This window comes from Mustela nivalis (assembly GCF_964662115.1).
Source record: "Mustela nivalis genome assembly, contig: HAP1_SCAFFOLD_1459, whole genome shotgun sequence".
NCBI lineage: Eukaryota > Metazoa > Chordata > Mammalia > Carnivora > Mustelidae > Mustela > Mustela nivalis.
In genome coordinates, this window is record NW_028135205.1 from 1,534 (window position 1) to 70,598 (window position 69,065).

The 69,065-nt window shown below is 39.8% G+C and overlaps 1 long non-coding RNA gene and 2 pseudogenes across 3 annotated transcripts; all 3 read right to left on the minus strand.

Annotated features, from left to right (window-relative positions):
- Positions 1-11,982: 11,982 nt before the first annotated feature.
- LOC309857860 (vacuolar protein-sorting-associated protein 36-like) lies at positions 11,983-34,215 on the minus strand (annotated as a pseudogene). Its single transcript has 9 exons — positions 34,186-34,215; positions 21,378-21,452; positions 21,192-21,269; positions 20,435-20,569; positions 15,890-15,955; positions 14,348-14,412; positions 13,763-13,847; positions 12,374-12,450; positions 11,983-12,288 (listed from the first exon to the last, which is right to left on the minus strand). The product of its transcript is annotated as a vacuolar protein-sorting-associated protein 36-like (transcript).
- Positions 16,819-18,464, minus strand: LOC309857862 (protein FAM81A pseudogene; annotated as a pseudogene). The gene has a single exon. The product of its transcript is annotated as a protein FAM81A pseudogene (transcript).
- Positions 34,216-53,528: 19,313 nt separating the features above from the next.
- On the minus strand, positions 53,529-54,265 carry LOC309857861. The gene is made up of 2 exons (XR_014307945.1): positions 54,130-54,265; positions 53,529-53,631 (listed from the first exon to the last, which is right to left on the minus strand). It is a non-coding gene; the product is annotated as an uncharacterized lncRNA (long non-coding RNA).
- Positions 54,266-69,065: the final 14,800 nt, after the last annotated feature.

Here is a 69,065-nt window from a genome sequence, read left to right on the forward strand (position 1 = left end):
TCTCAAGATGGAAATCCATACCCCACTTCTCTCATTTTAATCTGTTAAAAAGAAAACAAGCCCCCCAGGACAGAGAACCAGGACTTAATTACAGCTTCAACCTAACCCCAGACTGTGGCCTTGCCACAGTCCATCTCAAATTTCCTGATCTGCACTGGTGAGGTTACCTCCTTGATAAAAAAAAAAAACCTGAGGGCCACCTCCCAACACCCCCCCAACCCCAACACACAGAAAGAAGACATCCTGGCATGAAGCATTCCTTTCTGTTCTTTTGCTACTAACTTCTTGCCCCACCCTCCTTCCTATAAAACTTTCCATTTTGTACAGCTCCTCGGGCCATCTATGCTTGCTAGATGGGATGCTGCCCGATTCATGAATTGCTTAATTCAGCCAATTAAGTTAGATCTTCAAATTCACTCAAGTGAGCTTTTTTTCCCCCTTTTTAAATAAAGCATATTCTAGGGGCCCCTGGGTGGCTGAGTCTGCCTTTGGCTCTGGGCCCTGCATCATGTGGCGCTCTCTGCTCAGTGGGGAGCCTGTTTCTCCCTCTCCCTCTGCCTGCTGCCCCCCTCCCCCTGCTTGTGCTCTCTGTGTCAAATAAATAAATAAAATCTTTTTTTTTAAATCATATTTTGGGAGTGCTTGGGTGGCTCAGTGGGTTAAAGCCTCTGCCTTCGGCTCAGGCCATGATCTCAGGGTCCTGGGATCGAGCCCTGCATTGGGGTTTTCTGCTCAGCAGGGAGTCTGCCTCCCTCTTTCTCTCTCTCTACCTGCCTTTCTTCCTACTTGTGATCTCTGTCTATCAAATAAATGAATGAAATCTTTAAAAAAAAAATCATATCCTGGGGACATGTGTGGCTCAGTTGGTTAAGCATCTGCCTTCGGGTCAGGTCCTGGGATAGAGTCCTATATCAGGCTCCCTGCTCAGGGGGATCCTGGTTCTCCCTCTCCCTCTGCCCACCCCCCACCCTGTTTATGCTCTCTCTCTTACTCTCTATCTCAAATTTTAAAAAAATCACATTATGGTGTTTAGATAATTTGGAGGAAATGGATACATAGTAACATGAGAAAACTTGATTTAAATGATGCTGTACAAATTGCTCTTGATTCCTTAAAATGGAAGACCCTAAGTATCTTCAAAGTTATCATTTTCTGATATTCAAGACAAGTACTTAAGCATTTTTACCAGTAATGGAACCAGTGCCGTTGGTTTGTACAAAGCAGAAATTTGTAGATGGGTGAGAAATGCTGACACTTTATTCTGCACAGGTCGCCCAAGGGACAGAGTGAATGTTTATGACATACCCAGGCTTGTCCTTGCCAGTTTTAATTACACTGAATCCCAGACCAGCCTAGATGCGATAGATGACTTCTAGCCCACGAGCATCACTCAGTTAACATCAATCCTATCTTTTTAAAAAAGAGACCCATGAGAGCAGCTGAAGTAAAGAGCGGAAAAACCACAGACACACAGGAATCCTTGTTTCTATTTTGAACTTGATCCAAATACATATCAACGGAGACAGAATTTGCCAGTGCAACAATCAGCTGGCCCATGGCTAGGGTAAGAAACATTTCTAGATTTAAGACACTGCAGGGCTCTTTTGGCTTGGAAAATAACATGTGTAAGTATTAATTTATTATTATCTTACATAATATACACATATCATACTATATCATATATATGTCCAAAGAGCCTCAGGGTATTACTTGGGCTGGTCATCTTTAAATATTCCCTTGCATGTATTCAGTTAATGATCATTAGAATCAGCATGTGGATATACTGGCACATAGAGGTATTGTTTTGTGTTTAAATAGTTCATCACATCACTCATTTCTTGTTTAAGAAGACATGAAATAAAATATATGAAACTTGGAAGGACCTGAAATGTTTGATCATCTGCCTGAAAACCATAATAGAATAAAGTTCTTTTTCTTTTTCTTTTTTTTTTTCCTTTAGTCAAAACAGAAGCTGCAAGATAGTCCGTTTCGGAGGAGACGAGTTAAGGTTGAGGAAGGTAGCTGATTCTGGGGGAGCCTGTGCCTGGTTCAGAGCCCACTCAGCACCTGTTTGTAAACAGCAACCAAAGAGACTCTAACACTCACCGCAGCCCAAGGAAGGAGTTAAGACTGAGAACCAAAGTCAGGTTAATTTGAATCTCATGGGGCAGGATGGTTTTTGATGTACTTTAAGATGGAGACCACACATCACTTAGTTAACAGACAAAGCCTATGGTCGATGATAGGGATAGTAGAGGGGGAGGCAGATCAGACTCCGATTTGATGGGCAGCCGATCAATGAAAAAGACACACATGCCCAGTCAGATACTGGGGAGAAAAAAGATACAATTGATGGGTTTCAGCAGCTCAGAGAGCAGGTGTGTACTGAAGAGAGAATTTGCTACTTCACTACAGAACTCCTGATTTTATAGACGAGAATACATCCTCATTTAGAAAACAGCAATGTGGGTGTACCACATTCTGGCTCCTACAGTATAGTTTTCTCTACTCTTTCAATCCCGTTCTCCCCTTTCCTTTATTATATTTAAGTAACTGATATCTCGATATAAGCATGTTGCTTAAAATCAACTGCTAATGGTATATTTTGATCAATATCAAATGGAGAAGTGGGAAAAACCCAGGTCTAGGAAAATATTTCCTTTTCTATTAGCAGCATAGCATGTACACTCAACTTCTATGCTCTGTTTTATGCTCGTTGAACTTTTATTCTTATACTCCAGTAAGATACTTGCTTTCCACAATGACAAACATCCTTGCGGACTTTGTGAAAATGGCAAATCCTGAAGTCTTTATCATTACGAAATCCAGGACCTATTTATAATTTTTTGTATGAGGCTCTTATACGCAGAGTGATCTATTTTTTTTTAAAGATTTTATTTATTTATTTATTTGGCAGACAGAGATCACAAGTAGGCAGAGAAGCAGGCAGAGAGAGAGGAGGAAGCAGGCTCCCTGCCAAGCAGAGAGCCCGATGCGGGGCTCGATCCCAGAGCCCTGGGATCATGACCTGAGCCGAAGGCAGAGGCTTTAACCTACTGAGCCACCCAGGCGCCCCAGAGTGATCTGTTTTTAAGGAGGGATAAATGATATTAAGATCATTGAATCTCAGATTGATTTTCAGCAAATCAAGCATCTTCTTGCTTAAATAATCTTTTTAAAAAGAAAAGGTTGAGGGAGAAGATTCACTGGACATAATAAACAGTGTATACTCTGGTCCTTTTTTAAAAAAAAAATTATGGTTTTTATTTATTTATTTGGCAGAGAGAGAACACAAGCAGGGGGAGAAGCAGGCTCCCTGATTAGCAGGGAACCTGATGTGGGGCTCGATTCCAGGACCCCAAGATCATGACCTGAGCCAAAGACAGACGCTTAACTGGCTGAGGCACCCAGGATTCTCTATCCCTTGGATCACATTTCTTGATCAATTTGAAAACAATTTCCACTCTTAAACAATGGACTGCCTAGAAGTCTTTGAAATACTTGGCAATCATCAAAAGAAAAGTAGCAAGTTTTATAATATCAAATCTGCTCATTCAGCAGTTGTGTAAAACTCTCTGAATAATGAACTGGATTTTTAGTTGAAACAAACTGAATGAAGAAGAGTAATGGTGAGCACCTGCTATTTGCTCAGGCACTCAAGGTGTCTCACCTTTCTTATTTTATCTTCACAGCAACCCCATGATGCCAACAAGCACCTCGTCTAAGGTATACAACTGGCAAGGACTGAAATTTGGACTGGCTCCAAAGATATTCTGACAGCAAAACTCTCCAGGAGCGTGGAATCTTACAGAGAATCCCAATTTAAAAAACGTAATTTCATGTGTGTGAGTGGAGTTTAAATGTATAATACTGAAATACTAGGAAATCAGTCAAAGAGAACACAACATGTTGTCTCCAGTTTGTTTAAATGAAAGCGACTTGTTTTTTATTCTTTTTAAGACTTAAAATATATTTAAAGGGAAATTTTAATCAATAAATACAGAATTTTCTGATCTCAGTAATCACAGTAAGGAGAAGTAAGCATTTGCCAGCTCCCAAAAGTTGAACTGGCTTCTCCCAGATTGTTTGCTTCTCCCTGACAATCATTTTTCAAAGAAGACCAAATCACTACTGATTTTGTGATGGTAACACATTTTTCTTCTACCAATAAAACACAGAATAGTGTGATAATCTGTATTTAGAACTAAGTAGAAATATAAAATAAACCAGACTACCTAAAAACCACAATATGGCTTTTTAAAAATATTCTTAAGCTTTTGAAAATAAATGCTTAATTTTTACTAGCTCAATTACTAATTTAAAGACCTGAACAGAGTAACCCACAATGGAATGGAATGCTGGATAAAAAGCACTATATTTGAGGAAAGTAAAAAAAAAAAAAAAAAAATCTCATTTTCTTCCTCCCTTCCCCTCTCTCTTTCTTTTTGCCTTGTTTGCTTATTTCTTCCAACACGTTGTTCCCAATACCAGGACTGGCTACTTACAATGTTTGGCTTGAGAATCATTTTGAGAAGATAAAAACTTAGGTCTCTTTTATGCACATTTAGAAATACTCCTATATAGGAGTCACACATAAACATTTGCAGAAAGATTTCAAATGCATCATCAGCTAGAGGGTAAGAGGCAGTCAATATTCTCAGTGGCTAATGGCATCACGCCAGGCTCAGTTCCTATGTTTTTGCTGAAACCGGCTAAGATAAATCCCTACAGTGTCTTCATTGCTGCAGAATAAGAAAAGGAATTAAGCTAAAGTCTCTTGGGACAATTGATTTATCAAATAAAAGGGAAAACAAAAGGAAGCAAAGTGATTTTGTCCCTTCTGACAAAGACAAGCTCGTGCATATCTATCTACTACTAATATTTATTAGCAGGAAACCCCTAGTTCCAAAGCAGCTCCTGTAAACAGGCTTTATTTATATATTCAGTACAGTGGACTCTGCCCTGGTCCCAGGGATTGGATGCAGCTTCCCTAGAGAGGCTGTAGGCTGCCCGCTTCTACAGCTTCCCAAAGGCCCACGAGTCAAGTTCATGCCTGGAAATCTGGCCCTGCCCAAGTCCTCAGCCCAAAGCTCTCATAAAATGAGGACCGTTTTGAACTGCTTAAACCTCATAGTTTGTACCCCAGAAAGGATTTCTCTTTGGAAAGGGACAAATTTGTTCTGACACGCGGAGTACCCTAGGACGCTGTCCTTCAAGGATCCCCACCGTTCGGGCTCCCCGCCCGTCTGCGGGCAGCTTGTCTCTGGGCAACACCTGCGGAGCCGGGACACCGAGACGCGCAGACGGACGCTTTCTAAAGCGCTTCCCTGGGGCGAAGGCTGAGCCCCCAACGGCGAGGAACAGGGTGCAGCGCCACCCTGCACTCTCAGCCTGCCGGGAGAGTGGGGCCGGCAGGGGCCGGGGGGCATGGTCCGACCCAGCGGAGCCGCGGGGGATCCGCGCCGCACAGCAGTGCCCTAGGGGTCGGGGGTGGGGCGGCAGGCTCTTTCCTACCTCTCGGGTCTGGCAGGCGCCGGGGCCTGAGCCGGGGTGAGCGAGGCGGCGAGGTGACAAGGCGGGCAGGCGGGAGGCCTCAGGGGCCGGGAGGTAGCGTGCGGAGCATCCCGCGTCCCGGGACTACTCGCCCAGGCCGGCGGCGCTCCGCTCGGCGGCGGCCCCAACCGGGCCCGCCCCCGACGGCGCGGGGAGGACGGCCCCGGAGGGCGGGGGCCCGGCCGGCTGGCGAAATCAGCCCCGCCCGCCCTGGGCAGTGCATCTTACCTCCTGCGCGCGGCCGGGGCCGCGGAGTGGGGAGTTGCGGGTTGGGGGGATGGGGTGGGGAGAGGGGGCCCTCGGGGGGCCAGGTACAGCCCCGACGTGCACCCACGGCCCGGGCCTGGGCCCAGGGCGAGCCGCAGTCTCCCCGCGTTCTGATCCAATCACTTCTCCCCCTGGGGTCCTTTCTTCTGGGGAACCACAAAAGTGAGCCATCCGAGTGGCCTCGCTGGTGGGCTGTAAACTGGGTTGCCCAAATGGCCTTGAAGAGTCTCAAAAGAGAACAGTTCAGGCAAAGCGCATCTTCGTTTAGGTTTTTCTTTCCCCGCAGCCAGAGCTGGCTAAATTTAAAAAATGACACCTTAATTCTCAAGTATTGCAGTTGTCTTTTTACAGGAATACTGGAGGATAAGAGTTCCAGCTTCACAGCCGTGCTTTTCGGTCCACTGTCCCGTGAATACAGTTTACCATTTGCTTTTCTTCTATACAAAACAGCCCATTTAACGGACACCACTAGTGTGCAGTAACAGAAATCAGAGCAGGAGTGGCCTCCAGGGAGCAGGTGACTGGAAAGAGGCCCCAGGGGGATGGCAGCAGATATGTTCTATTGGCTGGGGTGTTGAGTTACATGGATTTAGTATACATTTGTTAAAATGCCTCCAACTTAAGATATGTACACTTCACTGTAAATATTACCTCCATTTTTAAAACTTAAAAGTAAAGCATTTGCAGGTTTTTGAATCTATCACTTAATCTTTTAAAAGGTAATGCAATTACACAACTATCAGTTATCAGAGGTTGGCTGAGATAATGAATTTGCTAAACACTTATTCTGTCCAATAATTAATGCTAGCAGTACTAATTAAATCCATCCAAGGCTTTACTGACAGGAAGTATCTACTCCAACGTCCATTCATCAGTCCAAGTTGAGATATCTTTTCAAATATATGCTACAGTCCTTGGCATTTTTGAAAGCAAGAGCTCAATGTAAAGAATGGGGCTTTGGTGAAATAGGTCAATCAGAGAAAGACAATTATATGATCTCTCTGATATGAGGAATCTGAGAGGCAGTGTGGGGGGTGAGTGGGGGGGAGTAGGGAGGAAAGGGCACCAGGGAGGGAGACAAACCATAAGAAACTCTTAATCTCGGGGGCCTGGGTGGCTCAGTGGGTTAAGCTGCTGCCTTCAGCTCAGGTCATGATCTCAGGGTCCAGGGATGGAGTCCTGCGTTGGGCTCTCTGCTCAGCAGGGAGCCTGCTTCCTCCTCTCTCTCTGCCTGCCTCTCTGCCTACTTGTGATCTCTCTCTGTCAAATAAATAATAAATAAAATCTTAAAAAAAAAAAGAAACTCTTAATCTCAGGAAACAAACAGGGTTGCTGGGCGGTGGAGGGAAAGGATAGGGTGGCTGGGTGATGGACATTAGGGAGGGTATGTGCCATGGTGAGTGTTGTGAATTGTGTTAAGACTGATGATTCATAGGACTGTACCCCTGAAACAATACATCACATATTAATTAAAAAGTGAAGAAAAAAAAAAGAATGGGGCTTTGGAGTTAGAGGAAGCTAAGATTAATTCTTGCCCTACTTCAGTAACCTTGGCAAATACTCAATCGCTTCTTTCCTCCACTATAAAAGGCATAGAACAGTCGTATGGAAGTTTTATGATGATTAAATGAAACATAGAAAACAACTTGCTCTGCATTAACCTTTCAGACATGCTCTCCCTGGAAATCCACCTTTGGGACTTGGGAGGACCTAGGTAGGTAGAAGGGGTTGGATCAATGTGCTGGGACATTTTTTAAATAACAGCTGTAATTTCAATACTTGGTCATTTTTTCCCTTAATTAGAATTCTTGCCAAACTGTGTTTCTGTCTTTATTGCACACTTAAGGCATAATCTTTTCCAAAAGAAGGCGGTGTAGACATGAAGGGGGGAAAAGCTTCCATGGTCTTGGGATTAACCAAACAAGCTTCTGTCAAGGTAGCTTTAATTCTTTCTGGGTCAGCGACTGGTCTAGTAATCTTGCGCAAACTGTAAACATATTTATTATCTTGCTGGTATCCTTTATATCCATGGAGAGATCCTTTACTTCCTTAGATATTGCTCTGAGAGAAAAGCTTCAACTCACTCATGATTATTGGGACTCTAGGAACAACACAGATGACCCACTTTTCACGCTGTAATAACAAGATCTTACATGTGTTTCAACCTGACTTTTCTGGAGTGCTTCCCACATCGTGGATATGCCCCATGTCATGGAATTTGAATAAGACAGAGTATCTCAGACAGGCTGAGCCCTGACAGGTCTGGATGAAAAGTCTCTTTGGGTGGATGGTAAAGGACAGATTTAGGTTTGTGAGTCAGTTCACGACACATTATAATCCAAAAATCACTAAAGTATTAATAGTCAACTAGGAATCTACCATGTACAATCACTGACCTAGGCCAGAAGAAATTTAAAAGATTCAGTTATGTGACAATCCTTGTACTTTAAAGAAGCCCAATTCCTCTCTTTTCTTATGGCATTAAGATAAAATATAGTTCCATAAATGAGACAGATAACATAACTATTACAGAGTTTAGAAATAGTAGAGTTACATACTGGAAACAGATTTTTCTAAAGCAGGTGGAAATGAGCAAAGTCTGATTCTGGTTATTGGGCTGAAGGTGATAAGTCAATGGGGAAAAGTAAAGAAAGGCCAAGTCTGCGCAGTGTAAGGAAATAGGCCCCAGGGATAGGAAGGGGCACGCCTCATGTTGTTCCCCTACCCAGCGCCTTCCACCTACTGACAATCTGTTGGTCCTCCTGAGCCTAGTTTATGAGGCCCTTCCTCTCCCACATGGCCTTTCCAGATCTCTCCATCGGAACTGCAGGACCCTCCTCCTGCCTTCCCCAGCACAGTGCCCATGCTGCTTCTGTGACAAGCACATCCTTCCATCTTCAGAGAACACTGCTCACGTGTCTATGTACCCAACTAGGCCACCCTCCTAAAGGCAGGGTTGTATCCTATTTAAACCCCACCCCCCACACCAGTGGCCAAACAGTTCCTCACATAGCCAATATGTACTTTAAAAATTTTTTTCTTTTCATTTAATTGAATGGGAAGTAAGGTAGGATAAATGGAGCCAGGTTATAAAGAGGTATATACATCAGAGTTCACTCATTCAGTTAATATTTATTGAATGCTTACTGTGTGCCAGGCCCTATTCTAGGGCTCTGAGAATATATCCATGAACAAACCAGATAAAACTCTCTCCCCTTGTGGAGTTCACAAGAGATCTATCATGAGGGGTGGGGTTACCATAAATTTATATAAATTCAAGCATACCTAGTGGCCAAAAAACAAAAACAAAAACAAAAAAGGGCACACATTTAAATAGTTCAGTTACTGGTGTTATAAAAGTATACTGATGCTATGTCGTTTTTATTGTATATTGCATATAATATATTTACTATGTTCATAATATATTCATATCTATGTATCACAGGGATTCTAATTTTAAGACTATACAGAGAACTTCATTGGCAATTTAAGAAATTTTCAGGGATCATTTTCAGCATGCTTGATTTACTTCTGACACACAGTCTAAAAATCTAAACAGCTTGTGAGTCATGACTCTACCATACCAAAAGGAAAACACTGAGATTACTGGGCAGAGCATGAGAATAAAGACATGACAAATCCATGTCTGCTCAGGCTAGTCTAGTTAAAGGGAACAAGAGACAGTACATTCATGTGAATACACAAGGTCAGTCAACAATGGACATCACATCAAGAATTAAAACAAAACAAAACAAAAAACCCCAAAACAGTTCATGAGCCATTTCCCATTGTTTTCTTTTTAAAAATCTAAAACAGTAAGATCTTGAGGTCATAAATAAAGAAAAAAATCTTAACATACTGGCTTATTCTCATTAAAGGTTTGTCACTTTCATATATTTTTCAAAGAGTATTTTAAAAAGAACACATTAAGAAAAAAATCACTTAAAAGTTTTCCAGTAATTTTACTCTATATACATTAATTCTAATCATTTAACCCTGAAAACAATCTTTACTTGTACAATGTAAAAATATTTTTGACAGTGACTAGGAAAAAAACCATTACTGTAAAGCTACAAACAAAAATATGCTCCTAAGAGCAAAGATAATAAAGCAAAAATAATAATTATACTAGTGATAATCACCAAGATGAATTTTTTTTTTTCATTTAGGGCCTGATTGGTTGTATTTAAACATAACCTCTGCAACACTTTATTTGGCAAAAAAAAAAAAAAAAAAGGTGGGGGGGGATAAAAAGTATACATACAGAGGTCTGGAAATAGTGAAGAATGCCCACTTTAAAAATAAAACAGTAAAATCATACTTTTTAAATTAATATGACATTTACAAAATATATTCATGTCACTTCTCTTCGTCTTTATACAATTTAGATTGCTCCATTTTTTTAATGTGTTGTCACACTAATATAAATAAATACACTGAACCATGGGAGTCTGCTGTAATGAATCCAAATCATTAAGAACTAGATCCAATAGCTCAAACAATCTTAGTTGCAACTCACTCCAACTACTGAGATAGATTATTATTTACCTTTGTAATTTTTTAAAAGCCTTAGCCAGATGAGATATCGTACGTGTAAGTGTGTGTGTGTGTGTGTGTGTGCATATATGAATGTGCGTGTATGCATGTGCCAGAGCACTGTGAGTACAACCCAGAAACAGCAGTGATATACACACGAGTCTACACAACGGCCTGCACGACACGGGCAGCCAGACACTGAATACCCCTCCAAACAAACCTGAGGCTAAGCAATGAGGAAATGAGGGGATCTGTCATCATATTGCATAATTAACAACAGGTCTGGAAAATGAAGACAGGCAGGAGGCCTGGGCCAAGACGTTCCCGTGACACTGGAGGATGAGAAGCAGCGACAGTCACTTTTGCAGGCAGGGATCAGGGGACCGGATCTGGCTGCAGTGGTAGGGATTCCCTGGATCTGCAGCCGAGGATCCCTGCAACTTCCTTCCCCAAAGGGCATCTGTCGTGGCCTCTGGCAGTGGCCTCCACCTCACCCAGTGACCTCTATGGGATCCCAGCTTGTGAGCTGGGGTATCCCCTCCTGCTGGTCACAACTGTTAGCTCAATACAGACACTATCCCTTCTGGAGGCTTGGCCGAAAACCATCCCTACTTTCCATTTTCAACACAGTTTGAGAAGGGGAGGCTCCTTCTGTCCCTGTGGGGTCCCTGAGTTTGATGTAATGCCAACACCCCATACGCTGGAGAGCAATGACGTAGGAAGTCAGGCAGTCCACTTTAGAACTCAAGCAATCGACATTCAATATGAGCCAGTTTTTGTTATCGCAGTAATAGTTCTCAGTGAGATAGTTTCTCTACAGAACTTCTAACGTATGGGGTAAAGAAAAAAAAAGTATTGCTGGAAGATGAAAGATTTTTTAAAGTGTCTTGTTGAAACTCATTAAAGGAAGTAAAAGGAAACCGATTACTTGTTCGCCTTCTTGGTTCCTGTCCTTGGTCAAAGAGCACCAAGGTTCCTGTTAAGTTACTTAAAGGTTCTCCTGGCCCCTCCACCCACACAATCCTAGGGAATTCCTCGGCCCTCTACTTTCCAAATTTGTAATCATATCCCTGGGTGTGTCTATACAGCTTGTTAATTCAGTTTCAAAATCCACAGCATTTTTTTTTAAACAAAATGAGATAGTTACATTCTTTAAATGCCAGCCATGAAATCATCACGTGAAAAAAAGAACAAGTTAGATTATATATACATAAATTGAATAAAATTTTCTCCTTTTTTAAGGTGTATGTTGAAGACATGTTTAAGAGTGTTTCTAAAGAAAAGGCCTTAGGGAAGGAGCCCCATACTGTGTCCCACAGTCTGATGCTCTGTCCCTGTGCTGTCAGTTCTTAAGCTACACTCTAGCTATGACTTGCGTCATGAACGCCACCTCCCCAAATGGGCACATTAGATGCAGAGACAAACTTCCTTTATAACTCAGTGAATTTTAGTCACACCAGAAAAATGATCTAACCTGTCCAAACATGCAACTTCTTTCTTCCCCCATTAACTAAACCCCCTTCTTTAAAAAAAAAAAAAAAAAAAAAAGATTGGAGGGTCAAGTTAAAATCCACCAGATTTCAGGTTAAACTCTCAGGGTAGCATGATTTCAAATTCATAGCAGCCTTCAGTTTTCTGTATTTTCCTATATTTATCCCAAGTAAACTTCCTGGACCATAATATTTAGGGAGAAATTAAAAGGGTTTTATAGTATAGTATAGTATAGTATTAAGTTCCAGAAATTCTCAGTTTATCAGGGTTTACTCTGAGCTCAATGTCCTACAACGTCTACACGATACAAGTACGTGAACAAGAAGGATTTGAAATACAAAAAACCCTTAGCTCTGTGTCATAAATAAATTTGGGTAAAAACGCAAGCCTTCCACTGAATCATCTCGGCAAAGATGGCCCATCTTCTCTGCAAGAAGCAACCTAGGAATCAAGGGGGGACACCACAATCATTTGTCCATTCAGAAACACAAATACAGTGGTAAGGAAGAGCTAGGACTGCACTTACCTTTCCTTGGCCAGGAGGACAGACATTCCCACCAGCTTAGCAAACTCTTCTGATGTCTGGGATCCCTTTTCTGAAACCTACCAGAAACACAGCAGAGACAAAAATGTGTTAATTTAGTCCAACTAAGTACTCACCTAGGGAGACTGTCTACCAGGATACTCGGGAAGTAATTTACCAAATTTCTTACTCAAATCCAAAGAATATTCACTATAAACTAAATCCTCTTCACTAGTGTTTAATTCTACAAATGCCGAAGGACGGAGAGAAACACAGTAGAGCTGAAAATACCAAAATATGGTGAAGCCATCTACAATGTAATGAAGGCTCTATACTGAAATGAAGAAGAACTCTTTGAGATTCTAAAAAGGAACATGTAACAAATTCTAAATGAGTGCATATTTCATGCTCCAGTAAAGGAAACATATATATAGGTTAAGCTTTAAAATATATGGTAGAAATATCAAGTCTTAAGCCTCAACTTCCTCATCCTCACCTAGTTTAAAGTAAGTGTAATAAATACGAATTATTCAAATTAAACAGGCTCACCACAGAGGCTATGAAGGCAGTAATATTTCAAGTCTCCTAATGAGTAATAGGAGTAGTTTGGCCAGTAAAATCCATCTAAACTACAGCTGCTTTTCATGTATTTTCTTAATATTTTATTTATTTATTTAAGATACAGACAGTGAGAGAGAGCATGAGCAAGGAGAGATCAGAGGGAGAAGCAGACTCCCTGTGGAGCTAGGAGCCCGATGCGGGACTCGATCCCAGGACTCCAGGATCATGACCTGAGCCGAAGGCAATCGCTTAACCTACTGAGCCACCCAGGCACCCCTGCTTTTCATATTTTTTGAAGCAATTATTCTGTAAAACAACCTGTGATGTTTTATAATACCACTTACGTAGGTGTTACTCAAAGAAAAAATTCTGTCAGGGGTCACATTCTGATCAAGAAAGTTAAAAACCTGTCCGTGAGACTGAGCTTCAAACAAAAAGACAGCACCTCACGAATTCCAGTTCTCCTTGGTTAAGTTTCAAAAACTTGAACAATGTAATTTTGATTAATATTTATTCACTGTTAATAATAGGTGTTTTTGGCTAGTCCGAAGGTGGTGAGTTATCTCAACTGATTATTCAGTTGAGATAGCAGTTACAGATCGAACAGTTACAGTTACAGATCGAACTCCTTGTTCTACTCTTTCCCCCTTCTCACTACTGTACTTGACTAGTAAAAAAAAGTAAAAAAAAAAAAAAGTAGGTGTTTTTAATTGGGTCTACAAACATTACTTTTTAGTAAAGTTAAATTCAAAAGGAAATCCTGTTTCTCAAGTTGCTAGGCATTCAGGTCTTGGTGGGCTGACTGATGAGGAGGAAACGGGGTTCACATACTGTCTCCAAGGCTCAGGCCACCATTTCCTCTTCCTTATGGCTCTGAAGCTCAATTACCATGACGCCACTGTCAAAAACTCGGAGCCTAAAAACCACAGATGGGAGAACAAAGCTGTGAATATCTAGGATCTTCACCCACTAAGGAGGTGTAGCTACAGCATAACTAAAAAGCTCGCGAATAAGCACTTAATGAAAGTATGAACTATAATCCACATGCTGAAGAAAATATGTCTGGCTCTCTTTAATGAACCTGGGGAGAGGAAAATATAATGCACAGCTGAACATCTATACTTTTAAATCTCCAGAAACTAACACAAGATGTCTAGCAGAGGGGCTGGTAATTCTGACCTCCTAGGAAGAGCCCACATTCCTCTGTCACTGCCCCCAAGTCAACAAGACTTGGACCACTAGCCCTGATAAGGTGGCAAGCCAGGATAAGTGAATTCTGTTCATTTCATTCCAAGAGGGGCAATATGTTGGCTCACCACACAGACGGCAGGCCCGGCAGGCCCGGCAGGCCCTTCCTGTCTACTCTGTATGGAACAGTGGCTCTAGTTGGCAAGCTTCCCGCAGAGGTTCTTTTACCTGAGAGGTAATTTTAGCGCTTCCAGCATCTTGCAAGCATTCACTAAATCTTCTGGTAAGAGCAACTAATAGGAAAAAAAAAAAATCCAGTTTACACTGCAAATTAATAGAGTGATGTTATATAATTATAATGATCACTAAAACACAAGAGGAAACTTAACAATTATCATCTATCTGTGACTTAATCTCAGGGTCATGAGTCAGGCTCCAGGCTGGCCCATGGAGTCTAGTTAAAAAAAATTTTTTTTAAATAAAAACATAAAAATTATCATTTATCAGGGATTTTAGGTGGCTTCATCACTATAAGGCAAAAAGAATTAATAAAGAAGCAAAGCAGCGCTATCTTACAGAAAACAGCACAAGCCATGTGTGTAATTTTAAAATTAATAAAATATTAGTAGTCATTAATAAAATAAAAAGGAACAGGTGAAATTAATTTTAACACATGTGTTTCATTTAACCCAAGAATTCTAAAACATCAATATATAATCAATATAAAAATTATTAATGAGATATTTAACTTCTTATTTGGTACAAAGCCTCCTACATGTGGTATATAATTGACACTTCTAGCATAGCTCCATTTGGATTAATTGTATTGCAAGGTCACAGTTGTCACATGTAGCTAGCTAGTGGCCAGCCTTCCAGACCACACAAACTTAAAGAATCAGCCTAGCATGGTGGCTGACAAGTACAGCTTTGAGTCACCCAGAACGGCTCCAGAGGCAGCCCGGCCTGGGGCCACATGCCTGTCAAACCACTGTTTCCAAGGCACAACCTTGGTCAAATAAGTGAATCTTTGTGAGCCTCAACTTCCTCATCTTCATATCATGCCCTTGAGCATGAGTGAGAGAGGCTACCTCTCTGGGGTACCACGAGAAGAAATGGGGCAGTGCGTGCAGAGCGCCTGGTTCATAGTCAGTACTCACTGATAGCACTCACGGTGACCAGTCAGATGAAGACACAGCAGAGGCTTAGATATACGGCGCTGCAGTAAGAGCTGGAGGGACAGGTCTATGAGCTATTCGCACAGAGGCGACTACTGACACCACAAAACTGTGTTTGACTAAAGGGCACGAAGAGTGCACGGACAGAACATGGGGGGCCAAGGACACATGGGTGTGAAGAGACAAGGAGGGTTAAAGAACAGCCACTGCTGATTCAGAGCCCGTGGAGGAGGGCAGCTTTCCCCCGGCTTCTCCACACACCACCTGTCTCCAACCCAGTGAATCTAAAAACAGTCGACAACCCCAGAGAAAAGACATCATACACAGGCTTATTAATCACAATATGGGCACGGAATAGTAAAGCCAGAAGGTATCAGTCAACCCAAATTCCCATTTCAAAGGTAGGGAAACCGAGTCTCAGTGAGGGTCAGTGAGCTACTCCAGGTCACTCAGCACAACACTGGCACACCACACCGCTACTGGGATAGTTCTGGTGTTCTCAACCCTTCCTCAAATTGTATTCACTTTGGGGAATTTGTGTTATATTAAGAAAGTCTATATGTAGTTAAAGAACATCTAAATGTTCTATTCTTACTTCCATTTCTCGAGCTCGGTTTACTAAACAGTACACCTCCGTGAGTGACATTATTCCCCCTTGTTCCTGTTAAAATATGGAATTTAGCAAGTATTAGGTTATAATTAGAACCAGTTGGCATTTCTTTTTTTTTTTTTTTTTTTGCTCAAAATGAAAGTTTCTTGACAGTGTTATAAATGCAATCTCAATTTGATTCTCTGTCCATACAAAAGTATGAATTTCTATTTCATTAATAATACTGAACTAATGTCTTAACAGTGATAGAATTTTTAGAACATTTAAAAATTACATAGGATCCCATTTTTACATCATAATTCTGATGTATTATCATGCCTTCTATTTTGTCCGTAAAACTTTTAGAGGATACAGTGCATTGACGTGGTAAAACCAAGGCACAGGATACAGTTACAAGAAGTATATATAAACCTTAGTTAGCACTTTGTGCCAATTTTGGAAACATTTAGAGGAGATCATAAAGCCTGAAAAATTCTCACATCCTATTATGATTTACAACTAATTGTGCAATAAACAGACTATTAACCACCATTCCATTACTAAATATACGGCTATCACTATACAGGCTGTAGGCAATTGAAAAAAGTTTCCAATATTAAAACCTGGTATAAGTAGGTGGTTGATGTGGATATTGTGCCTTGTATTAGCTAGATAATTGTCTTAAGTTTCCATTTTAATTTGCAATGTATATGGCAGTTATCAATCTTTATGCTATCTTCATTACATAAATGGTGGTGTGGGGGGGTGGTTCTCCAAAAATTAAATCCCTTCTCCCTACAAAAGACAGAAGATTTACAAGAAGGAAACCATGTAAGAAATGCACAGATAACATTAATAAAATCCAAATATGGACTAAAGGGTTGAATTCTAATCTACCAGGACATTCTCTTAATTTAGGGTGAGGAGCTAACACATTCCTGTGACAATTCATTAGTTTATTAATTTAAAAAAAAATCACCATGACATTTTTCAAAATAGTAAAGTCTTGGCTAGAGCGTCAAGCATTGAAGGAAAGTCGTTAAGTCTTTTCATTCATAAAATGAAGAGGGACAAAAGCCTTTCCAAATTTAGGGGCTGGGAGGCTATTCCATTGAATTTAGAGAAATGAAATCGAGTGGCAAAAATTGTACTTAATACTTTTAAAGGAAGTGTTTTCGAGACTTAAGGTAAACATTTAGACCCATGAAAACACATTGCTTGGCACATGCACGCCATGAATAGAACACTTCTGAAGGCAGTGACCGCCTGGCCACGGCGGCACCTGGCTCTTGCCCCACCAGCAAAACACTTCTGAGGTCCTTGTCCCAGCTCCCCTCACATGGGGGCCTCTGGCTTCTGCATCTGCTGGATTTGCTTCTGTAGCTGGTCCTTGTCCAACTTCATCTTGGCTTCAAGAACTTGCCTGAGGGATCCTATGCTTTCATAGATGGCCGTCAACCCAGCACCAACTTCTGCTTTCATTTCCTTCATGTCCTCGTTCATCTGTAACTCCAGCTGCTGATGCGCCCATGCACTTTCTCTTCTTCCTGTTTTGTTCTCTGCACTTCCATATTCTTCTTCTGACTTTCTTCTATTTTGTCAAGTCTGGCTGACATCTGGCTGAGCTTCTTCTCCATGTCCCTTTCGCTGGCTCCACTGTTTTCCTTAACGACCAAGGAAAGCTGATCAATTTTCTATAAAAGTTCTTTCTCTATCCGTTCTTGTTCCTGTTGCAACCAATTCCGTGCAGATAAAATCTCATTACTGAGTTCCTCAATCGTACCTTTAAATTTTGTATCCAGAAGTTGAAGCTGGTGGTTACTATCTCTGTGGGACATCTTCAGTTTGGTGCTTTGCTCTGATATCGACAAGTCCACTCTGTTCAAAAGCTGAGAAATCTGTCCCTCTGCATCTTTGATTTTTGTTTCCAAGATAAGTTTGGCAGCTTGCTGTTCTTTGTTCAAGTGCTGGAGCCCCTCGTAAGTTGTTTTGTGCTCTGCAGAGAGTCTGGCTATGCTGGCGTCACATCTTGCCACTCTTCCCCGCAGGTCTCCCAAACCCAAGAGCTGACGCATCTCCAAGGTCTTTAAGGCGGAATTCGTTCCATAGCTGATGTTGTCCCGGGCCCGGATCTGCTCCTGCAGTACCTCGATATCCCGATTGAGCTGCTTCACAATGGCAGTTATGTTTCTGATGTGCTCCTCCAAGAAGAGCCTGGCCAAGCGGTCGCCGCCCCCTTTGTTCTGCATTTTCGGCAAACTGCCAACAATGTTGTCCTTAATCCGGAAGGCGTGCTCCACAAGGGCCGCGGTTGTCTTCCCGTGACAGAGGATCCTATCTTCCAGTTGTTCCACGAGGCTTACAGAGGAGTAGGGTGCCATGGTCAGGGACTGGCTGCGTCGGGGCATGGTTCTAACTCGCCGTAGATGCATATTTTCCATATATTATACCTTTCCTCAGTGACGAGAGAAGGAAATGCAGTGTTCCGTTGGGCCATTTTCCTTTTAATAATTTACATCGGCGCGGGGGGCGGGCGCGCCGCGGCTGCCCAGGTCCTCGCCGGCGCGGCTGGGTGCGGCGGCCGCTGGCGCGGGCTGTGCGGGGCGCCCGGCTGCGGGCCCGCGCCGCGGGGAGCGCCGTCCAATCAGCGCGCGCCTGCCGCCTAGCCCGGCGCGCGGCCCGGCCGGGTTCGCGGCTCCCGGGGCGCGCGAGCCGCCGCGCGCCGCCCCAGCCGCTTCCGGGCGCCTTGCCTGGACGCGGTTGCCGTGGCAGCCCGAGCTGGAGGCTTTCCCCGCGCACCCCAGTTGGCATTTCTTAACAGAAATCACAATCAGAGTAAAATCAGGAATCATAGAACTTCCTAAGAAGTCTTTAAAAACTAAATATACACACAGGAAAACCTAGTCAGATACATGAAGCATTTCCAATTCCGTATGTGGATTTTAACATCATTATTACTGTTTTAACATTTGCTTCAATGAGAAGAGGGCCTCTACACCACGTTTCAAAAAGTGTATTGAAATGGTTTAAGTTATTACAACTAATAAATGAGTAAACTATGGAATTAAACAGGAATATCACCACTGTAACCCCAAATGAAGTTAACAGATCTAGCTATTGACTAGCTATTGACTATCTAGCTATTAGGGGCTGCTGCTACATCACAAAAAAAAAGACAAACAGGCACTATGTACCCCTTGATGAAAATGCACAGCACCCTCTATGAAATATTCAACAGAAAAAAAAGAAAAAAGAACTTCTAGCTTTAAATTCCAGTCTATAAGGAATACAAGGGGCAGGGAAGTATGTCAAAATAAAATCAATAAAATCTGAGACACTCTATAAAATAAACCACTAGCTTCTTTAATAAATATATTATGTGGGATAGAAAAAAGAGATAAGAGAAGGGGAAACATGGAATTAAAAAAAAAAAGGCATTGAGAGAAAAATCAACCCATTGCAAGGTATCCTGATTTGAACAAACTAACTGTAAGAGAAAATGTGAATACTAACTAGATATCTGAAAATACTAAAAAATTATTTTTCACTTTTCCTGTGTGAAATGGGATTATAATTACATCTAAAGCATGTTTATCATTGTAATTACATACTGAAAAGTTTACAAAGTGATGCGATGTCTGGGATTGCTTTAAAGTAATGTTGAATGAAGGCTGCTTACACACGAGCCTGGATAACAGGCACACAGGGATTCATTATACTATTCTATTTTGTCACGATGGAAATACTTCTTTTTTTTTTTTAAAGACCTTATTTTTTTAACAGACAGAGATCACAAGTAGGCAGAGAAGCAGGCAGAGAGAGAGGGAGGAAGCAGGCTTCCTGCCGAGCAGAGAGCCCGATGTGGAGCTCGATCCCAGGACCCTGGGATCATGACCTGAGCCGAAGGCAGAGGCTTAACCCACTGAGCCACCCAGGCGTCCCCACGATGGAAATACTTATTAAAATAAGCGTTTTAGGGCGCCTGGGTGGCTCAGTGGGTTAAGCCGCTGCCTTCGGCTCAGGTCATGATCTCAGGGTCTTGGGATCAAGTCCCGCATTGGGCTCTCTGCTCAGCAGGGAGCCTGCTTCCTCCTCTCTCTCTCTCTCTCTCTGTCAAATAAATAAATAAATAATCTTAAAAAAAAAAGGCGTTTTAATGAATGGAGTTTTGATTGCCTGAGTAATGTCAGAAGATATATCTGTATTATGAAATGATTAACAGCACACTTGTATTAACATCCAAACATCTAAATGTCTCTAAACATCTCGAGATCATATATTTCCTTTTGAAAATCAGAGATAAGAAAAGCTTTCTATCAAAGAGACTGAAGAAGTTACAGATACCTGAGATGGAAATTGAAAACAATGTAGATTTTGACAACAAATCCACGAATAAGTACACTAAACTGATTTAATATTCCTAAAAGGAAAAATAACATGTGGGTTGAATAGTAGCAGCACTGGGAAAGGAACATAAAGCTGGTGTTTAGCTTTCCGATGACTTGGCAGTTACTTAACACAACCGAGAGCCTGCCTGCATTCTGTTTTTACCTCTAGCGGTGCCTGCAGCATCCCAGCCAGCTGCTTGGCCAGCTGCATGTGGTACTGTGTGCCCCAGCCGTAGGTTTCCCTGGTAACTGGGTTAGCTATTCCCATGCTCAGCAAATAGGACTTAAACCTGATGGTCTATAAGTAGAGAAGAAAATGCACAAAAAGACAAATACGTGACATTCATCTCTCCACCCCAACATTTGAAATCTTTCCACTGTAAACTCCATTCTACTAGTTATTTCTGTATCCACCCATTTCTTCCACCTTGTTCCTATAGTATAAACTCGAAGAAACTGGATTTCTAGGAGTTCCCTGCATAAAGCTAATTAATTAGTCTTCTTCCTTCTCCTGTCTTGATATTTCATACTTCAATGACCTCACAGGTCTGGAGTGAGAAGAGGGTTAGGAAACAACTGTGCTGTATTTAATGCCAACCAAATGACAGAGCCAAAAACTTAGAAAGGAACGTGGCTGGGATCAGTCTGGAGACAAATTTAATGAAACAAATATCAAACATATGGTTATGTATAAAACAACCACTCCTTACACATTTCACTATCTCGCTTTTCCACACTTCAAGAGAAGGTACTGAGGTATCTTTTAATCCTACGGGCTGACTTTTTCTTTAATACTTTCATATATCCACAAGCCCTAACAGAAATCACTACATTAAGAAAGAAACTGCTGACCCACCAAAACATCACAGCATTATTTGTCCAATCTGGTTTCTAATGCCTTAAAAAGGCAACCTAGTTACCTCATCTTCTGTGATATCACCTTGCTTGTCTTTGATCTTATTAGCAATTGATTTTGATAACTCCACCATTTCCTTAGCCTGTCAAGAGAACAGTAAAAGACTGAAAAAAATCATGTCCCCAAAGTGTCTGCTTACAAAACTCCTATCATAACTGGTAGGAATCCAACAGGTGTAAATTACACATACCTTGACCATTAGCTTGCTGAGGTCTTCAAAGGCCTGAAATGAGAAATGAGTTTTTGTTGGAATCTCTCTAAAGAACTAAAATGTTTTAAAGCAACAGAATACTCTATTTTCTTCCCTTAGACAAACATTTTTGAAAATGTCCTACAAATATCAATTTATACAATTTTTTTAAAATTTATATAAATATTTACATAAGTAATAAACCCATCTTATTCTAAGAGTTCGATTTAGCCTGTTTCCTGCTCTCTCTCTCACTCTCTCTGCCTACTTGTGATCTCGCTCTGTCAAATAAATAAATAAAATCTTTAAAAAAAAATGGGGAGATAAACCATGTAGTTCAAAGAACAAACTCAGGGTTGCTGGAGGGGATGTGGAGTAGGGATGGGTTAAATGGGTGGTGGGAATTAAAGAAGGCACTTGTGGGGATAAGCACTGCGTGTTAAATATAAGTAATGGGGGGGCGCCTGGGTGGCTCAGTGGGTTAAAGCCTCTGCCTTCAGCTCAGGTCATGATCCCAGGGTCCTGGGATGGAGCCCTGCATCAGGCTTTCTGCTCAGCAGGGAGCCTGCTTCCTCTTCCTTCTCTGCCTGTTTCTCTGCCTACTTGTGATCTCCATCTGTCAAATAAATAAATAAAATATTTAATAAATAAATAAATAGATAGATAGATAGATAAAACTGATGAATCACTGAATTCTACTCCTGAAAACAATACTACACTCTATGTTAACTAACTTGAATTTAAATAAAAAATAAAAATTAAAAATGCTCAACTTTACACCAGTGTGAAAGTGATAAGCATTCAGTAGACCTCACACTTTGAAGTGTGAATTTTGATCTTTTCCCAGGCTAGTGATCTGATGTACAATCATTTTCATCAGCTGCAGTTCCCAGCAGCTGTGTGATCATGAGTGAGTACAGTTGATACCCTGACAACAATTGTGTGTCTGTATAGCCATGTTTGTTTTTTCTACTCAGTGCAGTATTCAATATATTACATGAGACATTCAACACTTTACTACAAAATAGACTTCCTATCAGATGATTTTGTCCAACTATAGGATAATGTGTTTTTGAGCACAATTAAGGTAGACTAGGCTGCTTTGTTTTGTTGACGGTTTCCTTTGCTGTGCAGGAGACTTTTATCTTGATGAAGTCCCAAAAGTTCATTTTTGCTTTTGTTTCCCTTGACTTTGGAGATGTATCTTGAAAGAAGTTGCTATGGCTGATGTCGAAGAGGGTTACACTGCCTGTATTCTTCTCTAGGATTTTGATGGATCCCTGCCCATGTTGAAGTCTTCCATCCTTTTAGAGTTTATCTTTGTGTATGGTATAAGACAATGGTTAAGTTTCATTCTTCTGTACATAGCTGTCCAAGTTTCCCAGCACCATTTATTGAAGAGACTGTCTTTTTTTCCACGGGATATTTTTTCCTGCTTTGTTGAAGATTAGTTGACCATAGAGTTGAGGGTCCATATCTGGGCTCTCTACTCTGTTCTGTTGGTATATGTGTCTGCTTTTGTGCCAGTCCCATGCTGTGTTGGTGATCACAGCTTTATAATAAAGCTTGAAATCAGGCTATGTGATGCCCCTAGCTTCGTTTTTCTTTTTCAACATTTCCTTGGTGATTCGAGATCTTTTCTGGTTCCATACAAATTTTAGGATTGTTTGTCCCAATACTTTGAAAAATACCTTTAGTATTTTGATTGGGATGGCGTTGAAGGAATAGATTGCTCTGGGCAGCATAGATATTTTAACAATGTTTATTCTTCCAATCCATGAGCATGGAATATTTTTCCATATTTTTGTGTCTTCTTCAATTTCTTTCATGAGTGTTCTGTAGTTCCTTGAGTAGAGATCCTTTACCTCTTTGGTTAGGTTTATTCGCAGGTATCATATGGTTGTTGGTGCTATAGTAAATGGAATCGATTCTCTAATTTCCCTTTGTATATTTTCATTGTTAGTGTAGAAGAAAACAACGGATTTCTGCACATTGATTTTGTATCCTGCCACATTACTGAATTTCTGTATAAATTCTAGTAATTTTGGGGTAGAGACTTTTGGGTTTTCTACATAAAGTATCATGTCATCTATGAAGAGAGAGAGTTTGACTTCAGAAGATATTTGTAAATGACATTACAGATAAAGGACTGGTATTCAAGATCTATGAAGAACTTCTCAAACTCAACACCCAAAAAACCAATTAAGTAAAAAAATGATCAGAAGACATGAACAGATGCTTCTGCAAAGAAGACATACGAATGGCTTACAGACGCATGAAAAAAAGCTCAATTATCATTAGCCATCAGGGAAATTCAAATTAAAACCACATTGAGATACCTCCTTACACCAGTTAGAATGGCAAAAATTGACAAGGCAGGAAACAACAAATGTTGGAGAGGTTGCAGAGAAAGGGGAACCCTCTAACACTGTTGGTCAGAATGTAAGTTGGTACAGTCACATTGGAAAACAGTATGGAGGTTCCTCTATTAAAAATAGAGCTGCCCTATGACCCAGCAATTGTACTACTGGGCATTTACCCCAAAGATACTGATGTAGTGAAAAGAAGGGGTACATGCACCCCAGTGTTCATAGCAGCAATGTCCACAATAGCCAACCCATAAGGAGCTGAGATGCCCTTCAACAGATGAATGGATAAAGAATATGTGGCTCATATATACAATGTAAAATTACTCAGCCATCAGAAAGGGTGAATACCCATCATTTGCATCAACATGGTTGGAAGTGGAGGGGATTACGCTAAGTGAAATAAGTCAAGCAGAGAAAGACAATTATCATATGGTTTTACTTATATATGGAACATAAGGAATAGTATGGAGGACATTAGGAGAAGGAAGGGGAAAATGAAGTGGGGGAAATCAGAAGGGGAGATGAACCATGAGAGTCTATAGACTCCAGGAAACAAACTGAGGGTTTCAGAGGGGAGGGCGGGTGGGGGAATGGCTTAGCCTGGTGATGGATATTAAGGAGGGCATGTATTGCATGGAGCACTGCATTATACACAAACAATGAATCGCAGAACACTATATCAAAAAATAGTGATGTACTGTATTGTGACTAACATAACATAAAAATGAAAAGGTAGGCTAGGCTAAGTTATGATGTTGGGTAGGTTTCATGTATTAAATGTATTCTTTACTTTTAATATCTTCAATCAAAAATGGGTTGGTTGGGAACTAACCCCATCCCAAGTCACGGAATATATGTAGTCAGAAAGAAACTGCCTTGAGAGAGATGAGCTCAATGATTATCAATTGAAAAAAAGTATCCATTTTATTCATCTCTTAGACAAACAGAAAAATAAAACATTTTTCCCCTTGGAATAATATGTATACAATTATATAAATATATATTATATACAGTGTACAATAATTTATGTTATATATTAAATAATAGTTATAAATATTATATAATAAATTGATATTACTATATTAGGCTAATATATTTCCCTCTTAGAATAATACATGTTTAAATATATATCATATATTACATAGTATGTAATTTAATGTAGTTTACAATTACATCATATTTACAATTACATTAAATTATATGCAGTATATTTTATTCTATTTATAAATACATATTGCATATATATTTATGTATATACTCATCTCTTAGAAACACAAAAATAACATTTTCCCCTTAGGATAATATATGTGTATTTATATGTAATATATGTTAAACTACACAATATAGGATATATAATTATGTATATAAAATATGGAGTTATATACAATACATTTAGTATATGTTATAATATGTAAATATACATTTCATTTATGGACATACATAATAGAAATTCATCTTCTATAGAAACAGAAAAACAAAACCTAGAAAAATAGATGTATATTTAGAAATAGTTATATATATAAAAATATAACATGTATATATTAACACGTACCTTTAATCAAATTAAATATACACAGTATATAGTTTATATAAGTACATATTTTTAGTTTATACATTATGTAATTATATTATAAATTCTATATATTTATAAACTATAAACTAGATAATTTATATATATCATTGAGTTGTATATTATATATAATAGTTTTTATATAATCATATAAAATGTTATATATTTTACATAAAACATATTATATTGCATGCTATATTATGTATACTATATATTGTAGGGGATATACTATATTACATATAAACACATATTATTCTAAGGGGATAAATTTTATATTTTCCTATAAGAGATAAATATAGGTAATATATATTTATAAGTAGTATGGAACTAACACAAAACCATATAATTCATATGGTAAAATGTTGAAACTTTGACCAAAATATGAAAACTGCTAAACCTGTCAGAAAAAGACAAGACAAAAAGCTTTCGTGTATATCTATAAACTAAAGGTGACACTCTCCAAAGGTTTAAAGATTGTAATTGCTACTTCCATTTAAAAATTCGAATTCTAGGGGCATCTGGGTGACTCAGTTGGTTAAGTGTCATGTTCTCAGGGTCCTGGGACTGAACCCTGGGTCAAACTCTGGGCTCATGGAGGAGCTGGCTTGAGGGTTCTTTCCTTCTCCCTCTGCCCCTTCCACCACTCATGCATGTGCACGCTCCTGCTCTCTCTCCCTCTCTCAAATAAATAAAATCTTTTATAAAAATAAAATAAAAACTTTAATTCTAAATTAAAAAAAAAAAAACTACATACAAATCGAAATTTAACCAGAGGCCCCTGCCCCCTCCAAAACAAAAAACCAGTACTAAGCAAGACCCAAGACCCAGAACAGCTCATAATTTACAGTTCTGCATGAACAGAACTTATCCCATAAAGTACTTTATTTTACAATCTGCTTATCTTATGGAGCCAATTTTGTCCACTTTGTTTCATTAAAATTTCATACAGTGTAAAAGTAGAACTGTACATAATAATCCATCTAAAACTTCTGTAACATCGTCATTATTTTCTGTAGATGATTCTGAGACTGTCTCATTCTACTGGTATTGGACCCTACTCATTCTTTTGTCTCCTGGCAGTTACGACTACTGCTTCCAAGGCCTGTATTTTCACTGCCTTCAGGAAATAAATCTTTCTCAGCTTGAAACAGATGAGGTTCATCCATTTGATTATTTTTCCTCAGAAGTTTCATCTCTTCATTCATATTTAAATTTTCCCAGTCTTTCACCATTGAGTATGATCTTTATTTCCTTTATCTGTTTGATCTTCTTTTTCTAGCTCCTTTAGATATAAGGTTAGATTGTGTATCTGAGACTTCTACTTGAGGTGGGCCTGTATCGCTCTAAACTTCCCTCTTAGAATAGCTTTTGGTGCACCCCAAAGATTTTGAACCGTTGTGTTTGATTTTCATTTGACTCTGTGTATCTTTTGATTTCCTCTTTAATTTCTTGATTGACCTGTTCATTGTTTAGTAGCATGTTATTTAATCTCCATGTATTGGTGATCTTTCCAGATTTCTTCTTGTTGTTGATTCTTAGTTTCATAGCTGTAGTCAGAAAAGATGCATGCTATGATTTGGATCTTTGTGAATTTGTTGAGACGTGTTTTGTGGTCTAATTTGTTCTCTGTTCTGGACAACATTCCATGTGTACTTGAAAAGAATGTATATTCTGCTGCTTCAGGATGGAATGTTCTGAATGTATCTGTTGATTCAATACGGTCCCATGTATTATTCAAAGCCATTGTTTCCTTGATGATTTTCTGTTTGGATGACCAGTCCATTGATGTAAGTGAGGTGTTAAAGTCCTCTACTACTATTGTATGACTCTCAGTTACTTCTTTTATGTTTGTTATTAGCTGCTTTATGTATTTAGGTACATAAGTATTTACAATTGTTATATCTTCCTGTTGGATTGTTCCATTTATGATTATATAGTGTTCTTCTTTGTCTCTTGTTACAGTCTGTTTTAAACTCTATTTTGTTTGACATAAGTATTGCTACCCTAGCTTTCTTTTCACATGCATTTGCATGCATTCTCCATCTCTTTACTTTCAATGTGCATGTGTCTTTAGGTTTGCAATGAATCTCTTGGAGGCAGCATATAGCTGGGTCTTCGTTATTTTTTTCCATTCCATCTCTTTATGTCTTTTGATTGGAGCATTTAGTCCATTTACATTCAAAGCAATTATCGATGGATATGTATTTGTCATTGTTATTTGTTTCATGGTTGTTTTGGTAGTTCTCTCTTTTCTTGCTCTCTTCTCTCACAATCAGCTGGCTTTCTTTAATGAGATACATTTGGAGTCCTTTCTCTTTCTTCTTTGCATGTCTATTACCAGTTTTTGATTTGTGGTTACTGTTAGGTTTATATGTAACATCTTCTGCATATAATAGACCATATTGAGTCAATGGTCACTTAAGTTTGAATTCATTCTTTACTCCTCTCCTCTCCACAATTTAGGTATGTGGTGTCATACTTTACTTTTACTTTCTCAGTATGCTCACTGTTTTTTATAGTTATACTTACTTTAACTCCTTTTGTGCTTCCCACTTTTCTTACTCCTGCTGATTTTTGAAATTCCATGTTTTAAGTACCACTGGTTGTAAGAACTCACAAAATTAGGCCCTTCTGGTTTTCAAAGCCAAATGTAATGGGGATTCATCTTCCCTACATGGGGTCCCTGATGTGGAGGTTTGTTTTTCTCCCCTCACCATACCTGCAGCACCCCTCCCTCCTGCAGACAGTTGTATGAGTCTCTTTAGCTCCAGACCATGTCTCTGTCCTTACTACCCTCTTTCAGTGGCCCCTTCTCTACATTTAGCTGTGGAGTTTGTTCTGCCAGTCTCCGTGCCATTTTTTTGGGTTATTTACACTGATGCATTTATTTAGTTTTATCTGTGTGAGGCGATGAGCTGAAAGTCCTCCTACTCTACCATCCTCCCCAGGAGTCTTTGATATTATTTTAAATGGTATTTTAAAGTTTTGTTTTCTTATTGGCTGCTGTGATATATAGATATCCAGTACACTTCATAAATCCATACATTCAACAGACACATGAGAAGATGCTCAACATCACCCACGACCAAGGGAAATGCAAATCAAAACCACAATAACACCTCACACCTGTCAGAATGGCTAAAATCAACAACACAAGAAACAACAGATGTTGGTGAGGATATAGCAAAAAAGAACCCTGTGCACTGCTGGTGGGAAATACAAACTGGGTGCAACCACTGTTGAAAAGAGTGTGGAAGTTTCTCCAAAACAAAAAATAGACATATTCTGTGATCCAGGTATCTACCCAAAGAAAACAAAAGATACTAATTCAAAATGATACCTCTAGGTTCAACCATGTTGTTGCAAATAGCAGTATCTCATTCTTTTTTATGGCTCAGTAATATTCTATGTGTATATATATACCACCTCCTGTTTAGCCATCCATCTTTTTTTTTTTTAAGCCATCCATCTTTTGATGGACGCTTGAGTTGTTTCCATATCTTGGCTTTTATAAATAATGATGCAGTAACCATAGAGGTACAGATAACTTTGTGAATGAGCATTTCTGTTTTCTTTACATAACCCAGTAGTGAAATTACTGGATCATATGGTGATTCTATTTTTATTTTTTTTCAAGAACCTCTGTACTCTTTTCCAAAGTGGGTGTACCAGTTTGCATTCCTACCACCAGCGCACAAGGGTTTCTTTTTCTCCACACCCTCACCAACACTTATTTCTTATCTTTGATTTTAGCCATTCTGACAGGTATAAAGTGATAGCCGATTGTGATTTTGATTTGCATTTCTATTTCATCTTTTCATGTCTGGGTTGGCCATCTCTATCTTCTTTGAAAAAAATGTCAATTCAAAGAAAAGGTCTATTCAGGTTTTCTGCCCATTCTTAATGGAATCATATTTTGGGGTGTGTTGACTTGTATAAGTCCTTTATATATTTTGAGTATTAACTCCTTATCAGATATATCATTTGCAAAGATCTTCTTCCATTCACAAGGTGGCTTTTTAGTTTTGTTGGTGGTTTCCTTCACCATACAAAAACTTATTTGGAATAGTCCTAATTGTTTATATTTACTTTTGTTTCCCTTGACTGAGGACACATATCTAGAAAGATGTTGCAATGGCTGATGTCAAACAGTTTACTGCCTATATTTTCTTCAAGAAGTTTTATAGTTTCAGGTGTCACATTTAGGTCTTTAATCCAGTATATTTATTTTTGTAGCAAAAAGGAACAAAATGACCATTCTTTTGCATATAGCTGTCCAGTTTTCTCACCACCACTTATTGAAGAGACTATCTTTTCCCCTAGTGTACATACAGTCTTGACTCCTTTGTCCTAGATTAACTTTCCCTATAAGTGTGGATTTATTTCTGGGCTCACTAATCTGTTCGATGTGTCCATTTTTGTACCAGTACTGTATTATTTTGATTACTATCGCTTTATGGTATACCTCATAATCTGGTTTGTCTTCAATTTCTTTCATCAGCATTTTATAGTTTTCAGAGCACAGCTCTTCCACCTCTTTTGTTAAGTTTATTTCTAGGTTATTTTATTCTTTTTGGTGCAATTGTAAATCAAATTGTTTTCTCTTTCTGCTACTTCATTATTAATTGTACAAAAAAAACAATTTCTGTGCATTAATTTTGTGTCCTGAAACTTTATTGAATTCATGTATTCTAATTGTTTTTTATTAGGGTTTTAAGGTTTTCTCTGTATAGTATCATGTAATCTACAAATAGTGAAAATAACTTCTTCTTTACCAAATTGGATGCTTTTTTTTTTCTCTTGTGTGATTGCTGTTGTTAGAGCTTCCAGGAGTATGCTGAATAAAAGTGGTAAGACTGGACATCCTTGTCTTGTTTCTGATCTTAGAGGGAAAGCTCTCAATTTTTCACCATTGAGTATGACATTAGCTGTGAGTTTGTTATATATGACTTTCACTGTGTTGAGGTATGTTGTTTCTAAACCCATTTTTTTGGAGAGTTTTATCATAAACGGATGTTGAATTTTGTCACGTGCCTTTCTGCATCTGTTGAGATGATTGCATGGTTTTTATACTTCATTTTGTTGGCTTGGGGTGACTTATTTGCAAATATTGAGCCATTCTTGCAAACCTGGAATAAATCCCACTTGATCATGGTGAATGTTCCTTTTAATGTATTGTTAAATATGGTTTGCTAATATTTTGTTGAGAATTTTTGCTTCTGTGTTCTTCAGTGATAATGTTCTGTAGTTTTGGGTTTTTTTTGTAGTGTATTTGTCTGTTTGGGTATCAGGATAATGCTGGCCTCATTAGGCTGTACTTCAAAGCTATACTTTCTTTGCTATTGTTTTGGAATAGATTGAAGACAATAGGTATTAACTCTTTTTTAAATATTTGGTAAATTCACCTATGATCTGTCTGATCCTGGAATTTGTTGGGAGTTTTTTGATTAGGAATTCAATTCTGTCAGCAATAATTTGGTTTTTGAATTTGTATGTCTTCCTGATTCAGTTTAGGATGACTGTATGTTTCTAGGAGTTCATCTATTTTTTTTCTAGGTTATCTGATTTTTTGACATGTAATTTTTTTGTAGTACTCTATTATAATATTTTGTACCTCTATGGTGTTCTTTGTTAACTCTTTTGTCTCTGGTTTCATCCAGTTCCTTTTGTTTTCTTCTGTTGATCAGTCTGGCTGAAGATTTATTGACTTTTTTAATGTTTTGAAAGAATCAGTTCTTTGTTTCGTTGGTCTTCCCTATTCTTAAAGACTCTACTTCATTCATTTATGCTCGATTTTTATTAAATCTTTCCATCGACTAATTTTGGACTTTACTTTTCTTTTTCTAATTTTTTTAGGTTTTCAGACTGAGGTTTTTCTTATATCTTTGGGTTGGCTGGTATCTCTATAAATATCCCTTTTAGGTCTCTTTTCTCTGGGTCTCAAAGATTTAGACTATAGTGTTTTCATTTTCATTTGTCTCCATATATTTTTTAATTTGCTCTTCATTTTCTTTGTTGACTCATTTATTGCTTGGTAGCATGTTGTTTAATCTCCACCTGTTTGGTTTTCCAATTTTTTTTCTGTAATTGGTTTCTATTTCACCCCATTGTGATTAGAAAATATACACGATATGATTCAATCTTTTTAAATGTATTGAGACTTGTTTTTTTGGCCTACCATGTGATCTATCCTGGAAAACATTCTGTGTGCATATAAAAGAATTTGTATTCTTTTGTTTTTATGTGGCATGTACTGTATTTATCTGTTAGTTCCATCTGACCTACTGTATTGTTCAAAGACACACTTTCCTTATTGATATTCTGTCTGTATGATATATCTATTTAAAAAGTGCTGTGTTAAATTCCCCTACTATTATTGTATTACACTTTCTTCCTTTACAGGTAGTAATATGTGCTTTAAGTATTTAGGTGTGCCATTGTTGGGTACATAGATATTTATGATTGTTGGATCATCTTGTTCAATTGATTCTTTATCATTATGCAGTGCCCTACTTATTCTCTTGTAAGTCTCAACGGTCTGATTTTTGTGATATTAATATTGTCACCTTGGGTTTTTTTTTTCCACTTCCTTCTGTATGAAATATGTTTTCGATCCATTCACTTTCAGCCTGAGTGTGTCCTTATATCTGAAATGAGTGTCTTGTAGGCAACATGTAGATGTGTTTTGTTTTTTATCCATTGGTCCACCCTATGCCTTTTCATTGGGGTGTGTAGAGCACTTATATTTAAGTAATTATTTTCAGTGTGTACTAAATATCATTTTGATTGTTTTCTGGTTTTTTTTGTGGTTCTTCTCTGTTACTTCTTCTCTTTACTTAAGATTATAAATTTCTCTAGTGTTATTCTTGACTTTCATTCTCTTTTTTGATAGCCTTATGGGGTTTCCCTTTTACGTAACTTTTTGCTTCGCTCTGACTGCCTTTAAAATTCTCTTAATCATTAACATTTGACATTTTAATTATTCTGTGTTATGGTGTGGCCCTCCTCGGGTTCATCTTGCTTGGAATTCTATGGTTCCTGAACCTGGCTATTACTTCCTTCCCAAGGTTAGGGATGTTTTCAGCTATTATTTCTTCAAATATATTTTCTACTCCTTTCTCTTCCTTCTGAGGCCTCAAATATGCAAATGCTTACTTATTTGATGTTGACTGAGAGATCCCTTAACCTATGCTCATTTTTTAAAAATTCTTTTTTTCTTTTTGCTATTCAGCTATCTTCTAGATCACTTATGTGTTCTGCATTTGCTAACTTACTATTGATGCCATCTAGTAGTTTTTCATTTCTGTTATTACATTCTTCAACTCTGATTTGTTCCTTTTTGTTTTCTCTTTGTGGAAGTTATCCCTGAGGTCTTTCACTTTTTTCTCTAGACCAGTGAACACCTTTATGACCATAACTGTAAACTTTTTATCAGGCATATTGATTATCTCTGTTTCATTTAGTCTTTTTCTGAGGTTTTGTTTTGTTCTATTATTTGAAGCATATTCCTCTGCCTCCAATTTTGCTTGATTTTCTGCATGTGCTACTATGATTAGAACAGCTACTTATCCGAAACTTGAAGTAATGTCTTGTGTATGGTTGTCCCTTGTGTACACTGTGTGTTCCTAGTAACTTTGAGGGGCTGGCTAGAATTGTGGCTTGTGTGATCTGTGGGTACTGGGGCGCTCCATGCGGGGGCTGCATCCTGGTGGGATGGCCATAACTGAAGTGTGTCTGAGTCAGGTCATTTCTGGAGCTGTCCACATAGAGAGAGCACCCTGGTAGCACAGCTGAAGGTGAAGTGGCTGTAAGCAGAGGGTCTTAGGGCTCTACACACTGAGAGAACGCTTACAAAATAGTTGAAATGGGTGAAAGCTAGGTGTCCCATGGCTCTCCATGCAGATACTGCTGAGGTGGAGCACAAGCTTAGGGAGGTCCTGGTGCACCCTGCACAAGCGGCACCCCAGCAAGACAGCTGTTGAAGTCGGTATCAGTGAGGGTGCCTCAGGTTCTCCACACACAACTATTCCCTGTCAGAACTATTGAAGCTGAGGTGGGTGCAAGCCAGTGTGTCCCAAGGTGCTTACTGCAAAGGGCTCCCTGGCAAGTTAGCTGGAGCCAAAGCAGCAGTGAACCAGGAGGTCCTAGCACACTCTCTGCAGTAAGTGCTCTAGCAAGCCATCTGAAGCCAATGTGGTGGGGGCCTGCAATGTTTCAGGGTGCTTTGCATGCATATAACTTGATACAATGGCTGGAGGTGTAGTGGGTGCCTAGCAGGAGTGTCCCAGTGTGTGTCATACTAGGGCCATTTTGATAGAATGGCTGGGGCTCATGTGGGCTAGGGGCCCAGGGCTCACTGGGGCTCTAAACCAGCTTGGATGTGTAAACTGGGCTTCTATCTACACTATCTACGTAGAAGGGGAGCATGAACTGTGACACTCAACAACCTGTCCAATCTCGAGAGATTTCTAGGAGCTTCCCTAGCATTTGGTGGAGTTCTGGGGCTACAATTTTTTTTTTTTTAAATCCTAGTTGCCCTTTTCAACCATGGCTTATTTTCTTGCCTCAAGGCAGATGAATCTCTAACTGAACCCTCGGTATTGTCCCTCCCCTCTATGGTTCACAGTGTCAGAGGTGGGGCTTCCCTTCATTGCTGTGCCTCCCTCTCTCTTGCAGTTCTCTATGTAGTTTCTTATCTTTTGTTATGCAGAAACTGTTCAGTCATCCTTTAGTTCTTCAGAAGGAGCTATTCTATGAATATTTGTAGATTTGGTGTGGCCATGGAGAAGGTGAAGTCAGGGTCTTCCTACATCACCACTGTGGAATGGAATCTCAGTTTCGCTTATCAGCTACTCTATAATGACCTTACCTCGCTGCTCCATAATGACCTTATGGCCATCCCACCAAATACCTGGGGTATGTGGGGTAACTCCTATCTGCTCCCTATGTTTTCATCCTTTATTAGGCTAGCCTGGGTATGTTCTTATGTAACGGCAAAAAGGCAAGAGCCAGAGTGGTATCTATAAAGGTTTTTGAAGTTACTTGCTTTATGTCATTCCGTTGACCAAATAAATTCATATGATAGAGCCCTATAGGGAAGGATAAACTATTTGAATTATTCATGAAATCATTTAAGGCAGGGAAGTTTTTCTTTACATGCAAAAATTTAAAAACAATAACTAGTCCATATTCATAGTCTTGAGACTTGAGCAGTCAAAATCAATTTACAAAAGTTCAAAAAGGGGGGCACCTGGGTGGCTCAGTAGGTTAAGTCTCTGCCTTCGGCTTGGGTCATGATCTCAGGGTCCTGGGATCGAGCCCCGAATCAGGCTCTCTGCTCAGTGGGGAGCCTGCTTCTCCCTCTCTCTCTGCCTGCCCCTCTGTCTGCTTGTGATCTTTCTCTCTGTCAAATAAACAAATAAAATCTTTAAAAAAATAAAAAGTTCAAAAAGGTCTTAAGGAGAGTGTAAACCATATCTTATCTAGGTTATGTTATTTGTAAGTAAGACATGATTCTACTACTCCCTTGACCAATTTTTAAAAATTTTCCAAACTGCTATTTAATGTGGAAACTACTTTATTCATTCCATAATGGGAATAGTTATGAAGTAATTTGAGCAGGGTCCATTGAATAGATTATGGCACTTCAGGATAACCATCTTCAAATTGCCAGAATCCATCTCTAGGAATAGAGCATCCTTTGCCAATATTACTTTTCAGTAGCTTGGGCTGAGAACTGTGAGTTAATTACAACTTGTCTAAATGAATTCATTTTTCTTTGTAGATTTAGTGATGATAAATATAAATTTAGCAACACTTAATATTGGCTAGGGTATTAAAAAGCCATAAACTTCGGGGTGCCTTGGTGGCTCAGTGGGTTAAAGCCTCTGCCTTTGGCTCAGGTCATGATCCCAGGGTCCTAGAATCGAGACCCGCATCGGGTTCTCTGCTCAGCAGGGAACCTGCTTCCTCCTTGCTCTCTCTGCCTGCATCTCTTCCTACTTGTAATCTGTCTGTCAAATAAATAAGTAAAATCTTTTTTTAAAAAGCCACAAACTTCATTAAGTATGTAAGTCAAAGAAAAGATATTACTCTTGGCTTCTAGAGTGTTCTCTAGACCACTGAGGTTGTTGTTGTTGTTGTTGTTTTCAGTTCTTAGCACTTATCTCCTTGGGGTATTGACAACATTCTAGTAAACCATGATCTTTTTACCATTTTTAATAGACATAATAGAAGAAGAGGTCAGAAATCATCAGTTTTCATAAAACTCATGAATCATAAACCTCCCCCCAAATCATATCTACTATCCATATGAATATTTACCTTACTCTTTTGCCAGAGTGCAGGCTTATGTCTGAGCTATTAGTTCAGGTACCTGGGCTGACTGAGAATGAGGCAGTGGAGCTATGCTGGTGCTTGCATTTTCAATGATAACATATCCTGGACTGAGCATGTCTTTGTTGTTTTTAAGATGAAAGCCATCTACAAACTAACAACTTGGACTAGAGGATGTGAAATTCAGATATCGGCATAATTAATTTCTGAGAGAATATAAAGTGGCCATGTAGTTCCCCTTCACTCTTAAGAGGGAATAAATGTGCAGGATTGGATTTTGAACAGTGGATAGTAATATGGAGAGCAATGGACAGTAATATGTAGAGCAAACAGATTTAATATGCAGCAAATTTGCTAATATAAATATCAAGTGTTTCCAAGAAGTAGCAAGATTGGACATATGTGGGAATAAGGAAGCAAGCACTATGGTGGAAGTGTCAACAAGTGTGGCCAGTGCTGCCACGGTATGCAGGCAAAGAGGTTGCACTTTCATCTCCAGATCATGGAATGTGCTAAGATAGACAGTAGCTTCCAGTGTAAACTCTTCTGGTTAGTTAATATTTTGTGAACACAGAGAAAGGGTTGGCCTATTTAGGACAAAGTTGGAAGTTATTGCAAAAAGGGTTTCAAAGAGTAGACAGCATTTTTCACTTTCCCAAGAGTTTCTGGAATTGTAAATTTAAGGCTATTGAAAAAAAGGAAATCTGCAGTACCTACATTGCTAAAAATCTTCTCAGTTATCTTTTAGTTTTTGACCTTAGTATAATTACATATTCCTTATTCTGGTTGAGGACAAAAACTATCCATCTAGTCCCCCAAAAGGTGGTTTCTTGGCAGAGTTGAACGGTCTTTTAGATGCTTTTTGCCAGTTAGTTTAAGAGGTATTTATAGTCCTCAGGTAAACAATTTAGATCCAAAAACATAGCAGCAAGTTATCTTTGTATTGAGTCAAGGATGGACTCATGGAGAAATTTCAGAACTTGAGATCATTTTTTTTAAACATATAGAGAAACATGAGGTGATTTTTTTTTAATCCCTAAAACTTAGCCATCCAAGTATTTTTTTAAAGATTTATATTTATGTATTTGACAGAGAGAGAGAGAGAGAGATCACAAGTAGGCAGAGAGGCAGGCAGAGGGGGAGAGGAAAGCAGGCTCCCTGCTGAGCAGAGAGCCCGATGCGGGGCTCGATCCCAGGACCCTGAGATCATTACCTGAGCTGAAGGCAGAGGCTTAACCCACTGAGCCTCCCAGGCGCCCCCCAGGATTTTTTTTTAATTAAAAAAGCAAATGCTGAATATCTGTAAGTGTGGTATACTAAGGAAGACTGCACATAAATTAAACATTGTGAAATGTTTGCTTATTGAGAGAATGAAGGGCAAAATGGTATTCTAATGGTTGCATGATATTTCATTGTGCTATAATCAAGCTTGAATGTTGGATAGTTAGGTGTCAGTAACATTAATAATGCGGCTGGTGGTGTGTATTATGGAGGGCATGTAGTGCATGGAGCACTGGGTGTGGTGCATAAACAATGAATTCTCGAACACGGAAAAGAAATTTTAAAAAACTGCTGTAAGTGACACACCTGAGTCTTGAATGAACAGAGTGTCTTCAGAGCCTGGGCTCTTAACTTCTTAATGCCTTACGTAATATAATACTCTTCAAAGAATGATGTTTTCGCCAAATCTTGAAGTTTTCATCCACCCCAAGCAGATGAGTGCAAATAAAGAACCCTTTGAACATGTAAAAAAAAAAAAAAAACAAAACAAAACAAAAAAAAAACAAAACATTAATAATGCAGCATCAGAGGCACAAAGGTTTAAAGGCATAAAGCCTTTTCTCATAGGTTCCTAGGAATTAAATTCCCTGGTAATGGAGTATGAGTATTTTGGGGATTCTCAATATATATACCAAATCCAAGGGATTATGTTGGCAATAAATCAAAATCTTTATTTTCATGCCATCTTTGCGAACATTGGATTTTCCCAATTGAAAAGGAAAGGGCTAATTTCATGGGTGAAAATGGGATTTTATTGTTGTTTAGACTTCTCTGTTGGTGAGGTGAACATTTATCTATATAGTTTGTTATGCAGTTAAATTTTCTCTTTAATGAATTTATTTATGTCCTAGGCCCATTTATCTATAGATTGAGGGAGTATTATTTAAATTGTTTTGAGAGTTACTAGTTTATACTAGTATAACTAGTTTATAGGTAATATTAGACACAGTTCCCATCCACTCCATTTTACTGAAAATGATTTTTCCCTGTTCTTTGTTTTTTGCACTGTGGCAATTTTTTAATGGAAATCTCAATTTTTTTAAAAGATTTTATTCATTTATTTGAGAGAGAGAGAGAGAGGTCACAGGTAGGCAGAGAGTCAGGCAGAGAGAGAGGAGGGAACAGGTTCCCCACTGAGCAGAGACCCCGATGCGGGGCTCAATTCCAGGACCCTGAGATCATTACCTGAGCTGAAGGCAGAAGCTTAACCCACTGAGCCACCCAGGTGACCAGAAATCTCAAATTTTTAAAGTTGAACCTAAATCTGTTGATCTTCCTTTGATTCAATATTTTGTTTTTCTTGATCTAAAGAATTGATTAATATGCATTTGAACTTCCTAGAGATATTTGTGGTTTTTTTAAAATCTCTGATTCTTTACTCCATCTGGATTTCATTTTAGTGTAAAGGATCTCATGAAATCTTGATGCATATGAGTCTATTCCCCCATTCCAGCATTATACAGACTCAGAGTATTTATCTTTTTTATTTACTATTTCCTATTGACAATTTAACCACTTGATCATTTTGATGTTTTTTCTTTTTCTCAATATGAAGCTAGTAAACGTTGCTCAGGGTAGTATACTCATCAATTTTTAAGCTTTTTTAGTCATTTTGTTGTACAGAGACACAGGGTCAGTGTGTGTTTCAAATGGATAACATTGTTAGAAATACTGTGTTTGTATGTGATAGTAACTGTACATTAGATCACTATTTCTTATTTGAAAAGTTATGCATATATGCATACTTGTGTGTGTGTATATATACACTTACACGCATATGTATTCATTTTAGAAAATATGCAAAGGTGATCCAAAAAACTCTCCATATTGCCACCACTTAATTAAAATTTAATATAATGTGTTTGTTTTTTTATCATGCATATATAGACACACAATCATACCACACATTTTGCATTATTTATTCACTTAAATAGCGCATAGGTTGACTGTAATATCCAGATCATGATCTAAAAAAACTATCTCTTTGGGCACCTGGGTAGCTCAGTTGGTTGAGCCTGCGATTCTTGGTTCTGGCTCAGGTCATGATCTCAAGGTTGTGAGATGGAGGCCCACATCAGTCTCCATGCGAAGTGTGGAGTCTGCTAAAAATTCTCTCTCTCACGCCCCCACTTCCTCTTACTCATGGTCTCTCTCTATTTTTTCTAAAATAAATCAATCTTTTTTAAAAATTAAAAAATATAAATAACCTATCTATTCAAAAATAGATCTAGATAAGAATCATATATTACTATGAAATCATAATTTTCACATGTTTATGTAAGGCTAGCTAACTGTCTGTGGTAGCTTTAAGCAATGAGTATTTATAGTAGACGTTATTCAGGTAGTCACACACAACATTGTGGACTATTTGAAAACTGTCAGTGGATAAGCTAGGACTTGGAATGTAGGTACTCTATTCCCTGAATCTCCCCTAAAAGGTGCTAAGTAAAGGACAAGTGAATAAAAGGTAATGACCATTCTGGCTTACTCCTAAGGAATAGCTTATATTGGTGCCATATGGATTTATGTAAGACATGTCTATTTTGTTCTAGGAAGTTGTGAAGTTCTTAGATACCAAACATCGAGAACACTATCAAGTCTACAAACTATGCAGTATGTACATGGCCAGATATTTTGCTACTATTGATATGAAACAGATCACTACATATAAGATGATTCAGTCTTCACATCTCATTTAATCATAAGTATTTGGTGGGTGATGGGAAGTGAGTTTAAAAATCTCCATCTTGCATTGGTTCTGTTTTGTAGGGGAAAAAATATCTCAATAGTATAAATGCCCTGTGGGGGGAGACAGGAAGCTTAAGTTGAGGCAGAGCCATTTTGGGTAGAATCTGCTCTAGTGGTGTTAGGTTTAGGAAAATACTTCTGCTTTCCCTGCTGGCTTGTGTTTTGAAGACAGACAATTCAAAAAATACATTTCCTAATTCACTAGGAGTTGGGTGAGAGGAGAGCAAAACCCAAATATGAAAAAAATCCAAATAGTCAATAAACAAGGGAAAATATGCTCAAAAACAAACCCTGTAGAAAAGAGATTATATCCCCACTTAGTATTCTGTCTTGTCTTTTCCTCTCCCTGTATATTAAACAGACATTTTCAGGAGGCAAGCATTCTGGTTGGCCACATTTACTTCTGCTCCGTAGTAATACGTGGTAATATGATGAGTAACCTACTATAAAATTAAAAGTAAGGCCTGTTAAGTCCAAATAAGTAGGGTTACTCAAGAGGGACAAACCACTGCTATCTCTGTTTTTCAGACCCTTAATATTCTTAAAAGCAACAAGAGCCAGTAAGAAAGCTCCTTTTAATGCTGGATAAGGGGGATGCCTGGGTGGCTCAGTTGGTTAAGCATCTGCCTTTTGCTCAGGTCATGATCCCAGTGTCCTGGGATCGAGTCCCAAATCTGGCTCCCTGCTCAATGAGGAGCCTGTTTCTCTCTCTCCCTCTGCTACTCCCCCTGCTTGTGCTCTCTGACAAATAAATAAAACCTTTAAAAAAAAGTTAAAGTGGATAAGGCATTTATAATAAAAAGTAGAACTTCTTCATAACTTGATCATTTACTGTGTTTATTAGGCATAGCTATCTGACCTATGTATTATTTATTTTAGGTGAAAGAGCTTATAATCCTAAGTACTTCCATGACAGGGTCCAGCAAATCGAGATTGATGATCACAATGTCCCCAGTCTAAGGTAAATTTCATGCCAAGATGGCTGTCAAAAGAAAGCTAAACATACTGGACTTGATTTTTTGGATTAATTTTAATTCAACTAAAAATTTTACATTTGAAATCAGTGAGATGGTGGCATTCGCCAAGGAAGTGGATGAGTGGATGTCTCAAGATGATGAAAACATCATAGTGATTCTCAAGATGACGAAAATATCGCACTGTAAGGGAGGCAAAGGTAAAAATGTTTTTTAATTTTTCTTTTTCTAAATAAATATTTATACATTAAAGTACAAGAAGAAGGTACATATTGTTATTAGTATTAAGAGTTGTTAAAATTTTGGAAGGGGCGTCGCCTAGGTGGCACAATGGTTAAGCACTGACTCCTGGTTTCAGCTAAGGTCCTGATCTCAGGGTGGAGAGATCAAGTCCTTCACCAGGCTCTGCACTCAGCACAGAGTCTGCTTAAGTTTCTCTCTTCCTCTGCCCTTCTGCTCCCCACCCTGCTCTCTCTCACTCTTTCTCTCAAATCTCTCAAATAGATGAATACATTTTTTTAAAAAAATAGTGAACATTGTTTGATGTTTGCTTCAAGACTAAAGGAAGAGAAGGAAAGGAAGTGGGGGGTGGAAGGTGACTACTAAAGGGAAGAAAATAGGAAAAACAAAGCTAAGAAAGATTGAGCATATTTTTTCTTGTTTATTAACTACTTGAGTTCATTTTTGATTTGCAAAAATATCTATGAAAATAAAAATGTTTAATTTTATTTATTTTTAAAAAGATTTTATTTATTTATTTGACAAAGATCACAAGTAGGCAGAGAGGCAGGCAAAGAGGGGGCTGGGGGAAGCAAGCTCCCCGCTGAGCAGAGAACCCAATGTGGGGCTTGATCCCAGGACCCTGGGATCATGACCTGAGCCGAAGGCGGAAGCTTTAACCCACTGAGCCACCGAAGTGCCCCAAAAATGTTTAATTGTAAATACTGTCAGAGCACTTTTTAAAAAAAATTTTAATAAACATATGATGTGTTTTTATTCCCAGGGGTACAGGTCTGTGACTCGCCAGGCTTACACATTTCACAGCACTCATCATAGCACATACCCTCCCCAATGTCCATATCCCCACCACCCTATCCCGTCCACACTCCCCTCAGCAACTCTCAGTCTGTTTTTTGAGATTGAGTTTTTTATGGTTTGTCTCCCTCCTGATCCCATCTTCTTTCATTTTTTCTTTTCCTACCCCCCCAAACCCTCCATGTTGTATCTCCACTTCCTCATACCAGGGAGATCATATGATAGTTGTCTTTCTCTGACTGACTCACTTCGCTAAGCATAATACCCTCTAGTTCCACCCACAATGTCACAAATGGCAAGATTTCATTTCTTTTGATGGCTGCATAGTATTCCTTTATATATATATACCACCTCTTCTTTATCCATTCATCTGTTGCTGGACATCTAGGTTCTTTCCATAGTTTGCCTATTGTGGACATTGCTGCCATAAATATTCGGGTGCACGTGCCCCTTCAGAGCACCACGTTTGTATCTTTAGGATATATACCCAGCAGCGCAATCGCTGGGTCATAGCGTAGCTCTATTTTCAGTTTTTTGAGGAACCTCCACACTGTTTTCCAGAGTGGCTGCACCAGCTTGCATTCCCACCAGCAGTGTAGGAGGGATCCCCTTTCTCCGCATCCTCACCAGCATCTGTCATTTTTCTGACTTGTTAATTTTAGTCATTCTGACTGGTGTGAGGTGGTATCTCATTGTGGTTTTGATTTGTATTTCCCTGATGCTGAGTGATGTGGAGCATTTTTTCATGTGTCTGTTGGCCATCTGGATGTCGTCTTGCAGAAATGTCTATTCATGTCCTCTGCCCATTTCTTTTTTTTTTTTAATTTATGTTTTATTTTTCATAAACCTATATTTTATCCCCAGGGGTACAGGTCTGTGAATCGCCAGGTTTATACACTACACAGCACTCACCATAGCACATAACCTCCCCAATGTCCATAACCCCACCCCCCTTCCCCCAACTCCCCTCCCCCCAGCAACCCTCAGTTTGTTTTGTGAGATTAAGAGTCACTTATGGTTTGTCTCCCTCCCAATCCCATTTCTTGATTGGAGTATTTGTTCTTTGGCTGATGAGTTTGCTAAGCTCTTTATAGATTTTTATACTAGCCCTTTATCTGATTTGTTGTTTGCAAATATCTTCTCCCATTCTGTCAGATGTCTTTTGATTTCGTGAACTGTTTCCTTTGCTGTGCAAAAGTTTTTGATCTTGATGAAGTCCCAAAAGTTCATTTTTTCCCTTGCTTCCCTTGCCTTTGGAGATGTTCCTAAAAAGAAGTTGCTGTGGCTGAGGTCAAAGAGGTTGCTGCCTGTGTTCTCCCCAAGGATTTGGATGGATTCCTTTCTCACATGGAGGTTCTTCATCCATTTGGAGTCTATTTTCATGTGTGATGTAAGGAAGCAGTCCAATTTCATTTTTCTGCATGTGGCTGTCCAATTTTCCCAGCACCATTTGTTGAAGAGGCTGTCTTTTTTCCATTGGACATTCTTTCCTGCTTTGTCGAAGATTAGTTGACCATAGAGTTGAGGATCTATTTCTGGGCTCTCTATTCTGTTCCATTGATCTATGTGTCTCTTTTTGTGCCAGTACCAAACTGTCTTGCTGACAACAGCTTTGTAAGAGAGCTTGAAGTCTGGAATTGTGATGCCACCAACTTTGGCTTTCTTTTTCAATATTCCTTTGGCTATTTGAGGTCTTTTCTGGTTCCATATAAATTTTAAGATTATTTGTTTTATTTTATTGAAAAAAATGGATGGGATTTTGGTAGGTATTGCATTAAATGTGTAGATTTCTTTAGGTAGCATAGACATTTTCACAATATTTGTTCCTCTAATCCATGAGCATGGAACATTTTTATATTTCTTTGTGTCTTCCTCAATTTCTTTCATGAGTACTTCATAGTTTTCTGAGTACAGATTCTTTGCCTGTTTGGTTGGGTTTATTCCTAGGTATTTATAGTTTTGGGTGCAACGGTAAATGAGATTGACCCCTTAATTTCTCTTTCTTCTGTCTTGCTGTTGGTGTATAGAAATGCAACTGATTTCTACGCATTGATTTTATGTCCTGGCATTTTACTGAATTCATGTACAAGTTCTAGAAGATTTGAAGTCTTTTGGAGTTTCCACATAAAGTATCATATCATCTGCAAAGAGTGGCAGGTTGACTTCTTCTTTGCCAATTTGGATGGCTTTAATTTCGTATTGTTGTCTGATTGCTGAGGCTAGGACTTCTAGTGCTATGTTGAATAGCAGTGATGATAATGGACATCCCTTCCATGTTCCTGATCTTAGTGGGAAAGCTCAGTTTTCTCCATTGAGAATGATATTGTGGTGGGCTTTTCATAAATAGTTTTGATGATATTGAGGTATGTACCCTCTATGCCTACACTGTGTAGAATTTTGGTCAAGAAAGGATGCTATACTTTGTCACATGCTTTTTCAGCATCTAGAAAAGTATTCATAGAAATACTATGAATAGAAAAGTATTCATCCAGTATTCATCCTGGGTATTCATCCTTTCTGATGAGGCATAATATTCCTTTATATATATGAACCTTATCTTCTTTATCTATTCGTCTGTTGAAGGGCATCTTGGTTCTTTCCACTGTTTGGTGACTGTGATGATTGCTGTTATGAACATTGGGGTACAGATGGCCCTTCTTTTCAATTCATTTGTATCTTTGGGGTAAATACCCAGTCGTGCAATTGCAGGTCATTGAGTAGCTCTATTTTTAATTTCTTAAGGAATCTCCACACTGTTTTGCAAATGCTTATGCTTTAAATTAAGATAAATGACTGAAGGTAAGTATGTATCTTTTCATGCTTCCTTGCCATACTTGACCTGATTGGATGATAGGATATGTACTGTGTCTGTGACTGTACACAGCCACAAGGACATGGAATCTGCAAAAGTGATTTTCAGATGGGAAAATACCAGTTATAGAGACCCAGGGATAGCCTCCAGACAGAACTGAAATGTTAACAGTCTTTACCACTGAGAGAAGGGCTGGTAATAGTAAGGATTTCCTTTAGCAAGAAGCCTTTATATAGCACAGCATGAGTTGGTAAAAAGTCTTTTTTGGAAGTACTTGGCTTAGAATGTTTTCCAAACTGAGCTGTAAAATAAGTTTAGTTGTTCATTGAAAAGAAAAAAAATAAAAAGAACAGGAAGTAGTATATATCTAAAGTTAAAGGGTAAGCTTGAAATTACACAAGTTCAGCATATACTGGCTAAGACAAAAGCTACAGATAAGTGTAGAAATAAAAGACACACTGTATTTTTTAAATCAAATTTTGTATAGCAGTGCAAAAATATAATTTAGAGTAAAACATAAATTTTGAGGACGAAATAACATGAAATCAAGGGTTTGCTTTAAAATGCTATAGGGAGTGCGTAGGTCACTCAGTTGGTTAAGTGCATGACTCTTCATCTCCGCTCAGATCTAGAACTCAGGGTCATTCATGGCTTCAAGCCCTCTACTGAGCTCTGTGCTGGGTGTGGAGCATACTTACAATTTACCTTAATGATACCTTAATAATATCCAATTTCTAGGGCATGTGGGTGGCTCAGTCAGTTAAGTGTTTGCCTTCAGCTTGGGTCATGACCCTGGGACTCCCTGCTCACTGGGGAATCTGCTTCTCCCTCTCCTTCTGCTCCCCTCCATGCTCTTTGTCTCTCTAATGCACACACACTCTCTCAAATAAGTAAATAAAATCTTTTAAAAAAACACACTCAAGCTGGCCGCAGAGACAAGAGCATATGTATCTTTGTGAGCAGTGTGTGGAGCTCAAGTACTTTCGTGATGAGGAGGCTACTCTCTGCCAGAGCACAGACCTTCCTTGAACTTAGTCACAGTTAAGCCTCCACCCCCAGACTGAGCTTTTCCACAGTCGTATTAACTATGTCTTGGTGAAAGATTGTAGCGCTTTCCCTGGGTCTGGTTAGGTGTCCTTGCAGTCGAAAGTGGCCTATAGGAGCAACATGTGCCTCCCTTCTCGTTCCTTCCCCACAGCACAGAATTCAGAATTTTTCTTCTAAGGGAGATATTCAGTCATGAGGCAGCAAACATAAGCATGCCTAGTCATATCATGGCATTCAAACAATGTTTCTTTAATTAATGATTCTCCCTAAATTCTTTTTTTTATTAATTTTTTATTTTTTATAAACATATATTTTTATCCCCAGGGGTACAGGTCTGTGAATTACCAGGTTTACACACTTCACAGCACTCACCAAAGCACATACCCTCCCCAATGTCCATAATCCCACCCCCTTCTCCCTAAATTCTATGTAAAAATAAAAACAAGAACAAAATCAGGAATGCTGAGGATGGACTTTTCACCTCCACTTAAATTGAGTCTTCTGTTGTTTTGCAGAGTAGATACGTTGGATATTTTGCAGATGTGAAAAATATCTACAACATGACTCTCCCTCCAAGAAAAACAGTCAAGATTGAAAAAATTGTTATTCATTCAATTCATGGTAAGTGATTTATGTGTCATTGACGAGTTGGCCAGGAGGTCCGTGTTCTGACTCTTGAGGCGTGGGATGGTTGCTCCCATGTGTGTACCAACAATCCCAACTCATGGCTGTCCTTTTATGCATCCTCGCGTGTAACGTCTCCCGGTGGAAGAGCCCAGAAGCCCTTAGATGTCCTCTCTTCACCAGTTTCTGAGGGCTCCATCCCCTTCTGTCTTCTATTCTCACTGCTGCCTTGGCTTCAGCCCAGGGTGGGCTTTTAAGAATAGGACCTCTGATGGAGAAGAGAGGAAGGGCTCATGAGCCCTGGAGACCACCTCTTCCTCATGTCCACCTCTAGTTCAGGGTTCATCTGGCAGCCCTGTACCATTTGCTCACATGAGCCTTTCAGAAACCTTCTTTTCCCTCTCATCATCCTGGTCTCTCCCTCTCCCCTCCCTCCTGCACTGTTAGTCCCCTCATCCCCAACAACTCGAGAGGTCTTGATATGTCTTAAATACACAAAGACAAATGTCTTTGATATGTCTTAGATATGTCTTGTGTCTTTGATATGTCTTGATATGTCTTAAATACCCAAACAACAAATGACATTTGTTGCCACAAATTCTCTTTTAGAAATAACTACCAAGCGCCTGCTTTGGGCAAGCCCCCTGCCAGTGTTTCTCTGCCCTCAGGAAGGAGAGGAATGAGTGTGCATGGATATAAAGAGCTGACCACAGTGTTGGGGCACACACAGACTGGACCCTGCCAGGTGAGGGTCAAGGCCAAGGATAGCTTCCTAAGGAGCACCACCCAGGTCTTCCTTACCAGAATCTACGTAAACACAGAAAGGGGGTTGGGAGAAACCTGGGGTCAGGGAGGTGGTGGTTGCGGGGGCGTCTCTCAGCGTCCTTGCTTCTATTAGTTATTACCAGGAGTAAAAATCCTGATCAGTTTTAAAAAAGAACTGACTGTTCTCCTGCTTCAGGAATGTCAGGAGAGAGGCTGGGACCTGCCATCATTCCGGGAGGCAGGAAAATTAGATCTTCCATCTCTGGGACTTAAGAAATGAAGGGAAAGGGAAGGGAGAACCATCCTTAAGTCTAATTCTCCATCAACCACCCCACTTCCTGCACAGCTCACAGGGGAGGGGGCAAAACAGGGCCACCTCTGTGGGGGTGGGCTGGGGCTTCACTCTCACTGCCTGAGGTGCAGCAGGGAGCAATGCTCTGGCTCCCCAAAGTTAAACTATGGCCCGTGTGTAGATGCGGGGTCCCTCATGAGTAGTATGGTGCCGGAGCCCTGGTATTGACCCCGACAGGCTTGTATTTTTAGCCTTCTGGGGAGTCCCAAAAAATAAGAGCTATATATATATATATATTTTAACATTTCATCCAATTATTCAGAAATAAAATAATCCTTTAAATATATATATAAACTGCATAGTAAAAAAAAATTAAAGTATAAAATGGTTTTTTCAAATTATTTCTATATCCCTTCCTCCCCACCACACACACAGAAGTGGTGGTGAGGAGTTTCAATGGATTACCACAATCGCGTTGCATCGGTTTCCAGCTTGTGAAAACCAATGTCAACCCAGGAGCATTGTTTCTGTGGGAAATTTTGTCTAGGTTTCCAAACAAGCATTGTGCAGGCAGACCCTTGAAACACGGCCCATTCGGGCAGAAGGCTGCTTGTGTATAAAAATTAGCAACTGTTGGTGAAAAGGCTTTGCAGACTGCGAAGTCCTCTAGGGAGTCCATAATGACCGTTTCCTTGGCTGAGTGTGAATTAGGAGGGAGAAGGTGTCGTGGTCATTATGGCTGACCTCACTCAGAATTCCAGGTGTTGCCACACGTCCCCAGGCAGAGCCAGGCTTGTCCAACAGGTGTCAGAAGGTAGGGGACAGCAGTTTTGCTCTGTTCCCTTCTCACATTCAGTGGGGTCCTGCAAAAAGAGTCGGCCACTTTATTCTAGACCAGGAAAAGCATCATGGTTAGCAACCGGAGCACTTTCTCCCACCGAGAAATATAAACGCAACCATAAAACCAACTCAGGGCAGGAGAGCCAGAATTGCGTTGAATGTATGCTCTGAATCAGTTTCTTCTTTGTTAACAATGGGACCAAACGATATCTATACAGATCCCCATGAGTATTAACCGTTCCAGACAGACAAATAGACATTTGGTCCAGTGGAATTTTAATGTATTTTCCTAACATGAATAGTAAGAATGGGAATTGTTTCTCAAAATTCTAAGCTGAAAAATGTTTTTAATAAGTTCTAGAATTTTGTATGTTTCTCAGTCTGATATTATACCCTTAAGACTGTGACTTCTCTGCTAATATTTTAAATTTTATATAAACTGCAGAAACATTCTTAAGACTGGAAGGTGCAAAGATATAGAACAGAGGAGCTAACCCAAATGCATAAGTACTGCAGAAGAAAACTGGGAGAGGGTTTCATGGGTTTGGTTTGCTAGTCTCAGGCTAACAAATAGATTCTAAAAGTCCAGTTTGAGATGCTTCATGTAGACTTCCAGACAAAGTTGTAATCCTAGCAGCTGTTCAGTACCATGTGGGTCCAGACTTCAGAGCCAACCTCCGAAGGGCTACATGGTAAGTTACCAGTCATTCTGCACCCATGTAAATAATCATCCCAAAGCAAATGACACCAGCATGCATATATATATATATATATATATATATATATATATATATATATATATATATATAACTTATTATCCTCTTATCGCATTCTTAGCTTGCCCAACAAACTGTACCCTCTAGGCTAAGAAGTTCTGTTAGCCTTTGGGGTTGGACACTCTTGGTGCCCCATCAAGATCCCATTGGATCCCTTCCACCAGCTCTGTGATCCCCCCCCCCCCAGCCTCCATCCCCTTTACTATAATCCTTGAAGAATTACTACTGGAGCCAACTCATTTATTTAGAGCCCCAAATCCCTGAGAGTGTCACCACCCTGTTGGGACAGCCCATATGCAATGACTAGCAGCTGTACAAAAACTCAACTCCTTTGCTTCCAAGTGTGACAAACTCTGCAGTATAATTTACACCAAAGAATTCCCCAGGGTTCAAGCAGAATCTGCTGAATCCCACCCTTCCTTGGCTCTTATGAAGAAATTCCTCCTAGGAGCACTTCCTTCATAAATCACCCGGAGTTTTGGTTTAGGGTCCACTTCTGGGAGAACTCAACCTGTGATCATGCATTTCTTTATATTGAGGTGTCGTATTTATAACACTGTATCTCCTTGGTCTCTGTCAGGTGATCTGTGTTGCAAACTGCATGAGTACAGAGACCATTGTTCATTCATCTTTGAATCCCCCAGATCCTGACACACAGAGCTCAGTAGATCTCTGTGAAGTTGACTTAAACGAAAATGTATCTGGCATGTCTCATCACACCTGTCCAGCCCCCCTCATCCACTTCTCCAATTTTATTCCCCACCTCTCTGTCTGTCCATAAATCATCTCTAGCAACAGTGGCTTTCTTCCCCTTTTCTTGTTGTTGTCATTCTTTTATAGTAACGATTCTCGGACTTCTAGATGTTTTCTCCCCCTTACTTTTATAAACATTTTCTCTATTGAAATATACTTGACACAAAATGTTGCATTCATTTTAGGGGTGCCTGAGTGGCTCAGTTGGTTAAGCCTCTGTCTTCGGCTCAGGTCATGATCTCAGGATCCTGGCTCTTGGCTTAGCACAGAGCCTGCTTCCCCCCTCTCTCTGCCTGCCTCTCTGCCTACTTGTGTAAATCTTTTTTTAAAATGTTACATTCATTTTAGATACATAAACTATACATTATGTTATGCTTACAAGTGTGGCTACCATCCCTCCCCATACAACACTATTTGAGTGTCACTATGTTTCCTATGCTGGACCTTTTATCCCCCAAGACTTACTCATTCCATGCTTGGAAGCCTATATCTCCCACTCCTACATCTGTTTTGTGCCTCTCCCCACTTGCCTCCCCTCTGGCAACCATATGTTTGTTCTCTGTATTTACAGGTCTGGTTCTACTTTTTGTTTGCTCATTTTTGTTTGTTTTATTTTTTAGATTCCACAAATAAGGAAATACTTTTTGTATTTGTCCTTTTCTGGTCTGGCTTATTTCACTTAGCATAATACCCTGTAGGTCCATCCATGTTGTCACAAGTGGCAAAATCTCATTCTTTTTATGGGTGAATAATATTCCATTCTATGTATAAATACACACCACCTCTTTATTCATCTATCGATGGACACTTGAGTACCTCCACGTCTTGGCTATTGTAAATAATGCTGCAGTAGACATAGAGGTGCAAGCACTGTGGGCAATACTATAGAGTTTCCTCATGAAATTAAAAGAATTACCATATGACCCAGTAATTCCACTACTGGGTATTTACCCAAAGAATATGGAAACACTAATTTCAAAAGCTGTATATATCCCCTATGTTTATTGCAGCATTATTTACAATAGCCAATACATGGAGGCAATCCAAGTGTGTCCTGAGGGTGTATATAGCTCTTCAAATTGGTGCTTAATATTCTTTAGGTAAATACCTAGTAGCAAAATTACTGGACTATACAGTAATTCTCTTTCTAATTTTGTGAGGAAATTCCATACAGTTTTCCACAGAGGCTTGTAGTTTACTTTGAATCAGCTGTAACATTTTACTGTTTTTTTTTTATTAATTGATGACTCAAATAAAATTTTTGACATGTATTTAAAAAATGCAAGGCACAGGACAGTGCTGTGGTATGCAACAATTTCTGTAACACAGAAGTGGGGAATTATATGTATTCATATTTGTATGTACATACATATATAAAAATACTCTGGGAGAGTATTCATATTTGATTATATGTGCATAAAAATGTTCTCCATTTGAAGCTGGACAAGTAAACAGGTGGGAGTAGGTGAGCCAGACTCTTCACCTCATGTCTTTTTTACCTTTTATATTATAGAAATATGCTTTATTTTAAGAGGTTTAAATGTGTGGGAATTAAGCTTGTAAATCAGTGCCCTTTCCTGTCATGTGATAAGTATTTGAATTAATTTAGTTCTATATTTTCACTAATTTCTGGTGAACATCAGTTCTGCAAAGGAGTTCTGCAACTGGAATGGGATGGGATGGCATGGGGTGGAGGAAGTAAGGCTCAGACATGATGATGCTTAATGCAAATTCATAATGTGGTCCTACAATGCAAATAGAATCTGAACATCAAGAATGATTAACATATGACTCTGTTAGAGTATTTTTTTAGTTCTGTACATTTACTTCTATGCATATTTGTGACATTCCTCTTTAAAAGAAAAGCAGAATTAATTGAAGGCTTGAGAAACCAGCCTTTAAGAACTCCTAAAAAAAGGGTTCGTCTGAACCGAATAGAGAGCAAGAAACCATTTGTCTATAGATGTATCGAGAATGCCACCAGAATATTTGGATGCAGCTGTCTAATATCTAACTCCAGATGAGGGTAAGAGGAAATTAGACTGTTTAAGACCCATTGTCGGATGTCTGAAGCAAGCAACATATGAGCAGGAAAGGTGGCAAGTTACCTGATTTTTTTCTAGAAAGGTGAAGAGAAGAAATTCTGTCTCAGAAGCTAAACTGTATGTCCCCCCCCCTCTCCAGCCTTATAAATTGACCTTTAGGAGACAAAGTTGGGCTTAAAGCTTTGTCTTTTAAAGACGGAATCCAAGCAAGACCCAAATGATTCACTATTGACACACTGTTAGCTGTCATAATTTTCTCTTTAATCCATAATGTTAATCGGTGAGACATTTTGCTCTTTGTTCTAACGAGCCTAACTTTATTTCCTTCAGGTGTAGGAAAAGGCAATGGCACTGATCTCAGCAGAGCCAGATCATCTTTTTCGGCTCTGCTTCCAAAAACTGTCAGGTAAGAGATAGCATGCAAACTGGAAATTCTGGTGTTTGTTTCAAATCTCAATGTCAAACCAGCATGTTAAGTGTTAGCAGTGTCCCAAGTGACTCTGCCTCCGATATCCTATGGGACTGCACTGAGAGAAGTTACTCAAGAGTGGCCGGAAGGGGACATATATACCTCTTTCCCCTAAGCGATGGGACCTGGTAGTCTGTTTTCTTAAATGTTGAAGTGCCTTGGACTATCCTAAAGCAAAAAGAAGCTTTACCAGGTCTTAAGAAATACAAACCCTCCAAATTCTCTCTCCAGGTTTGTGTCTCTTCTCCTATTACTTCCCCACCACCACTCCTTGCCCTTTGTCCCACAGAAGGCACACACCCAGACCCGATCCTTGACTTCTGTTCTTATCTCTGCACACACTCTACTCTTGGTTCTGCTCATCCATTCCCCTGCCGCAAACTATTACTTTTTCTTCCATCCGCTCGCACAGACTTATGAGCAGCCCCCACGTGGTAGGTGCAGGACACCTACCTAGACAGCTTCTGCCCCAACGATGGAACTGTGTGTGTCAATCCAGATTTGTCAGATGAGCTTTCCCTCTGCTTCTGCAAGTGACACCAGAATTCTCTCACTGAGGCCTCACGATGTAGAATCCTGGAGTCTCTCCTGGCCGTGCCCCCACATCCAGTCAGCACTTCCTATTGATTTTACCTTGGGAATCTCTCCTCACTCTCTCCATTCCTTTCTGTTCCCATTGTCACGCCCAGTCCGGCACCTCATTTGCTCATGCCTGGATTTCTACAGTGGTCTCCCTACCTGTCCCTTCTCTTCATGCTATACAGTGTCGAGAGACTGGCAATATGCAGGTCTTTCTCTGCTCCTACTTGAAAAGCAGTAAGTGGAGCAGAAGAACAATGCACTCTGTGCCTCTAGTCAAAGCCAGTCAGTATCTTTGGCTCAGTATATCTGCAAAATAAAGACCACATCTCCCGGGTTGAGAGGATTAGGTTAGATAATGTATGTGAAGTTGCTTTGTGAGCTATAATCACTGTTATAGGTGATAACTGTCGGGCCACTTTGTCACATAGGAATTGCCCCGCCCCCATGCTTCCACAATTTTTCTTATTTCCTGGCTCTTGAACCTTTTAAGATATTTTCCTATCCTACCTGAGACCTGAGCTTATTTCCTTCAGTAACTTGACCTAGAGACTCCATTCCAGGTAGACGGGGTGCCTTCTGGCCCTTGGGACTCAACACTCTCATTTCTGTTTCATGTGTTCCATGTCTTTCCTCTCCCTCCCCCACACCACCAGTCTGGACAGCATTCTCTTTCAGAGCTCCTCGTTTATACAAATACTTGCACACACACTTGCACTACTGTGCAAGGGCCAGTTACAAAGAAATACTCAGGATAGCCCCGAAGTCCTTCATTCCAGAAACATGGCTAATCTTTGGTCACTCCATCCAGTTGTTGGCTATGGACAAGGCCTATGAGACCATCAGCAAGCACCTTTTTAATAAAACATGACCAATCACATACTGTTTTTTGAATGTGAATGCCAACTTTAAAACTGAGCTTCGTAGTGTGTCCCGGCATCTGCAAATCAAATGACACACGTTCAACAGTGACATTTAAATTCTGAAGGAAAAGGGAATATTTCACTTTTCAGCAGTGTAGTACCATACCCTCCAAACATGTTGGCCTTTTAAAAATGTAAACAGTATTCCAACTTAATAGAAACAATGATTCACATTTATTTATATGTGTAATGGCTGCACTCTGAGACCAAGTGTAAATGATAAATCCAGGAAGCCTCAATAAGCAAACTGAACTTCTCCATTTATCCACCCATTAGCTAGGGTTACGGTTCTGAGTTCCGTGTGAACATTCAGAGATCATTCATGGTGCGGAAACAGCATGACAATCCATGGACTTTGAGGATAAGGCCACAGTGGTTCTCAACACTAACCCTATATTTTACATAATGAAGAATGGGGGACTTGAGGATTTCTTGGTTTCTATAAATTGAGGGCAGGAGTGCCATTCTGCCTTACACAGATCTTGGAGATTAAGCCATTTCTACTAGAGCCATACCTGTTATTTTGTACAAAAGATGTATGGAACCAAAAGAAAAATGGACAGTTGTCATATTTAGGAAGATCCTAAAATTTAAAAAAAAAAAGTTAACTTTCATAGTAAAAATGATACTAAAAACTAATTCCAAAGAGATTAAAATTTCTCCTTTTCCCTCCTTTCTATATATGTTGAACAATTAGAGCCCTTAGACACACAGCACTTAACGTCTATAACCCTCCACTCACGGCACAAAGGAGACTTTAAGAAATGGCTTTTTCTTGCCATTCCTATCAAAATTTAAAGAAAGGTGGTTTTTTTCTATATAATTAGACAATAGTCCTCCAACCTAGTTTACATCATGCTGACCGGAGACCGATGCCACTTTATGTCCAAAGACCTCATCCATTTCTACAAGCAGCAGTTACACGGATAGTTGACTGTCAGTATTAATGACAACAATACCCACACATGAGAGAGTTTTCATCTCATGGCCCTTGAAAATCACAAAATTAAGCAACACTGCCCAGGCCAGTACTACTTGTAGTGGAGCTCCTTCTTCAGACCACTGACTGAGCGAGTGTTCAGACCAGCTTCAGGGATCAAAGGGGAGCCATCTGGTATGGGAACCACCGAGGTCACTTGCTTCCACACACATACCATTTCACTATTGAACAGATTCTCGCATAACAGGGAGCAAGCAGGGGATGGAGGGGGGCACAAACTTTAACTTGATCAACACTGTTAGTTGTTGGCAGTTCTGCTTGAGGATTTCAATAGGAAAACAAAACCACTGAAGCTAAGAAATTTGTTATGTAAAGAATAACACTTGTACACTTTGTGACTTCTCAGCAGAAGTTACACACTCATGTTCAGAGTAATGACAATGGCAAATATTCTCATTTTTCATAAGCTAAATATAAGATTAAAAATACTATTTAAGGGGTACCTGGAAGTCTCAGTGGGTTAAAGCCTCTGCCTTCAGCTCAGGTCACGATCCCAGGGTCTGAGGATCCAGCCCCACATCTGGCTCTCTGCTCTCTGCTTGGCAGGGAGCCTGCTTCTCTCTCTCTCTCTGCATGCCTCTCTGGCTACTTGAGATCTCTGTCAAATAAATAAATAAAATCTTTAAAAAACAAAATTAATAGTCTCCCATTTCAAAATAACTTTCTAGTTAGTAAACTGGGAAATCTTTTTTTTTTTTTTTTAACTGAAGATTATTATTCCAGAGAAACTTCTTCCCTATCTAAAAATTCGTTCCTGAGTCTGGAAGTTCTCTAGAATTCTAGTTCTTTAGTACTTGAAGGAGGACTGAGTTAGTGGGAATAGTAGAAATAGCCGCTGAGGACTATGGGTCTTGCTTGTGGGGGACAAGAGCTCTCTTGCAGACTCTGCAGGGAAAAGGGTATCCGGTGTCAGCAATACAAACACAGCTCTGTCAGAGCCACGCCACTTATTTAGGCTTCGGTCTCCATGAGGGAGTTCCTTGGGACGCTGGGCTGCTACAAGCTGTGGATACCGCGGTTTGCGGAGATGGTGCGACCTCTCTGTGAACTGGCTAAGGGAGGACTCACTATGGTAGAGTGGACAGCTGAGGCAGAAGGAGCATTTCGGGAATTACAAACAGCCTTACTGACTGCCCCAACATTGGCCATCCCAGATGTTACCAAGCCCTTCCACTTGTATGTGCCAACTGAGGCACAGGAGAGGGACTAAGACTAACCCTGGTTGGCCTTCTGTGCTTGAAACATGTTTCTTCTTTCCTAGGCTTTACCTTCCACGAAATGAAATCGATAATCCCCATGGGAAAAAAAAAAAAAAAACATGGAAAATCTATCGTGAGGAGTTTGCATTCGAGCTGTATTTTGATGAAGTGAGATACTAGAATCCTGTTCTCCACAATCCCTGCCACACATTTAGGTCTCCTAACCGTCCTTCCTTGCATGTGTACTTACAGTACATTTACATACACATTTTTGACACCTTAAGTATATACATTATAAAAGGTTAGTGGTCCTTTTTCTTTCCTGAAGGAGGTATGCCAGAGTTGAGAGAACTACTGTTCCTGGGGACTGTGTGCCAAAGTTAAGAGTTTAAAAGAACTTTCATATCAAAATAACATTTAAAATGATTCCTCACAATATTGCGTGAGGTTTATTATGTATTTTGGGGTAAGTAGTCCCTGCTACTTAGTCATTTCTAAGCTATTTAACAAACCTCCGATTGGCACAAGTACGAGGCTTGAGCCCATAGGAACTATAAACAGTCCCCGCTGAGCTTGTGATACAAGCTTCAATTACACAGGCAGTCCTTGGAGGACAAGAGAATCTGGGTAAACATAAGCAGACATTACAGCAGATTCTTTCTCTTTGTAACATCACCGGGAAGTCAAAGGAAATGTCTGCCTATAAAAGTACAGCCCCTGACACAGACTCTGCTCCCAGCCAACTTCATTTAAATGTAGGGAACTCTGTGAAGGTCATCTTTTCACTATAAACACTGGTTAGTCCAGTGTCCACAGGGAATCCTATGCTCTTCGTTGCTGTATGTTGTTTTATTCTAAGTACCTTAACGTCATTATGTATATGCTTATATATTTATATATTATATAAATAAAATATCCTTATTTATGAACATGCCTGGATGCAGGTGCTCTTTTTCCCTCCAAATAGCCCTCAAAGGGTCTCAGCTACCAGTGCAACAGCCCATCTAAAGGCTCTTTAGGAAAAGCTCTGACTACATTACTTGCTGTAATTCGTGTTACAGAAACACATGTTGCCGCTAAACAGTTTGTACTGTTCCCTTGAACATGCACGCAGCCGTAAGCCAGAGGGGCAGACCAGGTGGCAGACTTATGGACAGGGGGCAGGGGTGGGGGGTAGATACTTAGCTGGCACTAAGGAAGCAAACCCCAATTTTCAAGACTTGCTTTTTGAAAGAAGATTACAGTTAGGGTTCCTCTTCCCTAACCCTCCAAGATGCATCCAAATTCCTGGCCATTGAGTTGCTACACTCTTGTGCTTTTGCTCACATAAGGACAATTTACAGGCTTGCCTCCTTACATCCTGACATAAATAATTCCTTGAACAACTCGAGAATCTTACATCATGGTACATCAGAATAATACTGTTTTGTTTTTGTTTTGTTTTGTTTTCAAATAGATTGGACTACCCTGGAATAGAATTATCCAAAACATAATAGGAAATATAGCTATTTTTAAAAAATAGAACAGTTTCCTGCTACATCAACCCCATCCACACAACCAGGCAGAAGAAGAATGCTGCTGGTGGGCCAACTTGCACAGCTGCAGTATACAGAAAGAGCAGCTGCTCACTGCCCCGACCCTCTGGGTTCTGGCGCATGGGCTAGAGTTAACACAGAGCCTCTGCAGAGAACAAAAAGCTTCAGGAAACCAGAGGTTTCACTCGAGGGGGACACTGTGCCAACAAGGACACACACGGGACAGATGTTAGCAGAGTCAGCCTGCTTAAGAACACTGGTTTCTGAGAGAGCCCTTGCTGGTCTTGGGGCAGCACGGTATGATGAGGCTTGCCTAAGTGGGGACAAGAAGGGACCCTCTTACACCAGGTGACCTGGAGTTTTGTGGTGGTGGTTAGTGCATTCGTATGGCATAGCTAAATAAAATTACTTGGCTTGTTTCATTGCTTTGTAAAGTCACCCCCTATATACAATCCTGAAAATCCACAGATTGCCAGTACCAAATGTAAAAGGCTCCAACCCAATAAGAAACATGGCAGTTAGCGATCCTGAGATAAATGTAAACAAAGGGGTCACCCCAACATCACTCACTGTGGAGGACAAGCCCTCTGTTCTGTCCAGTTCCATCTGAAAGAGGACCTTGCCCGCGAGCACTCTCCTTCAGGCACCAGACAGGGAACAAGGGCTTCTCTTGGCTTTGGCACTCTGCTCCCGGGAAGGGTTTCTGGTCGGTGGAGGCAGTGAGTGAGTGAGTGGGCCAAAGTGCATCAGCAGGCCAAAGAAGGTCCAAAGAAATAATCTGCAATCCTACCCAGGCCAGGACCCAGAGACGGAAGAGCAGGCCTGCTAGCAGTCATGGGCCTTCACAAAGCACAGCAGCAGGGCCCCCTCCCCTCAGCACCTCCCTCAACCTAAGGCCCAGCAGAGGGGGAGTTCTTTGGGAGAGAAGGGGAGCTGGCACAGGTGAGGGGCGTGCTGCTCTTACCACACCTCACAATGTGTCAGGGGTCAAGATGATCCCACCTAGGAAGTGAATGGCACTATTTTAACAGTACAGCATCTTGGGAAAGTCCAAGAGGCTTACTCCTAACTTAAATCGTGAACATGGAAGCCACACCAGTTTGCGGATATGTTCTCCTCTGCAAAATCTACACAGATAGTTCAGTTGTCAAGCACCACAGAAAAACTGAACTTCAGCCACATCGCACAGTGCATGTACTAAGGTTCTAAATGAGAGCCTACATCTAGAGTAAGGAATCACTCATAGTCATCTTCATGAAACATGGTTACCTCAGAGTTTTTCTGGTGAGATCTGAGAATTAAACATGGAACCAAATGACGCCTTACTAACATGTAACCATGCAAGCTGCACGGACACATACAGGTTTATGCAAAGTCCCGAGAGAACTATTTTTAGCCTTTCAGATCCTGTGCAAAGCCGGCGGCTCACCCTAAATGTCCCACCAAGTCCAAGAGCAGCAACTGAATTCAATTTCAGTACGATATGATCATTTCAAATACAGAGAAGCATCTGACAAAGTACACCATGAAATGAATGGATTTCAGCAGAGTAGGTTTAGAGGGAACACAACTCAGCATAATAAACCCACAGCTAACATCATACTCAATGGTGAAAAGCTGACAGTTCTCCCTCTATGATTAGAGACAAGACAGAGATGTCCATATTCACCACTTATTTAACATGGTACTAGAAGTCCTAGCCACAGCAATCACACGAGAAATACAAGGCATTCATGCTGCTGCCCCTCAGAACAACTTGTTACTTAAACTGTAACCCCTGGAGGATTTTACTAGTTACCACGCACATTTAGATATGGCCTTAAGAAATACATATACTGACAACAGGTCTTTGGGGAGAAGGATGATATACGACCATGAAGCTGGGCAGCTGGAAAGGCCCGGCCCGCCCAGGGCTGAATGCCGCCTGCTTCAGGGAAGCCTAGTATCCGGGAACGCCCAGTCAGCTCAGGGTGGCACGAAAACGCCTGCTTCCCTTATCATTGTCGCTCCTTTCTCTTCCCAGAAGCTCCCGTTGTTAGTTAGCTGAGTCCTATGAATGTGCTTGGTTAACTTATCCTCCTTCTTTTTTTTTTTTTTTTGATCTTTTATGCTGCTGGTTTTACATTCTTTTTTTTTTTTAATTTTTATTTTTTATAAACATATATTTTTATCCCCAGGGGTACAGGTATGTGAATCACCAGGTTTACACACTTCACAGCACTCACCAAAGCACATACCCTCCCCAATGTCCATAATCCCACCCTCTTCTCCCAAACCCCCTCCCCCCAGCAACCCTCAGTTTGTTTTGTGAGATTAAGAGTCACTTATGGTTTGTCTCCCTCCCAATCCCATCTTGTTTCATTTATTCTTCTCCTACCCACTTAAGCCTCCATGTTGCATCACCACTTCCTCATATCAGGGAGATCATATGATAGTTGTCTTTCTCTGCTTGACTTATTTCGCTAAGCATGATTCGCTCTAGTTCCATCCATGTTGTCGCAAATGGCAAGAATTCATTTCTTTTGATGGCTGCATAGTATTCCATTGTGTATATATACCACATCTTCTTGATCCATTCATCTGTGGATGGACATCTAGGTTCTTTCCATAGTTTGGCTATTGTGGACATTGCTGCTATAAACATTCGGGTGCATGTGCCCCTTTGGATCACTACATTTGTATCTTTAGGGTAAATACCCAATAGTGCAATTGCTGGGTCATAGGGCAGTTCTATTTTCAACATTTTGAGGAACCTCCATGCTGTTTTCCAGAGTGGCTGCACCAGCTTGCATTCCCACCAACAGTGTAGGAGGGTTCCCCTTTCTCCACATCCTCGCCAGCATCTGTCATTTCCTGACTTGTTGATTTTAGCCATTCTAACTGGGACTGGTGTGAGGTGATATCTCATTGTGGTTTTGATTTGTATTTCCCTGATGCCGAGTGATATGGAGCACTTTTTCATGTGTCTGTTGGCCATCTGGATGTCTTCTTTGCAGAAATGTCTGTTCATGTCCTCTGCCCATTTCTTGATTGGATTATTTGTTCTTTGGGTGTTGAGTTTGCTAAGTTCTTTATAGATTCTGGACACTAGTCCTTTATCTGATATGTCGTTTGCAAATATCTTCTCCCATTCTGTCAGTTGTCTTTTGATTTTGTTAACTGTTTCCTTTGCTGTGCAAAAGCTTTTGATCTTGATGAAATCCCAATAGTTCATTTTTTCCCTTGCTTCCCTTGCCTTTGGCGTTGTTCCTAGGAAGATGTTGCTGCGGCAGAGGTCGAAGAGGTTGCTGCCTGTGTTCTCCTCAAGGATTTTGATGGATTCCTTTCGCACATTGAGGTCCTTCATCCATTTTGAGTCTATTTTTGTGTGTGGTGTAAGGAAATGGTCCAATTTCATTTTTCTGCATGTGGCTGTCCAATTTTCCCAGCACCATTTATTGAAGAGGCTGTCTTTTTTCCATTGGACATTCTTTCCTGCTTTGTCGAAGATGAGTTGACCATAGATTTGAGGGTCTATTTCTGGGCTCTCTATTCTGTTCCATTGATCTATGTGTCTGTTTTTGTGCCAGTACCATGCTGTCTTGATGATGACAGCTTTGTAATAGAGCTTGAAGTCCGGAATTGTGATGCCACCAACGTTGGCTTTCTTTTTCAATATCCCTTTGGCTATTCGAGGTCTTTTCTGGGTCCATATAAATTTTAGAATTATTTGTTCCATTTCTTTGAAAAAGATGGACGGTACTTTGATAGGAATTGCATTAAATGTGTAGATTGCTTTAGGTAGCATAGACATTTTCACAATATTTATTCTTCCAATCCAGGAGCATGGAACAATTTTCCATTTCTTTGTGTCTTCCTCAATTTCTTTCATGAGTACTTTATAGTTTTCTGAGTATACATTCTGTGTCTCTTTGGTTAGGTTTATTCCTAGGTATCTTATGGTTTTGGATGCAATTGTAAATGGGATTGACTCCTTAATATCTCTTTCTTCTGTCTTGCTGTTGGTGTAGAGAAATGCAACTGATTTCTGTGCATTGATTTTATATCCTGACACTTTACTGAATTCCTGTATAAGTTCTAGCAGTTTTGGAGTGGAGTCTTTTGGGTTTTCCACATATAGTATCATATCATCTGCGAAGAGTGATAATTTGACTTCTTCTTTGCCGATTTGGATGCCTTTAATTTCCTTTTGTTGTCTGATTGCTGAGGCTAGGACCTCTAGTACTATGTTGAATAGCAGTGGTGATAATGGACATCCCTGCCGTGTTCCTGACCTTAGTGGAAAAGCTTTCAGTTTTTCTCCATTGAGAATGATATTTGTGGTGGGTTTTTCATAGATGGCTTTGATGATATTGAGGTATGTGCCCTCTATCCCTACACTTTGAAGAGTTTTGATCAGGAAGGGATGCTGTACTTTGTCAAATGCTTTTTCAGCATCTATTGAGAGTATCATATGGTTCTTGTTCTTTCTTTTATTGATGTGTTCTATCACATTGACTGATTTGCGGATGTTGAACCAACCTTGCAGCCCTGGAATAAATCCCACTTGGTCGTGGTGAATAATCTTTTTAATGTACTGTTGAATCCTATTGGCTAGTATTTTGTTGAGTATTTTCGCATCTGTGTTCATCAAGGATATCGGTCTATAGCTCTCTTTTTTGGTGGGATCCTTGTCTGGTTTGGGGATCAAGGTGATGCTGGCCTCCTTCTTGCTTGTCTGCAAGACAAGATTAACGTTTGACCTTCATCAATCCTGTTGGCTATTGTTTTCTATCCAATAAAAGTGAGACTGTGGAGTTGCTCGGGGCAGCAGTCCTTTTCGACTGTTGTCCCCTGCTCCCAGTCTTTTGCAGTGACTTGTTTGTGCCTAATTCTTCTCTCATCCTGGCCAACTGAAAGCAGCACATTCAAATTGGTGAGGAAGAAGTTATGCTGTCACTATCTGCACAGGACATGATAGTACATACAGAAAACCTTAGGGGCTCTGGGTGGCTCAGCTGGTTAAGCATCCAACTCTTGATATCAGCTCGGGTCTTACGCTCATGGTCATGAATTCAAGCACCTCATTGTGCACCACAGTGAACATGAAGTCTACTTTAAATAAAACTTCACAAAAAAGAACTTCACAAAAAGAAGACTTCACAAACAACAACAACAACAACAACAACAACAACAAAACTATTAGAGCTGATAAATGAAGAGGGTGCCTGGGTGCCTCAGTCATTAAGCATCTGCCTTCGGCTCAGGTCATGACCCCAGGGTCCTGGGATCCAGCCCCATATCAGGCTCTCTGCTCGGCAGGGAAGCCTGCTTCTTCCCCTCCCATTCCCCTGCTGTGTTCCCTCTCTTGCCACGTGTCTCTCTCTGTCAAATAAATAAATACTGATAAATGAAGTAATATGTAGGATACAAAATATACAGAAATCTGCTGCATTCTTTTACACTAATAACAAAGTAGCAGAAAAAGAAATTAAGAAGACAATCCCACTTATAAGTGCAACAAAAAGAATAAAAGACATAGGAATAAACTTAACCGAGGGGGTAAAAGACCTGTTCTCTGCAAGTTATACAGCAATGAAAAAGAGATTGAAGACAGCACAAATGGAACATTGTACCACGATTATGAATTGGAAGAACAAACATTGTTAAAATGTCCATGTTACCCAAAGCAAATCAATGGATTCAGTGCAATCCCTACCAAAATACCAGCAGCATTTTTCAAAGAATAGACAAATAATCCTAAAATTTGTATGGAAGCACAAATGTTGTTGAGTAGCCAAAGCAATCTCGAGAAAGAACAACAAAGATAGAGGTATTGCAATCCCAGATTTCTAGATATACTACAAAGCCTTTGGCGCATGGGCACGCGTGCGTGTGTCTATGTGTCCTCAGGCTGGATCCCTTTTTGAGGCACTGAGACACAGTTGTGCTGAAGACAAATACTGCTCTGCAAATAACTTCCTTGAAGATGAAGACTCTCACTGGTGATATGTATATATAGATGTATATAATATTTTTTAGTTTGGGAGAGTTGAGCGGGCCGGAAAAAACAAAAATTACTCCTGAGAAAAATAAAATACTTCTGTTTTGAATACTTATCAATAATGTCTCATGTACAATCAGAAATTGCTAGACTTGGCATGCCTGGTTGGCTGTCAGAAGAGCATGCAACTCTGGATCCCAGGGTTGGAGTTCGAGCCCTACATTGGGAAAAAAGATTGCTTAAAAGTAAAATCTTGAGAGGAAAGAAGGAATTACTAGACTTTCACAAAGAAATAGGAAAATATCACCATAGGGAAAGAATTCGGTTGACAGAAAGTGACCAGAAGATGGCTAAGGTATTAGACTGAAAATGCAGAGACACATCAGTAGTTATCACGAGGAAGTCTAAAGGCTTGATAGAAAACCTGGACTTAGTGGTTGAAAAGATAAGACAATTTCTTAAAAATGACTTGAAGGAGGGGAGACTAGGTGACTCAGTTAAGCATCTGCCTTCAGCTCAGGTCATGACCTCAGGGTCCTGGGATCCAAGCCCACATCGGACTCCCTGCTCAGCAGAGAGCCTGCTTCTCCCTCTCTCTCTCTCTCTGGCCCTCTTGCCTCTCCCCCCACTGTTTGCACTCACACTTGTGCTCATTCACTTTTTCAAGTAAATAACTTAAAATCCTTTTTAAAATATGACCTGAAGGAAATTTTAGAATGAAAAATCCAAAGAATTCTCATACCAAAAAGGAGTAGTAACAAATAAAAGATAATAGTCACATAAAAAACAGGATTAAGAAAACAGAAGCAGCACACTCTAAAATAGTTGAGGATATTGAAAATTTGATTTTTAGAAGAAAAGAAGTAACTAGCAAATTAGATGAAGCTAAAGCATACAAGTCAAACCAAGGTAAGGAATTGCCCCATGATGAATCACAAAAACACAAAGTCATGGGAAGTGGGGAAGAAGCCATAAGCAATACAGTTGATGGACGCAGAGACAGAGCATCCTACAGAAGAAACAGGAGAGAAGAGAGACATTGCAGAGGATGAACTGGTCAAAGCAAAGATGGGAAAAATATCCCTCTCAGTTTAAAGAATAAAGCAAATATTCTACAAACCTCCAGAGAAGATGAAGGAGCAAGACTTGCATTGGCAGCAGACTTTTCATCAGCAACACTGAATATTAGTAAGCAATGGAGTTAATGTCTTCAACATTCTAAGGGAAAGTGATTTGGAATTTAAATTCTACATCCAGTTAAATGAGCATTTAGGCCTTAAAGGTGGTGAAGGACCTTTTCAGATATGTAAAGCCTCATCAAATTTACCAGCCAGAGATCATTTATGGAAGAATTACTGAAAGATACACTCCCACAAAATGAAAAAAGGAAGGAAGAAGATACAAATTCAAGAAAAAGTAGATAAAACTAGTAAGCTCAAAGCATGGAACTGGGGAGGAAACTGGTGATGGCTTGAGCTATTTGTTAAAGAGTTAAAGGTTGCTGGGCAGAGGAGCTGAAGAACTCAGAGACTCAGAAGGAAGGATCTTCAGAGTGGAAGGAAAAACCCTCGACAGGAAGACGGCTCAGAGTTAGAAGAGGAGGGAGGAAGGAGGCTTGAAGGCGCGGAAGAAGGGAGAAGAGGTGGCTTTGGAATAATGTGAGGAAAGGATTCCATCTTCCAATGCCATACTGTGGTAAATATGAAGCATGGAGTTGAGGAAATGACCAAAGATGCCTTGGAGATTATTGTAACTAAAGAAGTAGAAGATTCTGAGCCAGAGGAGGAAGAAAGTTCAGGGTCGGAAATGGAAGTAGGTTTATCAGGGGACGAAGGAGAGGACTCTGAAGTAGAACATGTAAAGACTTGCCTTCCAGACTGAGAAAAGAGAGGCCTCCAATGGACTTAAAGAAATTGCAAAAATTATGTGGCTTGGGACTCAGATGAAAATTGGTGAAACCGTGGATGGAACAAAAACTCCAGAATAAAGAGGAAACAGATATGCTCATAAATCAAGGAATTGGGACAGTCTGTCTAACCTTGTGTTTGGCCTCTTCCTCAAAGTCACTAGAGATAAGTTCTGGTAAGCAGAATAGGCATTTATGTACAAATTTGAGTACTCCCATCAGGAATCACCTGACTCCCATCAGGAATCACCATAGTTTGAAGGAAAACAGACACAAAATTCTGCAAACAAAGATGACAACACCTAAAGAAACAGATAATATAAGAGAAGAAAATTTTAGAAGAAGTGGATTAATAACTTCAAAGAGATAAAAGAGAAGATTAGAAATATTAAAAATTATCATCCAGATGTCTCCGAAATAACTCCATAGATGCTCTGAATAGCAGAAGAGACATACTTGAAGAGACAAGGTATGATCTAGAAGATCAACATTAAGAATGTTCTAAGGTTACAATGCAAAGGGCCAAAGAGATAATAAAGAAAGATCCAGAGATAGAGGAGAGATCCAGAAGCTCCAACATCCATTTGACAGGAATTCCAGAAATAGATAATAAAGGGAATGAAGCAGAGGAAATAATTAAGAATGGAATAAAACTTCCCAGAGCTAAAAAAACATTCAAGTCTTTTTTTTTTAAGGTTTTATTTATTTATGAGAGAGAGAGAGTGCATGAGAGGGGGGAGGGTCAGAGGGAGAAACAGACCCCTTCTGAGCAGGGAGCTGGATTTGGGACTGGATCCCAGGACTCCAGGATCATGACTTGAGCCAAAGGCAGTTGCTTAACCAACTGAGCCACCCAGGTGCCAAGAAAAATTCAAGTCTTGAGACTGTCAGTGTTTATCAAATACTCAGTAAGATTGATGAATAGAGACTCCTAGATATCTGGGAATTCCAGGGATTAAAAAAAATCATAAAGTCTTCCAGAAAGAGGAGCGTGAACCTACAAAGGAACAAGAATCAGACTGACAGCAGACTTACTGGACACTCTGGATGCTAAAAGGAAATGGGGCAGTAACACAAAATTTCTGCAGGGGAAAACATTTAAACCTCGAATCCTACATCCAGCCAAAGTGGCATTTTATTTTGAAGGAAAACAAAGACATTTTCTGATATGAAAGAATTCATAGTTTGTTTCTTGCATACCCTCTTTGAAAGAATCACTGGAGGATATACTTTAGCAATCTAGGGTGACTATAAACACATACACACAATGTAGATTATCTTTCTCTCACATCAAAAAAGGAAAACAGGAAAATAAAATGCCCCATTTCTACTCAGGAAGATGAACAGCTAACAGTGTTCTTGGGGAATATAGGAAAAGAAGGTTACAGATACTACCTAGATGTTGGTAAAGTTAAAGTGTGTGTTAAAATGAATTTAATCGTTGTAGCTTATGTATAAGTATAGATTCTAAACTACTGGAGATCACCTCTTGACCTTTTCCTAAAGATCGAGTGTAAACTACTAGGGAGATGGAGGGAATCCGTCAATAAGATCATAGACAGGAGGAGATGGAGTGAAAGTAACAGAAAAACAGAGGAAAAAACATGGGGGCTTAAGTGGGTACGAGAAGAATAAATGAAACAAGATGGGATTGGGAGGGAGACAAACCATAAGTGACTCTTAATCTCACAAAACAAACTGAGGGTTGCTGGGGGGAGGGGGTTTGGGAGAAGGGGGTGGGATTATGGAGATTGGGGAGGGTATGTGCTTTGGTGAGTGCTGTGAAGTGTGTAAACCTAGTGATTCACAGACCTGTACCCCTGGGGATAAAAATATATGTTTATAAAAAATAAAAAATTATATTTAAAAAAAATATGGCAAGAAACGTTAAAATGAGAAAGGCAAAAATTGAGCTCTTATCAAGAGAAAGGTAACTTTATCATTTATATTGATGTGAATCTTAAATCTTTATATTAAACATTTTCCTTCTCCCCCCCCAAAAAAAAAACCACTACGAAGCAGTAGTAATCAAAATAGTACAGTACTGCCACAGAAAGAGACACATAAATCAAAAGAACAGGATTGAGGCCAAGAAATAAACTCACACTGGGCACTGGGTATCTCAGTTTGTTGGGTGATTGCAGATTATGGTTCTGGGATCCTGGGATCCAGTCCCATATTAGGCTTCCTATGTTCTGTGAGGAGTCTGCCTCTACTCTCCCTCTGCCTGCCACTCCCCGCTGCTTGTGTTCTCTCTCTATCAAATAAATAAAATCTTTTAAAAAAATTTTTCAGGGGTGCCTGGGTGGCTCAGTGGGTTAAGCCTCTGCCTTTGGCTCAGGTCATGATCCCAGGGTCCCAGGATCAAGCTCCGCATCGGGCTCTCGGCTCAACAGGGAGCCTGTTTCCCTCTCTCTCTACCTGCCTCTCTGCCTACTTGTGATCTCTGTCAAATAAATAAATAGAATCTTTAAAAACAAATAACTAAAAAGTTTCAGAAATAAACCCACATGTATAGGGTCAATTATTCCACAAGAGAAGCAGCAGCCATATGCAATGATGGAAAAGAAAGTCTCCTCTATTAATGGTATTGGGAAAACAGCACAGCTTCATTCAAAAGAATGAAACTTTTTTCCACCATCCACAAAAATAAACTCAAAATGGATTGAAGATCTAAATGTGAGATCTGAAACCATAAAACTGCATAAAACTGATCATAACACAAACATTAAACCATAAAACTGAAGAAAACATAGGCAGTAAGACTTCTGACACTGGCCTAGCAACGGTTTTCTAGATAGGTCTCCTGAAGTGAGGGGGAAAAAAAAAGCAAACTATTGGGACTACACTAAAATAAAACTCTTCTGCAGAGTGAATGAAACCATCAACAAAACAAAAAGACAACCTACTGAATGGGAGGGGATATTTCCAAATGATGCATCAGGAGACGATATTTGCAGATGATGCATCTGACCAGGGGTTAATATTCAATATATATAAGGAACTTCTGTAAGTCAACACCACAAAACAACAATAACAACAAATACCTCAACATTGTGATTTAAAAATAGGCAGATGACCTGAATAGACATTTTTCCAAAGAAGACATCCAGATGGCCAAGAGAATCATGAATTTTGGCATGAGAGAATAAACATCAATGGTCTAGGTCACAATGAGATGCTAGGCTAGTTAAGGCATACAGCAACAAAGTCAAAATGGGGAGTGAGTTATAGTTGTCAAAATACTACTGTATTTAAAAATTTTTTTAAAAAAGAAAGAAGAAAAAAAACCTACCATATTTTAAAGGGAGACCAAGATTCCTCATGAAGGAATTTAACTTTTGAGCTCCACACTGTCTCATTTCAACATTATACAGTGACCTATCTTCTTCAAATCCTCCCACATCCTAGCTGCTTGGAATTTCTGGAATTTCTCCTACACTAGCAGACAGGCAGTGCCAGCTTCCCAGCATTTTACAGCAGATGAACTGGACCAAAAACCTGCTGGACGGGGGAGGTCTATTTCAAAGAAAAGGAGGGACACGGAAAAGAACATGTGTATACTACACCGAGATCACCTCAGTCCACGATGGCCCAATGTCCCAATCCAGACAGCTAGCAGAAGAGGCTTGAGATTAATTAACCTCCACCTCCAGGAGGGCTGTTGCCCATTATGGAGTTTTACGAGACCAGGGCTCTAACCCCTGAGCTACGGAGCCACCATTATGGAGTTTAAAAACAAAGACAACAACAGCACCAGTCAAGGAACCAAGGAACCAACGTCCTAGCCCTGTCTCTGGACACCATCTAGCTGCACAATCATGGGCA